This window comes from Eucyclogobius newberryi, unplaced genomic scaffold (genome assembly GCF_026437365.1).
Source record: "Eucyclogobius newberryi isolate DKJ021-1_F unplaced genomic scaffold, fEucNew1.0.hap1 SCAF_9, whole genome shotgun sequence".
Lineage (NCBI taxonomy): Eukaryota > Metazoa > Chordata > Actinopteri > Gobiiformes > Gobiidae > Eucyclogobius > Eucyclogobius newberryi.
In genome coordinates, this window is record NW_027316532.1 from 37,776,225 (window position 1) to 37,839,008 (window position 62,784).

The 62,784-nt window shown below is 41.3% G+C and overlaps 1 protein-coding gene across 4 annotated transcripts; it reads left to right on the top strand.

The window, feature by feature from the left end:
* The first annotated feature begins 6,083 nt into the window (after positions 1-6,083).
* lnx1 (ligand of numb-protein X 1) lies at positions 6,084-60,589 on the top strand. 4 transcript variants are annotated; one of them, XM_072439417.1, is made up of 11 exons: positions 6,084-6,287; positions 15,717-16,226; positions 40,895-41,145; positions 44,400-44,555; positions 49,691-49,899; positions 50,232-50,639; positions 51,816-51,950; positions 54,394-54,571; positions 56,770-57,016; positions 58,151-58,309; positions 59,719-60,589. In XM_072439417.1, the coding sequence occupies exons 2-11, from the start codon at positions 15,730-15,732 to the stop codon at positions 59,852-59,854; spliced, it is 2,376 nt and encodes a 791-aa protein (XP_072295518.1). In that variant the 5' UTR covers positions 6,084-6,287; positions 15,717-15,729; the 3' UTR covers positions 59,855-60,589. The 4 variants fall into 4 exon arrangements, with proteins under 4 accessions (XP_072295518.1, XP_072295519.1, XP_072295521.1 ...); XM_072439418.1 differs by having other exon boundaries at positions 40,895-41,139; XM_072439420.1 differs by lacking the exons at positions 6,084-6,287; positions 15,717-16,226 and adding an exon at positions 19,921-20,637.
* The last annotated feature ends 2,195 nt before the right edge of the window (positions 60,590-62,784 follow it).

Genomic DNA, 62,784 nt, shown 5'->3' on the forward strand with positions numbered 1-62,784 from the left:
TCAGGGCCAAATGAGGACGTTCTGTGTATCCATGGACATGTCTATGTGACCATTACCTGTAGCACTGAAATAAAGTCAAATATCGTCAGACCCGTGTTGTGAAATAAAAATGTAACTATATAAATGTATGTGTGTGTGTCAAAGAACAGAAATTAAAAATAAATAATCCTTTTCAAATCGTCAGAGCATCTTTCGCTGTAAATTTCGCTGAGAACATTGTTTTTATTTGATTTTCACATCTTTTATGAGTGATTTCTTTGTGAAGCTGCAGCACAGTCGCACCGTCGTTCCAATTATTTCAAATGGATGTGGGTGAAAAGACATATTTTAGCACAAATTATCTCAAAAGCAATTATCTTTACCTTTTCATGCTTTTGTTGTAGCCCAGACAATGAGTATTGACACAAATATTGGACAGGGTTCTTAAGACACATTTACACAAGTGATTTACAAGATGACATTTGGGCTAAAGATACAATTCTATTATATTGCAACAACATTTAAAAAATGGGTTTTACATTTGGTCTCAGCCTTTAAAATGCAGTTTGGTCATTATCAAAAACACAAAGATAAATGGATATTTCAAAGTCCTGCCAGTCAAGAAGAACAGGTCTATTTCTATTTTCCAGATCTGTTAATCTGTCTCTATAGTGTGTAGTCTCTGAAGTCTGAAACAATTTAAAAACAACAAGTCTGTCAGTGAATGTCTTTTGTGAACCAGTTTTTCCACATTTAGAACAATTACCATTTCTATATAACCAGTTACGTTACTTCATCACAGCATTTACAAGTGCTGTCAAAACTGTCAACTTAATCCCATTTCAAACACATGTACTACCAAAACTTTATCGTAAATTCAGCCAATAAATGTATGATTAATCAGTTTGAGAAGTAGAAATATCATAATTCAGAACTGTAGACTTTAAGTGTGTAGATATCATGAGTAACATTATAATTATCCATAGTATACCATTTAAAAGTGCTGTATTTTCCACCCTGAAGATAGTTTTTAAATAAATAAAATTACAAAAAATAGCAGGTAAAGCATTAAATATTAGATAATAACCCTAATACTTATGTTATCACAGAAATGGCTGCTGCAGTTTAACTTTAATAATACATTAATGCAAATTTTGCATTAGCCCTTACTCCTCCTCAGATAATAGACCCTTCCAGAAGAGATGTATTACCAACCTGGGACTAGTGAAAACACTCTATCCCATTCATTTTAATGAGGCAACAAATACAAAATGTTGTCATGTATAGATTGTGCAGACAAATGGATGTTGTTTATATTCATTACATTTGCCAACGAGTAACAACAATATAAATATGAATGTGCACCTATATTTCCTATGTCCCTCCTTTTCTATGAACGGCGGAACTATGGTTCCTCATATTTAAAAAGGTCCCAGTTTTCCCCGGTGCATCCACGTTGTCTTGAATCTCCTGGTTCCTGCATCAACCACAAACGGCTCAACACAGCAGCAGATCCAGCCACGGTGCAGGTTCTGGGGAACATAGGTTCAGGGGTAGGGCCAGGTCCTGGGGAACATAGGTTCAGGGGTAGGGCCAGGTCCTGGGGAACATAGGTTCAGGGGTAGGGCCAGGTCCTGGGGAACATAGGTTCAGGGGTAGGGCCAGGTCCTGGGGAACATAGGTTCAGGGGTAGGGCCAGGTCCTGGGGAACATAGGGCTGCCCCCGTTTTTTTGTTTTTTTTCCAGGATAAAGTTAGATTAAAGGAACATGTTTGTTAGCATGTAGGCTAATTTGAGCACTAATTGGTGAACGTAACAATCTATAAAACAGTGCTACATGTGGTAATGTTTTCTAACGAGCCTCTGGTGTTACTTGTGGTCGAGTGGTTGTCAGTTGCCTTGGTTTTTCACAGTTTGCGATGTTTGTAGGCTAACGCTAAGTCTCCCATTTGTGCTAACATGGCGCCGAAATAATGGAATGCAGGTGTTTTGTGCACAAACTGTGGAAGGGTTTATTCATGGGCTTCAGCTTCCGGTTCTATGCAACATGTTAAAAGGTAAAATACCTCAATTGTTCCTCTTAATTACGTAATTCTGAGACCTGTCTATTTCTATTTTCCAAACAGAACATGATACAACTGGGAATTCTACTTCTACGATGCCAGTTATATTTTGTAAGACTAGTAGTAAAATAATCTAGCAATAGCTCACAGTATAAAGCTCCTCAGCATTTCAAGAGGTCTGTTCCATCCACATGTGACTGAGGCGCAGCGGGCTCTGCCTCACTGCGGCTCAACAAGTTCCAGTGGGATTTACCTTATCTCCGGCACACACTCACCACCTCCTGTACAGAAAAGAAATACAAGAAAACCATGAAAACCGATTGAAGGCTTGAGGTGAAGGAGAGGAACAGTCTGATCACCTGCTGAATATGCAAAGATCGTTGGTTGAATATGTACGGCTGAGATTGAATGAGAAAGGTGCGTGAAAAAGGAAAATAATAGGTTCTGTCTTTGAGGGTTATAATTCAAGGTGTTTGAGACGTACTCACAGGCGCGGCCAAGGTCGTGATTTTGAAATTCAAGATGCTAAAACAAACTTTATTCACCTAACATGCACTTCCTTAAATAAATAAATGTGGTCAAAGATGTGGTTAAGTCCTTTTGAGCATTTGTATCAGCCAATGCCGTATTTGCAGCTTTATCAATGTCAATATTCACTCAAATGAATAGTAAATGAGTAGGATACTGTAGTAAACATGGTCACATTACATTCTTGGTCAGAGGAGATTTGTTTCACCTCTATTCTTAAGATGAGAATCAAAGTAGATGAGTCCAACTGCCTCAGCACAAAATGTACAACACACAGGTGCAAATGAACCAAGAAGTCTCTAAGAAACTGCACATTTTTGACCATAAAACCACCTTTGTACACTGAGTATGTAAGTGTTCTAGGATGTGAAAGGGAAAAAGAGGTGGTGACAGCTCTAACTAACTGCCAAAAACAAATATATTACATAATCACACTAATTTACACCAAAAGGAAGTGGTAAAAGTATTATTCAACAAACATATATAAGTACGTGTTGGCTCTAGTGTGCTTTTCAAAGTCACCATTTCCTTTGTGAGAGAAGAATCCTGTTCAAGCTTCAGATCGTGAGACTTGCAGGAGGCAGTCGGCAGGAGAGATCTGACTCATTTGATACCGTTATTATAATTAGCAAAGGCAGAGGTGGTTCAACCTGGAAAAGAGCTGTAATTTGCCCCAGGATGGTCAGCAGGGGAGTTTTATGGTTGATTTGACAACAATAAAAAAGAAAAGTTCCTCCAAGTTTAAAACTGTATGGGTAGATTTTTGCTGGATTGTGTTGTTTGCTTTGTGCTGATTTGAAAAGCTAATCAAATGTTCTAGTTCTGCCTCAGTCAGGATTAATTGCTAATCAAACAAAGATGCTTTCAAATATTGTAATGGAAAAATAACATGTGTAGTGCCTATTATTCATTCAGCATCCACGTGTTGCCATTAGGGGGTGTTTGTGGTTGGAGACCATGCAGCTACTATGGGCCTGAGGCAGAGTACACAGGACTTTGTTACCTCACATTTAATAAAACAACTCTGACTTTTAAAAGGTTGGGCTGATTAAAAACACAATTAATATTGAAATATCACAAACTAGGGAGAACTAGTTTTGGGGAATGACACCAGTGGACCACACACGAGTCAGACCTGAGCCTCATTAGAAAACATGACCTTATGCAGAAGTGTCTCGCATGGTTTATTGATGAAGATTAGATCATTATCATAAAAGCAACACAATAAACCATTCTTAAATCTAACATTATGCTTAATAAATGCTACTTTACCCACCACTGCTTTTCTAATTATGAAGATACACCAACAAATAGAGCCGGAAACAAACATTTGACACATTAAATTCGATCTCACCACCAATAGTGAAGTGAGTGAACTTTGAAAAGTGGAGCTGGAAATGATTTACTGACTCTTATATTCACTGTATTTGCAAACAAGTAATAAGAACCTTTTGTCTGCACTGAGTACAAATGTGTTTTTATTTCTCTGCCTCTTTAAGATGAATGGGATAGAAGGTTCACATAAGTACCAGGCACTGTGCACTAAACACTTCACTCCTGAAAGGGCCTGTATTTCCTGTATTGTATTTCTTGTTGATCCAAACCTGATTCACAGAAAGTATGTGAAGTATTAGGTGGTATTTCTTCACAAATCAATGAATACTATCAACAGCTTTGAGGCAAAATTCAGAAGGAAAAGATGTTTACTGTGACATTTGAATCAGCATCAGCATAAACAAACACTGTTAAAGTCAAACATCGGAGTTTACTCTGTCTGTGAGGAGCACCTGTCTGTGAGGAGCTCTGTCTGTGAGGAGCTCTGTCTGTGAGGAGCTCTGTCTGTGAGGAGCACCTGTAGGAGCTCTGTCTGTGAGGAGCACCTGTCTGTGAGGAGCTCTGTCTGTGAGGATCACCTGTAGGAGCTCTGTCTGTGAGGAGCACCTGTCTGTGAGGAGCTCTGTCTGTGAGGAGCACCTGTCTGTGAGGAGCTATGTCTGTGAGGAGCTCTGTCTGTGAGGAGCTCTGTCTGTGAGGAGCACCTGTAGGAGCTCTGTCTGTGAGGAGCACCTGTCTGTGAGGAGCTCTGTCTGTGAGGATCACCTGTAGGAGCTCTGTCTGTGAGGAGTACCTGTCTGTGAGGAGCTCTGTCTGTGAGGAGCACCTGTAGGAGCTCTGTCTGTGAGGAGCACCTGTCTGTGAGGAGCTCTGTCTGTGAGGATCACCTGTAGGAGCTCTGTCTGTGAGGAGTACCTGTCTGTGAGGAGCACCTGTAGGAGCTCTGTCTGTGAGGAGTACCTGTCTGTGAGGAGCTCTGTCTGTGAGGAGCTCTGTCTGTAAGGAGCACCTGTAGGAGCTCTGTCTGTGAGGAGCACCTGTAGGAGCTCTGTCTGTAAGGAGCACCTGTAGGAGCTCTGTCTGTAAGGAGCACCTGTAGGAGCTCTGTCTGTGAGGAGCACCTGTGGCAGGAAGTGGATCACAAACCCGAGGATAAGATGGTATTGTCAGAAAAAGCCACAACAATGAGTGCAGTAAAAGTACCACATGGGTTTACTGAAGTACATGTAGTATTTTCTGAGGCGTGTTGTCATTTACAGAGATGATGTGCTTCCTGTTTGAAGAGGCGTCTGCGGCGTCCCAGTGTTTACACAAACATCTAAAGTAAATCCAGTCGACCTGTAGAACCTAATACCACTGAGCACAAGTCAAACTGTGGAGGGAAGCAGTTATATTACCTCTGACAACCACGAGAGAATATTTGTCCCACTGCGGGGAAATTCTACTGTTGCAACGCGTAGCAGGAGAATACAGACATGCAACCAGAAATAAATAACGATTTAAAATAGACTCAAATCTAACTCAACACTGTGTAAGTAGATTAAAAATATGAGGTAACAAAGTGGCTGTCCCTTTGGCTGTATAAAACCTTCTCTTGATTTGTAAAGAAATAGGAAAATTTGTTTAAGTATCTGAAAAATTATGAAAAGTTAATTTGTTATGTGTTCATGTTCATGACATCAGTCCTTCTACGAGGCTTTTATATTGCTTATTGTTAGCCAAAAAATAGGGTCTCTCTTGTCTGAGCACGCTCTCTACACGTGCGGTTGAGAAATGCTATGTCTTTATTGACAAAATGTCCTGAAGAAGTTTAAATAAATGTTTGGTATTAAAGTGACACTTGAGTTGTTCCATGTCTTCATTATGTATTCATTATGTATTCATTATGTTTTCATTATGTATTCATTATGTATTCATTATGTCTTCATTATGTATTCATTATGTATTCTTTATGTATTCATTATGTATTCATTATGTATTCATTATGTATTCTTTATGTATTCATTATGTCTTCATTATGTCTTCATGTCATTAAAGTCCATTCTGTGTCAACAGTGAATTTCATTGAAAATTCCACTTTGTCCAAAACAGGTTCGGCCACTTCTTGTTTACCTTCCCGTTGGCTCCGCCCTCTGAGCCTGCTTCCTGCTCACCTTGGCCCGGCTCACACAGGAGCAGTCTTCCCCATGGAGCACAATTCCCCTTGGACCCACTCTGGATTACATTACTTCAGAGCGGAGCGGCAGCCAATCACAGGACGAGTGAGTGGGACAAAGTCCTCATGACTCAATCCTCTGGGCTGTAGTTTAAAGTTACACCCGCTCTGAGCTCTACCTGGCCAGGTGAAGTGCACAGCTCAAAGGGAACGCCGCTCCAGACCAAGTAAGTGCCTTCTAAAAGCTAAAAGAATATTCTTGTAAAGTCAAGATTATATTCGTTTGCTTTGCACAGTGAATTGACATTATGTCACGTCCAGATCACTTTCCCGTCAGTATTCACAGCCGGACACAGTTGGACGGTATTGGCTACTACCTTCACAACAAAGCGTTGTTCTTGAGCTAATGCATAATTCATAACTTTGGTATTAGTAGCATAGCAAATCATTTATAAATCATTATTGTTCAGACATAAATAAACAGCTACTCAGTGTGGACTGGGTTTTGTTTTATCGGAGACCTTTGGACAACACCAGGTCCAGTGTATTGTTAAGAAAACAAACATATTTTTGCTTAGGTTGAAAGACTATATTTTACCATGGGGAATTATGATAATATGCCAAACGTACAGGTTTGGTGACTAACGGATTTATTGTTGTAGAGTTGCGTAATCATAAATCCATGTAGCACTTTGACTTTGTCGCATTGCAGTGCATAAGATTCAGCTAAATTATTTTCAAGTACCAGTAATTTAATTGTAAATGATGAATACAGCAGAAAGTTGTTGTGCCTGGTCAACACTTCCTGTTACCTGTAAACAAACCCTCACCTTGATAAGCAAGATAAGAGAAACCAAATGTATATTGGCTATAAAACAGGTTTGTGGCTCATACATCCTGAGCAAATAATATGCAGCTTTCCATCTCCCACATGAAGCTTCAAGTGACTCATTCTGACTTTTAAACTGAAAACAATGGTATGAAAGTTCTTTCTCTTTTTGTGGCGCTATTCTAAAGGGGCTATTGTACAAAACTAGCACAATAGCTCATAAATGCATGATACATTTCCACTTACTAAGGGCTAATCTGAGGCAGCACAATCTGCTCTGATCACTGAGCCAGTGAAGTATGAGACACTTGCACATCTGCCGCCGGCTGTTTGTCCAGACTGAGGCGTCAGGTCCAGCTTGGCCTCAGCCGAGATCTTCATGTATCTGGATCTGCAAACTCAATCAAAGACAAAATGACCAGGATGTGAAGTTAGGGTGGTACATAAGACTGTCCTTCAACATACCTTATTTGGAACGTAAAGCTTTAGAATAGGCTTTGAAAATGACGCTGCTTTTGAACCACTGTCACAAATACATTCTTATCATGCGATGGAGACTTAACTGTGGTAATTGTCCTTAATGATATCTTCTTCAAACACTGACACTTTGAAATAACATGGAAATTGGTCATAAAGGCCTGTGCTTGAGATGTGACGTTCATGACAAATCAGTTCTTTTGATTGGTTCTTTAACAGGAACAGAACCGAACTTTTACTGATATTTACTCTGAACAAACTTAAGATACTGCTGTAAAGAAGATTGTGAGAGGTTTGCGCAAATAAGAATAATTTGTATTGCTCTCATTAAAGAGTCAAAACCACTATAGACCTACACCAAAGCAATGGCCGTTTGCCATTTGCAGGTATTGTATGATTTTTATAGCTGTATTGTTAAGTAAGAGGAACCAAACAGTAAATAGAGCATGTGTGACAAATTGTAATGGTGGACAACACGGTCAGCTCTCGTGGGCTGGTCCTCATCTACAGTGGTCAGTATATGTAAAATAGTTGACCAAGTGGTAACATTTGTCCAGTCCAGTAGACATATACTACAATTACTAAAATCAATGTAGGTTATCGCCACTCTTCATAGCCAAGTGGTCGATTAAGCCGATCAAACACACCATTTCATTGGATAAATACTATGAGGGGTCAAAATACATGATTATTTTCTAATGTAAGGTACTGCAACGAAGACTCAAACAAAAGTAGACTGGGATTTATGGTGTTTCAGGGACAAGTTGGAACACATGAGGTATGCTGGAGCTGGGGCCAAATCAAGGCAGCTTCATGCTAACGTGCAACAGCGTGCTAACATGTAGAGAGATGGTTTACAGGCAAAACGGTATCAGCTCGAGTGTGACTAACTGCCAGTGTTAATCAAAACTGGCAGAGTGAAGAGTCATTATTAATGAGTCACCCGGCTTTACATGGAAACACATGTGATTCTGTTGAACCCACGTTACAGGTTAAATAACTCCAGCCATGAGTTTTGAAAGTGTTAAAAGTGTAACATTTATCATGACGGAGGAGGTCCCATTTAAACACTAGTTGATTTTTTTTATTTGCACTTTGTAATCTCAATTGTATTTATTTTTGTTAAGAATTCATGAAAGACACTAAATGTATAACAGAATGATTAAAAATTAGGACCAAGTCATAGCAAATAAGAATTAAAAACTAAATCTTTTGCAACAGTCCTGAAAATGGAAAGTGAAAACTCCTGAATAGCGTCGGTTTGTTCTGTTAATCCTGAAGGTGTGTTTGTCTTTGTTTGTTTGTTTGTTTGAGTTTGAGCGGAAGAGATATGGATTTGGTACGTGTGATCTGATATGCAAATGAGCATGTGCAGTACCTTCAGGATCATGCGAACACAACAGTCCAGTTGGAATCACGCTGACATAAACAGGTATTTTGTCAACATGCACTTTTTCCATCTTCATTGTTTGGCTGACTCGGCACTCTGGTATCATTATTAACCAGTCGCAGATCACAGCCGTGTAATAAACCACGTATTACATACAAGGACAATGTTCCTGCTCTTGAACCAATGGCGTTTATAGAAGTCAAACACTTGAGCGATGATCTTTTGAGGCAAGGCTTGACATGGAGTACCAGACATTGACAAAGAATGACATGTATCTTAGTTTTGTATTAACTGTGTATTATGGCACAAAGCATTTATATGCAAACAGTTTATGTTAGAAATCTGAGTATGTTCTAGTTTAACTCAAATGATTTGCAATGATTTGATCTGAATTAAAGGATTAGCTTTTTCGTTGTTTTAACATCTTCACACAGATATCATAAGGATCTTATTTATTTATTTATCAGACAATGTAGGCAGTTAAAAACAGTAGGACTGTTTTGTATTCAATGTTTTGTCTTGTCTATTTGTTGTGCTGCAGATTGCCTCTTTGTCTGGTAAAACAAAGGTTCATTTAGAAAGTATTATTATTGTTATTATTATTATTATTGTTGTTGTTGTTGTTGTTGTTGTTGTTTTGTCTTTACAGTTGTAGATGTAGAGAGAAAGCCTAATCTGGAGACAGCAGCTCCACAATAATATGACAGTAGTAAAATTTAAAAACACACTGCTAATAGTTTTAGTATAACTAAAGCTACACACACAAACAGCACTGACTATGTGAGCTCATATTGTGGGTGAGACTGGGTGTGTCTGCTCTGAGTGGGTGTGTCTGCTCTGAGTGGGTGTGTCTGCTCTGAGTGGGCGTGTCCGCTCTGAGTGGGCGTGTCTGAGTGGGTGCTGCAGGATCAGGTTTCTTCTGTCAGAGTGTGAGGACTTGTGTGTCAGAGCGGGACTTCAGAGGATATTGAGCTATTTTTGTAACAAACATTGTGTTGTGTTGTTAAATTCCAGTCAGACATGGAGACAATAGTGCTGGAGGTGTCCTCCATTTAGTCTCACAATGACCGCGTATACAAAACAGAAGAGCTGGGAACTACCCTGGGCCCCGCTTAGTCCCTTGTATCAATGATCTGTTATTCTCCAACTTGTCAAATGTTCACAGATGACACGATTCTCTTTGTTCTGGCAAAAACAAAGAGCTACAATGGTGTCAATGTAAACTGGTTAAACCATGTGCAGCTGTTTCTCAATCATGATAAAACCATCTATATTTCACCAAGTCTTAGAAGAAAACATCTAAAACAACACTGCAGTCAGTCGAAAGACAATAAAACAAAGACAAGATGAAAAATATAGACCCAAACTTCATGCACTTTAATCTATAGTTTCCTTGTTGTAAATGTAAGATGTAATCAATATGTTTCTTGAACAGGTTTAAAGGGGGCACATTATGTAAAATCTACTTTTATGAGCAAGTAATTGTGTTATGATGGTGTTTTCCATCATTAGTAGGAATGTCACAACATCAAATTTTAGTGTTATGATTATTGTGAGAAAAAACATCACAATTTAACGATTATTTATGAACAACTGTGAAATCTTTAATTTTCTTTCATTCTCATTGTGAAACATGTTACTGTTCTGAAAGACCAGGAACATGAAGCCATTTGCCTGACGAAGGCCCAGTTGCCGAAACGTTGCCTCTTTTAATAAACTTTTATTTGCAAATAAGACAGTGGGATTTCTTTCCCCTTTACAGTTCGTCACGTACGTCTTTCTCCTGCTCACCCGTCTTGATATCTACTGTTCTGAAAGACAAAATAAAGTTACATTTGATTAAAAAACATCCAGATGACTAAAAATACTTAATTTTTCATCTTAATTCTCTTGAAATCCCTTATAATTAGTTTGAATTAGTTTAGAGTTGTATTTTGATTCATACATGTTAATCTGCATTGTTCTAAATCTGAAATACTCATACTGAAGCCAGACTCCGGGTCATACATGTGGGTACATAGGGTCATACACGTGGGTACATAGGGTCATACACGTGGGTACATAGGGTCATGCATGTGGGTACATAGGGTCATACACGTGGGTACATAGGGTCATGCATGTGGGTACATAGGGTCATACACGTGGGTACATAGGGTCATGCATGTGGGTACATTGGGTCATACACATGGGTACATAGGGTCATACATGTGGGTACATAGGGTCATACATGTGGGTACATAGGGTCATACATGTGGGTACATAGGGTCATACACGTGGGTAAATAGGGTCATACACGTGGGTAAATAGGGTCATACACGTGGGTACATAGGGTCATACATGTGGGTACATAGGGTCATGCATGTGGGTACATAGGGTCATACACGTGGGTAAATAGGGTCATACATGTGGGTACATAGGGTCATACATGTGGGTACATAGGGTCATGCATGTGGGTACATAGGGTCATGCATGTGGGTACATAGGGTCATACACGTGGGTACATAGGGTCATACATGTGGGTACATAGGGTCATACATGTGGGTACATAGGGTCATACATGTGGGTACATAGGGTCATACACGTGGGTACATAGGGTCATGCATGTGGGTACATAGGGTCATACACGTGGGTACATAGGGTCATGCATGTGGGTACATAGGGTCATACACGTGGGTACATAGGGTCATGCATGTGGGTACATTGGGTCATACACATGGGTACATAGGGTCATACATGTGGGTACATAGGGTCATACATGTGGGTACATAGGGTCATACATGTGGGTACATAGGGTCATACACGTGGGTAAATAGGGTCATACACGTGGGTAAATAGGGTCATACACGTGGGTACATAGGGTCATACATGTGGGTACATAGGGTCATGCATGTGGGTACATAGGGTCATACACGTGGGTAAATAGGGTCATACATGTGGGTACATAGGGTCATACATGTGGGTACATAGGGTCATGCATGTGGGTACATAGGGTCATGCATGTGGGTACATAGGGTCATACACGTGGGTACATAGGGTCATACATGTGGGTACATAGGGTCATACATGTGGGTACATAGGGTCATACATGTGGGTACATAGGGTCATACATGTGGGTACATAGGGTCATACATGTGGGTACATAGGGTCATACATGTGGGTACATAGGGTCATACACGTGGGTAAATAGGGTCATACATGTGGGTACATAGGGTCATACATGTGGGTACATAGGGTCATGCATGTGGGTACATAGGGTCATGCATGTGGGTACATAGGGTCATACACGTGGGTACATAGGGTCATACATGTGGGTACATAGGGTCATACATGTGGGTACATAGGGTCATACATGTGGGTACATAGGGTCATACATGTGGGTACATAGGGTCATACATGTGGGTACATAGGGTCATACACGTGGGTACATAGGGTCATACACGTGGGTACATAGGGTCATACATGTGGGTACATAGGGTCATACACGTGGGTACATAGGGTCATACATGTGGGTACATAGGGTCATACATATGGGTACATAGGGTCATACATGTGGCTACATAGGGTCATACACGTGGGTACATAGGGTCATACACGTGGGTACATAGGGTCATACATGTGGGTACATAGGGTCATACACGTGGGTACATAGGGTCATACATGTGGGTACATAGGGTCATACATGTGGGTACATAGGGTCATACATGTGGGTACATAGGGTCATACACGTGGGTACATAGGGTCATACATGTGGGTACATAGGGTCATACATGTGGGTACATAGGGTCATGCATGTGGGTACATAGGGTCATACATGTGGGTACATAGGGTCATACATGTGGGTACATAGGGTCATGCATGTGGGTACATAGGGTCATACATGTGGGTACATAGGGTCATACATGTGGGTACATAGGGTCATACATATAGAGGGTTCAAAATTGCCACTTGGGCATGAGTTTCTATTATCAAATCATTTTAGATCTATATTGCTATTTACAATACACAAAATATAAAATAATGATCATATGTTATACTTAATACTCAGAAAAGCATAAAATGTCTTCCTTAACCTCAAATTGAATATTACGAGACGTGTGAAGGAAACTTACACCGTCTTGTTCTGCAGAATGAGTGAATCTGTCATTCTGCATTGACTCTGAGTCTTTTAGCTCCTGCTGTCGTGTCTTTACAGCGTCTCGGTTCTTCTTCACAACTCATGTCACAGCTCATGTCACAGCTCATGTCACAGCTCATGTCACAGCTCATGTCACAGCTCATGTCACAACTCATGTCACAACTCATGTCACAACTCATGTCACAGCTCATGTCACAGCTCATGTCACAGCTCATGTCACAGCTCATGTCACAGCTCATGTCACAACTCATGTCACAGCTCATGTCACAGCTCATGTCACAGCTCATGTCACAACTCATGTCACAGCTCATGTCACAGCTCATGTCACAGCTCATGTCACAGCTCATGTCACAACTCATGTCACAGCTCATGTCACAACTCATGTCACAACTCATGTCACAGCTCATGTCACAACTCATGTCACAACTCATGTCACAACTCATGTCACAACTCATGTCACAGCTCAGGTCACAACTCATGTCACAGCTCATGTCACAACTCATGTCACAGCTCATGTCACAGCTCATGGCACAACTCATGTCACAACTCATGTCACAACTCATGTCACAGCTCATGTCACAACTCATGTCACAGCTCATGTCACAGCTCAGGTCACAACTCATGTCACAACTCATGTCACAGCTCATGTCACAGCTCATGTCACAACTCATGTCACAACTCATGTCACAGCTCATGTCACAACTCATGTCACAAATTATGTCACAACTCATGTCACAGCTCATGTCACAACTCATGTCACAACTCATGTCACAACTCATGTCACAGCTCATGTCACAGCTCATGTCACAGCTCATGTCACAGCTCATGTCACAGCTCATGTCACAGCTCATGTCACAAATTATGTCACAACTCATGTCACAGCTCATGTCACAACTCATGTCACAACTCATGTCACAACTCATGTCACAGCTCATGTCACAACTCATGTCACAGCTCATGTCACAACTCATGTCACAACTCATGTCACAGCTCATGTCACAACTCATGTCACAACTCATGTCACAACTCATGTCACAACTCATGTCACAGCTCATGTCACAGCTCATGTCACAACTCATGTCACAGCTCATGTCACAACTCATGTCACAACTCATGTCACAGCTCATGTCACAACTCATGTCACAACTCATGTCACAACTCATGTCACAGCTCATGTCACAGCTCATGTCACAGCTCATGTCACAGCTCATGTCACAGCTCATGTCACAAATTATGTCACAGCTCATGTCACAGCTCATGTCACAGCTCATGTCACAACTCATGTCACAGCTCATGTCACAGCTCATGTCACAGCTCATGTCACAGCTCATGTCACAACTCATGTCACAGCTCATGTCACAACTCATGTCACAGCTCATGTCACAACTCATGTCACAACTCATGTCACAAAATAAGAATAAATGTAGAGCAAACATATCCTCAAAGGCAATCCAATTTAAATGATAACTTTTATATACTAGTGTGAGGCAGTGACTCTAAAACCCAAAGGTTGCCAGTTTGTCCTGAGCTCCAATGAGCAGCAGTAGTTGTGGTAAGTGTGGCTGTTTCCATGGTGACTATGTCTGGGTCCCATTCTGTCCACGTCCATGAGTTTGAGAAACTGATTGCTCCTTGTATGACGTATTCAACGCACACACACAGTTGGACCTGAACAAACCCAAGAAAAGGCAGATTTGAAGCCAAGTCGCGTTCAATATTGGATTATCATGTTTTTGATGCTCCACTGAGAGAACGATCTGCTTCTGTGTGTTATCTCTGCCCACATCGGCTGGATTGATTACTGTGGAAATCAGAGGAACGTTTTCATATGAAGTAATACCTCAGGAAAAAAAGACATGAACTGAAGTGTGCCTGGATTGGACGGGACTAAGCAGGGCCCAAACCAAACCAGGACTATTCTCTAAGTCTAAACCAAGTCTAAACCAAGGCTCAAACAAAACAAAACTAGAGGAAACAAAGGAGTATATTCCAATTCAAAGTTTGGATATCACCTCCATGATCCAGTAAAAACATGAATGTTTCTGAATTCGATGCATTGTCTGGATGTTGTTTATTTGATGTATGTAAATCCATCTTTGTCCCGCTCAGGCTAAACAACATCTGAATATTTTCTCTGTGTTTGCTTGACACTGATGCGGTCACTGCTGTCCTGAGATAAACAGCACAGCACGTGTTCCTCAACATCACTCGCACATAAAAGGCAGAATTGTTGCTACAAGCCAGTGTACTTTGTTCAAACTCATGCCACACAAAATGATGGTCAAGTCCTGGAGGCCCTTCTTGGGGGAGTTTGCGTGTCCAACTGGGCAACAATTGGGGCCAGAACTAAAATGATTAAATCAATTGTTTGTTTTTATCGACAAATGATTGGTGGTGGTTCCAACCATTAACATGTATTTGTGGACTGTCCTATTGTAAAAAACAACAACAACAACACAATAAATGGATAGAATTGGAAAATACTTTTGGCTGCAGGGAAGAAGACCATCACAAATAAATGGATGGCACCAACTGAACTAACAAGCAAAGACTGGACGAATTACAATGGAAAAATGACTGTTGGACTGAATTTGAACATTTACTTTGACTTGACTTTGGCCTAAATGGGACACAAACGCTGGAGACTTTATGTTTTTCTTGTCTTTTTCTTCTGAAAAATGTTCCACTTTATCAGCCAACATTGGCCTATTTACACTTATTATTTTTGTATTTCATTGTAGTACGTTAAAAACCCAGAAGTCAGCCTCAGTGAGATGATTGTCTCTTGTGAAACTGCAAACGACCAGTGTGTTTCTCTCTCACAGATGCCTTCTGGTCATGGCCTTCTCCCTGTACCCCTCACTTCACCCTGAGGACCAGATGAGCACTCCGGAGGACAGCGGAGACCCTGAGCTTTCTATGGAAATGGCCGAAGCGTCAGCCCCGCCCTTCTCCCCCTCAGATTTGGGTCTCCTGTCCCCCCCTCCTGACCTGTGCCCCGCCTGCGGACACAGCCACAATCTCGAGGAGAACCACGAGTACTTGTACCAGGATGAAGTGGACGACGACATGGTGTGCCACATCTGTCTACAGGCTCTGATCCGGCCCCTGGACACGCCCTGTGGTCACACCTACTGCCAGGAGTGTCTCACCAGTTTTCTTCTGGAGAGTGACTTCTGCCCCGTCTGCCGCGCCCCCCTCATGTTACAGAGCTGCAGGAAGCCCAGTCTGCTGGTGCACAAGCTGCTGGACAAGCTCACCGTGTTCTGCCCCTTCACCGAGCACTGCACGGAGACAGTGGCCCGTGGAGAACTGGAGGATCACATCAAAAAGAGGTGAGCTGCAAAGAATATAACATAACTCAGATACGTCTTTTTATTAAACTCTGTAAAAGAAGCAAATACTGTTCATAAACATAAACCCTGGATACGACATCACTGTCCCTCCTCTGTGTGGGCATGTTTCCATTAGCGCTCATTAACACTCCTCTAACCCAAAGGCCAGTGGGATAATTAGTGCTACATAGGCTTCACATGCAGACTTTCTCCCATTGGCTGTACACTTTATAAAATGTTGTGTAGAAGTCTGAAAATCGACTCCTTTTTCTGGCGTTTTAACCACTTTCTTCTCTACTTTGGCCCAGCTCTGTCTGATGTAGAGAGAGTGTTATAATGAGGTGTGGAGCCGTGAGAGCCGCTCCTCCAGGACTCAGCTGCTCGCTCATAGTTAGGAGGTGTTATCAGCTGAGGTCAAAGGTCACGTCTGCAGAGATATACCCAGACTATTGCAAAGATGTAAGAAGAATATGGTGTTCACTATGTTCTTCTGTTTTTCTATCTATATTATGAGTCATTCAAAAGAAAACTTGGCTTAAATTGTTCATTTCAAGGCCAAATGACAAAGTATCTCTGGTTTGGCTGAAGCTTCCCACTGTCACAACTGAAGCACACAAACATTTGTAGAAGTTACTTGACGCATATAGAGGATTCCTGAAAGAAACTTCAACAAACATACGTTCATTTTCTTTTTTCATAACGCAATAATAGAATTTACTACGTGAAATGCAGACAATGTTTACTAAGTTATGAAAATACCTTAGTTCATAGTTCCATAGTAGAAATATTATTCTATGCTTTTGGACAGTTGCAAAGAGTTATAATTGAAACCCAGGCTATATTTTGCTTATTTCCTGGTCTGTGCCTGTCTAAAGTAGGTTTTACATTTGTTTATGCACTGCTTATGACGGAGATTTCCTACGACAGCCATCTGGTCAGACTCATTCCCAAACTCGTGTATTCCTTCATGACCTTTATTGGCCGTTGTGTTGCCGAGTTGTCATTCTGGACACAGTCACCGCGGCTCAGAACAACTCGTTCCCGTTGAATCAGTCAGATATATTTCTCTGTTTGTTGGACTGTTCTGTGAAGGCGCCACAAACGCCGTTCCACCTCTGCTATTTCCAAACGTGCAGTAACATGCGCTCATGCCATTGTTCTCTGCTTTGAAATGCTTTTTTATGCCTATTTTGCTTTTGTTTTTTTGCCTATTTTATTTGAATGGGTTTTTTTTCTGCACTTCATTATTTCTTTTTTTTCACACTTGTAAAACTGGACTCATTTACAAGCACTAAGACTGCTGAATTCATCAAAGTGTGAATATTTAGAAAGGCACTGATACTCACACAGCTTTTCATTGTTATTGTTGGTGTAAGAAACAAGATAAATTACACTTAAGAAAAAGCTGCTTTAGCTTTGGAAACAAGACCTATTTTGACATGAGAGTGAGGGATGTGTCAGTGCGAACGGGCAAACGATCCGAAATGGCGCGTTTGTTTGGGCTTGTGCCGATGGTTGTGGTTAATGTGCGAGCTTATGAAATATCTCCTATGGGGCTCGCTGCTCTGTGTTCACTGTATCCTGTCACAATCCAATTACATTTCCATTTCCTGACTGCCCTGTGGTCCCTTGTATACGGCATTCAAATAGGGCCAAGAGTGCCCGTTTGCATTAAGCGACACACACACACACGCGCGCATGCACACACACACACACACGCACGCACACACACACACACACACACGCACGCACACACGCACACACACACACACACACACACACACACGCACACACACACACACGCACGCACGCACACACACACACACACACACACACACACGCACACACACACACACACACACGCACGCACACACACACACACACACACACACACACGCACACACATGAAATATTCATCCAGACTTTGGGTATTTACACCAGTTGAGTGTCTTTCTGGAGGCTATGGAAATGAGAATGGGGAAATAGGTTTAAAAAAGGAAGGAGATGGGAAATTAAAGTTAAATATGGAAACTGCTTGATAGAAAGGGAGTTGTGTTCATTCATTTCATTCATTCATTGCATTTATTTATACAGGGAAAACCCAATGAGAAAAGTTATCTTTTTCATGGGTACAAATGCAATACAAAATAAATAACGCAAAAAAAACATTCAATCAAATTTACCCACACAATATGAGATCAAATTATACAAAACAAGTTCATTGTCACTGCGGGACTTTTTAAAATCATTAAAAGGCGTAAAATTATTTGATTTAAAAAGTATCTGTGTTTTGTTGTTGAAAGCCTCTTTTCCTGTCTCTGTGTTGATACGATGAGATTGTAAGATAAAAATGTCCTGAGACCTCAAACGATGAATACTTGAACTGAGGTGCAATAAACTTAATCAGGCAAAAGGCCAAATAGAGCCTTATACACAATTCTAGGTTAAATTCTCGAGACAGATCTTTCCACGTGTCTACATGGTGACTAGGAATTTAGTGCTGCTAATTGCCTATAAATAATACATGTGGAAGTGAGGGTTACTAATTGAGTCTGTGCCAGGCTGAACTGTCCAGAGTGAGCACTGCCTGGAGCGAGAAAGAAATCATGTTCATTTCACATGTATTTGTTTACAATGAAGCACTTGAATAATAGAAATGAAAACTTTCACTGAATTATCTTATAGCACAACTTTGACAAGAAGCCTTTAATGTTACAGGACAGCGGGGACAGGCAGTTGTGTGGAAATGCTGGGAGATCGATTTGCTTCAGGCCACAGCCCTGACGTGAGCTGTAATCACTGTACACAGCACATGCCCTTCATGCTAAGCCACTGAATCCAGGCCCAATCACGCCTTTTCAAATCATACCTTTTTTTTAAATGCAAAATGTAAAGTGCAGTTTCTAAAAATGTTGTTCCAAGTTCCAAGAAAAGTAATGTCTGTATTGTGCATTTACTTCAATGACAGTTTTTAGTCAATTATGTATTATTTATTTATATTTTGACGGTCCAATACATTTTCCGTGATCATAAAGCTTTTAAGTAAATGTTACTCTGCACTTAACCTTCATCATTGCAGCAGTTCTCTGTGCGCGCAGCCATTCAAATGAGCAATAGCTTAACCTTTAGCACGGTGTATTCTTTCTGACATTTAATAAATGCATGATTGAACTATACAAAGGAGCAATGGGGACAGGGGGTGAAGATTGATTTATAATGTTGTTGTTTTTTTGCACCTGCCTGTCTCCTCTGCGTCACTCAGAGTAATAAGCCAGAGCAGTTCGAGGAATATTGATTTGCTGGTGTGTTTTGGTCATGCTTTGACTTTTCCTTTTTTTGCTCACACAGGCTGATTCTTTGATGCTTTCAGACCAATCTGCTGCACAGGGATCAGTCCATCGCTACCGGAGAGGGGTGGGGGGCTTGAAAGCAGCACCACCTCTCATCCGGTGATCTCTCATTTCCCAAACTCTATCAGTGTGCTGCATGTTTACAGAACCAAACGAGTCGCATGCAATGGGCACGAGCACATCTCCCTCATTAAGTATGTATGTGAAGGTACAAGAGTCAATCGGAGGAGCAGCAGGTACCTCCCCCAGCCCCTGGATCCTGCCTTTGTTTGGTCCGCTCCATCACACCCCCCCTCGCTGCTCTCTGCTGCAGTATAAGGCACACGCCGCACTGTTTTCCCTGACACAAACTCGGGCGCGCACACACCGAAGTGGACAGGAGGACAGGCGGGCGGACATGTCCACACACCAGCGCAAATCCTCTTACAGCTCGACAGTGCCCAGAGCAGATTAAAGGGCTGCAACATCTCAAATTGCGGTCCAAATGTGCCACCTTCACACGGCTCTCGTCACTCTTTCACTCCTCCCAGCACTTTTGCCTTCTCCTCTTGCTCCGCGGGACTCTGCACCTTGCTTGGGCTTTTTCTTATCCTGCTCCCCCTCCTTCTGCTGCCGCTGATGCTCCCTCAAGCTCCTCTGTCTCCAACAACCTCTGGCAATGGTCCCGTTTGCCTCTGCGGCTGAGACGACCGGGCAGCCAGCCTGAGGCGAGAAGAGAAAGAGGCGAAGGAAGAGGTGTCCGGCAAGCTTCAAAAGTGCAGCAACAGCTAATAGGGTCTTTAGTGAAGGGCTGTTAGCGATACTTGGAGTGGGCAGGACTGACAGAATAGCACAGGGTCAGCACGGCCAGGTTTGGAGAATTGGAGGTGGAGGGGGAGGAGGAGGGGGAGGAGGGCCGGGGAGAGATCTGGACACTGTAAAGGCTGATTTAGAAGAAAAGATAAACAAGGACACAATCTCAAAGTGGCCATGAAGGCGCTCTTGCTGCTGGTCCTGCCTTGGCTTAGCCCAGCAAACTACACAGACAATTTGGGCAACCTGCACATCCTCTATTCAGAACTGTGAGTACAACATTGAACGCATCAATCGGCATCATCATCGAACCGCCATCCATCCCTCCATCCAAGTCTTGTTTTCATTCCCAGTGTTTCCATCCCAAGTTACTTTGCAATGTTGTAACTGCTGTTCAGGAGCAAGCTGTACAATAGAGCCCAGGACAGTTGCAGCACTGCACCATCTCCCCTTTGCCCCTCATGTGTGTGGAATAGAGTCGGTTACTAGTGTTATCGATCGTTGAGAATCATTTGTCTAAGTCGTGGGCTTTTAAATAGACTGTAGTTTGCCAGTGCAGTGGATAGCTGTAACCACATTGTGTTTGTTTATATGAACTGGCTTTAGCTCTGCATTAAATATTCACACAGCCGCTCCACGCTGTGCCTTAGGGCTGCGTTCGGATCAGCACATAGTAAAACAGCTGATTGCAAACCATGAAATGTAAAATGTTTGTTACATTTTGGCCATTTTCTATGAGCTGGAGCACGGACAGGCAGGATTTCGTGTTAGTTATTGGATGTGTTTGTGAATGAACATAGCGGCTGTTGTCAGTGGTTGCTTTGAGAGAAATATTTTGCTCATTCAAGAAAAAAAGTCAGTAAATGGTCAAAGTGAACTCAAAATGTCTTAAAGTTTCCCAACTTGATCACTTACAAAATAAAAACATTTGAGATCAGCTCAGGTTTTGTCTTGTTTTTTACATACAGCACATTTTCTCGTAGCACAAACATCATGCACGTTGTCAATAGTAGCTGTATTCCCATCTGACATATCCATATCTTCTAGGCAGCTTTTGGGAAATCCTCCTGGTCCTTTTGTCTGGCACGATGTCCGTTACAGTGGTACAAAACTGGGGGCTCGTCCGGGGAACAGCGGCTCAGTGCTGTACAAAATCTGAGCCAGTACTTCTGTTTTCAGTGTGACGGAAATGTCCTGTTGTCCAAGAACAATGAAGCAGCTTGCAAATCCATTTAATTCACCGTGTACATCCTTTCAGCTGGCTTTTGCACAAGGGAAGACGATGTTGAAAAGGAGACAAGCGCAGGACATAGGAGACAAGGAGACAGGAGGCTACAAGGTCACTTCTCCTGCCTGGTGTCCATCTGTCCACACATAAGGTTGCCAAAGCGGTGCCACCAGACAATTCCGGGATATGGGTCGTTGTGTTGAAAGCCTGCGTTTGTACACAACATAAATAGATCTGTGCGTATTTACAATTGAGATTTATGGACAGTGAGGTTGTGCTGATGATGACATGACAGTGAGAGAAAGCAGGGGCAGATGCAGTGTTTTTCAGCCTGGCCAGAGAACAGAGGCACAACATTTGTCTTTATCCATATAGTGTTGACAGCACCAGCCTCCAGACGGCCATTCGTCGTGCTCTTTTCCCCTGTTTGTCCCATCTCCTTTGGCTTGTCTGGTATCATTCAATTTAGCCAGTCGCTGTGGAGAGTTTAGATAGTGGTTAGGTGGAGATGGAATCGACAATGCATTGGTTGATGTAGTTAGAGGCGTCATCCTCTGCCGCACGGGCCAATACAAATAAAAGTAGTGTTTGATTATGCAGAAGAGTGTATGGCATCTATAATGGCTTATGTAAGGGGTTTTACTGACGTATTCACATGTTAGATGGATTCCCGTCTTTCTTATGTCAATATTCATATATCAACTAGTTAAACAACAATGACAACAAACAAGAGATGTGGTTGAATCTCAATTCATCCTACTGTAATAGAGAATACATTTTCTTGCAGACACAGTCTTGCATAAGAGCTGCCCTTAGCTGCGAAGCTTAATTGGCTGCAATGTTATTTTCCCACTGAGTAATGGCTCACTTGCACAAAGTAGTATATTTTCCTCCTGATTTGCATACAGCATATTGTCCAGAAGTCAAGTCTGTGTTACTGTGAAGGCCGTTACGTAAACAGTCACTACAGAGTGCTTTACACTCTGCTGGATGTAAAGGTGTATCCAAACACTGTTGCAGCCGTCATGTTGACACTGCAGTCCTCTTAAATGGCGCAGCCGAGCTAAATTGTGCATGTAAAGTCCTGACAGATGCAAATGGACTTTGCCTTTAGTCCCTCCCCCAGCCCACATGGCCTGCCCCTGATAAGCGCGGCGCACTGCTGTAGAGCGTTAATGATTCCGGTGGGTTGCTTTGCAGTCCGAGCCTCCTTGTCTTAAACAGCCTGATTAGCCGGGCTTCCGTCCTTTCAGGGCTCATCTCGGAGGTGTTTGATCAACCAGAGGCGCTCCACACTCCCAGGGCGCCGGACGTCTTTAGCATGGACGCACCCTAACAGGATTATCTGCCCAGCCACCGCACTCGCTCACACTGAATCCCAATAACACTTCATTTGTTTATGTCTTATCCACATGGAGTCAAACGTAGAACTGTCTTTAACCTCCAGGACACTTGAAGAGAAGGGGAGGCTGCCGTACTGATCGGACTTTTGCTCAGATTAAACATTAATCCTTGTTCTGCTCTTCTGTGTATCATATTGTATCTTGTACTGGCAGAAAGTCTAGAGAACAGGGGCGTAAAACATCAGGCTGCTTCCCATCATAATCACAGCACTTGAAAAACAGATAACGTTTAATTGTCTTAATTCTTTCTTTGCGTTGGATTTCAACTGCGAATCACATTAAGTAAATCCATCATGGGAGCAGTTATATGCACGATAGAGCAGTGTACAACCTTGTGTAGCGTTTACTCAGTAACTCCAGCAACTCGAGGGCCAACACGAGCCAAGGGCAAACCATATGGAAGAGTTACAATATTGTATGTACAGCATTTGTTATGTTAAAGGTTTTAAGATTGTTTTAGACAATTGCTCAAAAATGTTTTTTTCTTATAAACTTGTATGAGTATTTGAAGCGTTGCTTCTCGTCTATGTTGAAAGTATTCACCAATTTGAATGGTTAAAAAAGACCCACTAAAACAAACATTAAATTCATAATTGAAATGCCGACAGAAGAGAGGTAAATATTACATGAGTGCACGAGAACAAACATTAGCAGAGGGTTAAAGAGTTTACCTTGGTGGAGGTGTCACTCAAATCAGACACAGAATAGAAAGGAAAAATCTTGTATGTTTTGTGCAAAGGTGAAGTGCCTGAAAAAACACTCCAATACAATTCACAGTGTTGCGAAGGTTACATATATATATATATATATATATATATACATATATATAAGGCCGTCCATTGTTTGCAGAGCTGTTGGATTATTTATAAAGGCTTTCTGTTTTCCATAGCAAGAGACTGACTTTACAGACAGTATATTTCATCTTATTCATTTTAATCCCTACCTCAAAAAAGTATACATTTACTCAGAACAAACTACTAAATCCAGCCAGTCCCCCAAAAAACATGCCTTTTCATTTTAGCCATCAGACAAAGGAACCACCTTCCAGACAGTCTGAAATTGTTATTTTACCTCAATAATTTCACTCAAATTGTACGTTGTCATTTACACATTACTTATTTGTATGAACTAATTTTGTTCTTTTAGGACACAATCTACTGTATTTGAAATGAAACAATGAAATGTTATTGTGTATTTCACTGAGCTAATGTTTGTTGTAATTGTAATGAAATGTAATGCAGATGGAAAGTAAATTCTCTTGTAAGATTACTTAATGTGTGCACGGTCCCAGACAAATTCAGACTAAGATAAGCGTTGACGCAATGCAGTTACAGTAAAAGCTAGAAGTGTCTATGTTGTGACAAAGGATACAGAAAACCATATCAGCCGTCACAATTATGGCCTAATTGTCTTTATGTAATATCAAGCCCTCCTGTATGGTTGAAGATGTCGTGTTGTGAGACTAAGTGAGAGTTGGCCTTTGCCTTGCAGCTGGCTCACTGTGCGTCTGCAGTTTAGACTATGACATGTTTCACCGAGAATATTCCCGTCTGTTTGGAGCTAATCTGAAGGAGCAGGGCCAGTACAAGAGGAGAGTGTGGGCCGAGTGGAGCTGACAGCACCCGGCCCGGTGCTGGGGAGCTAATCTCTCACGTGAGCGCAGCCCGCTGACTGCCAGGTCTGTGTGTGGGCCAAGACACTGCCACGGCAACACGGGCACGGCCACACGGGCACGGCCACACAGGCACGCGCAACACTGTACAACATAAACACTGTACTACATGAACACTGTACTAGATGAACACTGTACAACATGAACACTGTACTACATGAACACTGTACATGAACACTGTACTACATGAACACTGTACAACATGAACACTGTACTACATGAACAATGTACTACATGAACACTGTACAACATGAACACTGTACTACATGAACACTGTACTACATGAACACTGTACAACATGAACACTGTACTACATGAAAACTATACTACATGAACACTGTACTACATGAACACTGTACATGAACACTGTACTACATGAACACTGTACTACATGAACACTGTACTACATGAACACTGTACTACATGAACACTGTACTACATGAACACTGTACATGAACACTATACTACATGAACATTGTACTACATGAACACTGTACAACATGAACACTGTACTACATGAACACTGTACTACATGAACACTGTACTATATGAACACTGTACAACATGAACACTGTACTACATGAACACTGTACATGAACACTGTACTACATGAACACTGTACATGAACACTGTACTACATGAACACTGTACAACATGAACACTGTACTACATGAACACTATACTACATGAACACTGTACAACATGAACACTGTACTACATGAACACTGTACTACATGAACACTGTACATGAACACTGTACAACATGAACACTGTACTACATGAACACTGTACTACATGAACACTATACTACATGAACACTGTACTACATGAACACTGTACAAAATGAACACTGTACTACATGAACACTGTACAACATGAACACTGTACTACATGAACACTGTACTACATGAACACTGTACATGAACACTATACTACATGAACACTGTACTACATGAACACTGTACAACATGAACACTGTACTACATGAACACTGTACAACATGAACACTGTACTACATGAACACTGTACTACATGAACACTGTACTACATGAACACTCTACTACATGAACACTATACTACGTGAACACTGTACTACATGAACACTATACTACATGAACACTATACTACATGAACACTGTACAACATGAATACTGTACTACATGAACACTATACTACATGAACACTGTACTACATGAACACTGTACAACATGAACACTGTACTACATGAACACTGTACTACATGAACACTGTACTACATGAACACTGTACAACATGAACACTGTACTACATGAACACTGTACTACATGAACAGTGTACTACATGAACACTGTACTACATGAACACTATACTACATGAACACTGTAAAACATGAACACTGTACTACATGAACACTGTACTACATGAACACTGTACTACATGAACACTGTACAACATGAACACTATACTACATGAACACTATACTACATGAACACTGTAAAACATGAACACTGTACTACATGAACACTGTACTACATGAACACTGTACTACATGAACACTGTACAACATAAACCCTGTACTACATGAACACTGTACATGAACACTGTACAACATGAACACTATACTACATGAACACTGTACTACATGAACACTGTACTACATGAACAATGTACATGAACACTGTACTACATGAACACCGTACTACATGAACACTGTACTACATGAACACTGTACAACATGAACACTGTACTACATGAACACTGTACAACATAAACACTGTACAACATGAACACTGTACAACATGAACACTGTACTACATGAACACTGTACAACATGAACACTGTACTACATGAACACTGTACTACATGAACACTGTACATGAACACTGTACAACATGAACACTGTACTACATGAACACTGTACAACATAAACCCTGTACTACATGAACACTGTACATGAACACTGTACAACATGAACACTGTACAACATGAACACTGTACTACATGAACACTGTACTACATGAACACTATACTACATGAACACTGTACAACATGAACACTGTACTACATGAACACTATACTACATGAACACTGTACAACATGAACACTGTACAACATGAACACTGTACTACATGAACACTGTACAACATGAACACTGTACTACATGAACACTGTACTACATGAACACTGTACTACATGAACACTCTACAACATGAACACTGTACAACATGAACACTGTACTACATGAACACTGTACTACATGAACACTGTACATGAACACTGTACTACATGAACACTGTACTACATGAACACTATACTACATGAACACTGTACTACATGAACACTGTACAACATGAACACTGTACTACATGAACACTGTACAACATGAACACTGTACTACATGAACACTGTACTACATGAACACTGTACATGAACACTGTACTACATGAACACTGTACATGAACACTGTACTACATGAACACTGTACTACTTGAACACTGTACAACATGAACACTGTACTACATGAACACTGTACTACATGAACACTGTACTACATGAACACTCTACTACATGAACACTATACTACGTGAACACTGTACTACGTGAACACTATACTACATGAACACTGTACAACATGAACACTGTACTACATGAACACTGTACAACATGAACACTGTACTACATGAACACTATACTACATGAACACTGTACTACATGAACACTGTACTACATGAACACTGTACAAAATAAACCCTGTACTACATGAACACTGTACATGAACACTGTACAACATGAACACTGTACTACATGAACACTGTACTATATGAACACTATACTACATGAACACTGTACAACATGAACAATGTACTACATGAACACTATACTACATGAACACTGTACAACATGAACACTGTACTACATGAACACTGTACTACATGAACTCTGTACAACATGAACACTGTACTACATGAACACTGTACTACATGAACACTGTACTACATGAACACTGTACAACATGAACACTGTACTACATGAACACTGTACTACATGAACACTGTACTACATGAACACTGTACATGAACACTGTACTACATGAACACTGTACTACATGAACACTGTACATGAACACTATACTACATGAACATTGTACTACATGAACACTGTACAACATGAACACTGTACTACATGAACACTGTACTACATGAACACTGTACTATATGAACACTGTACAACATGAACACTGTACTACATGAACACTGTACATGAACACTGTACTACATGAACACTGTACATGAACACTGTACTACATGAACACTGTACAACATGAACACTGTACTACATGAACACTATACTACATGAACACTGCACAACATGAACACTGTACTACATGAACACTGTACTACATGAACACTGTACATGAACACTGTACAACATGAACACTGTACTACATGAACACTGTACTACATGAACACTGTACTACATGAACACTATACTACATGAACACTGTACTACATGAACACTGTACAAAATGAACACTGTACTACATGAACACTGTACAACATGAACACTGTACTACATGAACACTGTACTACATGAACACTGTACATGAACACTATACTACATGAACACTGTACTACATGAACACTGTACAACATGAACACTGTACTACATGAACACTGTACAACATGAACACTGTACTACATGAACACTGTACAACATGAATACTGTACTACATGAACACTATACTACATGAACACTGTACTACATGAACACTGTACAACATGAACACTGTACTACATGAACACTGTACTACATGAACACTGTACTACATGAACACTGTACAACATGAACACTGTACTACATGAACACTGTACTACATGAACAGTGTACTACATGAACACTATACTACATGAACACTATACTACATGAACACTGTAAAACATGAACACTGTACTACATGAACACTGTACTACATGAACACTGTACTACATGAACACTGTACAACATGAACACTATACTACATGAACACTATACTACATGAACACTGTAAAACATGAACACTGTACTACATGAACACTGTACTACATGAACACTGTACTACATGAACACTGTACAACATAAACCCTGTACTACATGAACACTGTACATGAACACTGTACAACATGAACACTATACTACATGAACACTGTACTACATGAACACTGTACTACATGAACAATGTACATGAACACTGTACTACATGAACACCGTACTACATGAACACTGTACTACATGAACACTGTACAACATAAACACTGTACAACATGAACACTGTACAACATGAACACTGCACTACATGAACACTGTACAACATGAACACTGTACTACATGAACACTGTACTACATGAACACTGTACATGAAAACTGTACAACATGAACACTGTACTACATGAACACTGTACAACATAAACCCTGTACTACATGAACACTGTACATGAACACTGTACAACATGAACACTGTACAACATGAACACTGTACTACATGAACACTGTACTACATGAACACTATACTACATGAACACTGTACAACATGAACACTGTACTACATGAACACTGTACAACATGAACACTGTACAACATGAACACTGTACTACATGAACACTGTACAACATGAACACTGTACTACATGAACACTGTACTACATGAACACTGTACTACATGAACACTCTACAACATGAACACTGTACAACATGAACACTGTACTACATGAACACTGTACTACATGAACACTGTACATGAACACTGTACTACATGAACACTGTACTACATGAACACTATACTACATGAACACTGTACTACATGAACACTGTACAACATGAACACTGTACTACATGAACACTGTACAACATGAACACTGTACTACATGAACACTGTACTACATGAACACTGTACATGAACACTGTACTACATGAACACTGTACATGAACACTGTACTACATGAACACTGTACTACTTGAACACTGTACAACATGAACACTGTACTACATGAACACTGTACTACATGAACACTGTACTACATGAACACTCTACTACATGAACACTATACTACGTGAACACTGTACTACGTGAACACTATACTACATGAACACTGTACAACATGAACACTGTACTACATGAACACTGTACAACATGAACACTGTACAACATGAACACTATACTACATGAACACTGTACTACATGAACACTGTACTACATGAACACTGTACTACATGAACACTATACTACATGAACACTGTACTACATGAACACTGTACTACATGAACACTGTACTACATGAACACTGTACAACATGAACACTGTACTACATGAACACTATACTACATGAACACTATACTACATGAACACTGTACAACCTAAACACTTTACTACATGAACACTGTACTACATGAACACTGTACTACATGAACACTGTACTACATGAACACTGTACAACATGAACACTGTACTACATGAACACTGTACAACATGAACACTATACTATAAGAACACTATACTACATGAACACTATACTACATGAACACTGTACAACATGAACACTGTACTACATGAACACTGTACAACATAAACCCTGTACTACATGAACACTGTACATGAACACTGTACAAAATAAACCCTGTACTACATGAACACTGTACATGAACACTGTACAACATGAACACTGTACTACATGAACACTGTACTACATGAACACTGTACTATATGAACACTATACTACATGAACACTGTACAACATGAACAATGTACTACATGAACACTATACTACATGAACACTGTACAACATGAACACTGTACAACATGAACACTGTACTACATGAACACTGTACTACATGAACTCTGTACAACATGAACACTGTACTACATGAACACTGTACTACATGAACACTGTACTACATGAACACTGTACATGAACACTGTACTACATGAACACTGTACAACATGAACACTGTACAACATGAACACTGTACTACATGAACACTGTACTACATGAACACTGTACTACATGAACACTGTACATGAACACTGTACTACATGAACACTGTACTACATGAACACTGTACTACATGAACACTGTACATGAACACTGTACTACATGAACACTGTACTACATGAACACTGTACTACATGAACACTGTACTACATGAACACTGTACAACATCAAATCAAATCAATTTATTTTTGTAAGGCCCAAAATCACAACAACAGTTGCCTCTGAGGGCCACAGGGAGAGATGAATCAACAATGTCTGTGGTGGCGATGAAGTCAGACAATGTCTGTGGTGGCGATGAAGTCAGACAATGTCTGTGGTGGCGAGGGACGATGTCCCAGGGTCCTCTGTCCTTAGACTCTCCTTCTCGGCCAGGAAAAACTACAAAAAAAGATGAGGGACCGTCTGAGTCGAGCTGGACCCACTCTTCAGGCAGAAGAGGGACCGTCTGAGTCGAGCTGGACCCACTCTTCAGGCAGAAGAGGGACCGTCTGAGGCGAGCTGGACCCACTCTTCAGGCAGAAGAGGGACCGTCGGAGGCGAGCTGGACCCACTCTTCAGGCAGATGAGGGACCGACTGAGGCGAACTGGAGCCACTCTTCAGGCAGATGAGGGACCGTCCACACAGGGCAGGGACCACTTCACCAGGAGAGGGGCATCTGGGTCCACAGGTCCTCAGGAGTGAGAGAAAGAAAAGAAGGCGGTGAACAGTTTGCAAGTGGAATCAAAAAATAAATATTGTTTGATAGCATAAGTAGTCAGAAGAAGAAGAGGATAGTGCTCAAGCTGTCATACTTCCCCCAGCACAGTTACTCCTAGGGCAGCGTAGCTAAAGCTGTGGGTTTATGTTTCTGTTCCTAACTAGTCTGACCATAAGCGATTTCGAAGAGGAACGTTTTAAGCCTGGACTTAAATGAAGAGACTGTGTCAGCATATTTAACATGGGTCGGGAGCTGATTCCATAACACAGGAGCTTGGTAGCTAAACGCTCTACCTCCTACAGTACTTTTAGAGACTCTTGGCACCACCAGAAGGCCAGCATTCTGAGAGCGAAGAGCTCTGTTTGGATGATATGGTTCTATAGCATCTTTGAGGTAGGATGGGGCCATGTCATTTATGGCTTTGTAGGTCAAGAGTAGAATTTTGAATTTGATTCTAGACTCGACGGGGAGCCAGTGAAGAGACTTCAGCACTGGCGTAATGTGCTCTCTTCTTTTTGTTCCTGTTAGTAATCTTGCTGCTGCATTTTGAACCAGTTGAAAGCTTTTTATGGAGCTTTTAGGACACGCTGCAAGCAGGGAGTTACAGTGGTCTAATCTAGTCGTTACAAATGCATGGATAAGTTTTTCGGCATCACTTTTAGGCAGGATTCTTCTGATTTTGGCGATGTTGCGCAAATGGAAATAGGCTGTTTTACACTACAACATGAACACTGTACTACATGAACACTGTACTACATGAACACTGTACATGAACACTGTACTACATGAACACTGTACATGAACACTGTACTACATGAACACTGTACTACATGAACACTGTACAACATGAACACTGTACAACATGAACACTGTACTACATGAACACTGTACTACATGGACACTGTACTACATGAACACTCTACTACATGAACACTATACTACATGAACACTATACTACGTGAACACTGTACTACATGAACACTATACTACATGAACACTGTACAACCTGAACACTTTACTACATGAACACTGTACTACATGAACACTGTACTACATGAACACTGTACTACATGAACACTGTACAACATGAACACTGTACTACATGAACACTGTACAACATGAACACTATACTACATGAACAGTGTACTACATGAACACTATACTACATGAACACTGTACAACATGAACACTGTACTACATGAACACTGTACTACATGAACACTGTACAACATAAACACTGTACAACATTAACACTGTACAACATGAACACTGTACTACATGAACACTGTACAACATGAACACTGTACTACATGAACACTGTACTACATGAACACTGTACTACATGAACACTGTACATAAACACTGTACAACATAAACACTGTACAACACAAACACTGTACAACATAAACACTGTACAACATGAACACTGTACTACATAAACACTGTACAACATGAACACTGTACTACATAAACACTGTACAACATGAACACTGTACTACATGAACACTGTACAACATAAACACTGTACAACATAAACACTGTACTACATAAACACTGTACAACATGAACACTGTACTACATGAACACTGTACATGAACACTGTACTACATGAACACTGTACAACATAAACACTGTACAACATAAACACTGTACTACATAAACACTGTACAACATAAACACTGTACAACATAAACACTGTACAACATGAACACTGTACTACATGAACACTGTACTACATGAACACTGTACGACATGAACGTAGACTAGAGGGACAGTATTCATGATAGTATTCATGACAGTATTCATGATAGTATTCATGAAAGTATTCATGATAGTATTCATGATAGTATTCTTGATAGTATTCTTGATAGTATTCTTGATAGTATTCATGACAGTATTCATACAGTATTCATACAGTATTCATATCAATCTGGGTTTTAAGATGTTGACTTGATTGAATATCTTTGAAAGTACACTATATGTACATTTGTAGTGAAAGGTCTGCCACATGCAGCTGAAGTAATGTTCAAGTCCTACTAATGTATATATTCCGCCATATTCCGTTTTGCAGTGAAACCAGGACAGTGCCGAGGGGCGTGGCGTTTGCACTGAGTGAGAAATATAGGCTAAAAGGCAGAAGCGTGCGGTGCAATGTGGGACAGCGGCCTGGTGGGGATTGTATGCCATCCCGTCCTGCAGCGCAGAGGGGATTACAGCTGTCAGGGGCCGGGGGGGGGACCTGCAAACATAGTCATTTACTGCAGCGCTGGAGACGAGCCACGTTTGAGCTGGACATACCTAAAGTGCATTTTTGAGGCTGGATTAAGCTCCGAGAGGTCACCGCAGGGTCACACGTGTCATCCAAAGGGGGGAAATATGCGGTCATTGTTTGTGGAATTAAATGTAGATTTAACTTAGAATGAAATGTCATTAATAAATGTATTAAAATTACACTACAGTTTAGTTTAGTTTAGTTTAGTTAAGTTGAGTTAAGTTGAGTTATTCAGATGCAAAAAGCTCAAAGTGAAGAGTAAAACACTAAGCAAACTTAAACAAATAATTGACATAAGTTACAAAACTAAACTTACTAAACTAAACTAAAACTAAAAATAATGTACAGATACTAGTAAAATAAATATATAAATAAATAAAATACACATGTACTATAACATCAAGGTACTCTAAGTATATTCTCTGTTAATACTTTGCCTGGAATGTTCCACAGTATGGCATTACGACATTACACATATTTATTTTATGTATTATATCATTACTAATGTTTTCTCACTCTAAAAAGCCTTGGAAAACATGCTTTCTTAATGTGAGAAATAGATATAGTTAATGCCACACTGTGGAACATTTCAGGCAAAGCAAAAACATCTTCATGGAGACATGAAGAAATGTACTGGGAAAAGTTTTATTCCTAGTATTTGTTTAGTTTTTACCTTGCTCTATGTAAAGCGTCTGAGTTGAATGAAAAGTGCTCTATAAAGACATATTATTCAATTCATTATTAAAAGGAGAAGTTTAAATAGATTATTCCTTTATTGATATCGTGATTAGGTTTATTTCCCTGCACCTGACACACACACCTGACAAAAATCTATATTTTATCAGCAGAATTCACACTTCTCCCATATTAATAAGCATTTCGGGCCTTACAACATAATTTGATCTCAAACCTCTGCACCTCTCAGGCCTCGTGCTCCCTGAGCGGCTGCTTTGTGTCGACAGAACCAGCGTCCTGGACTGAAACCAGAATCCAGCCACAGATTACAGAGCGCAGAGGTCCGTCCCACCTCATCATGGGGTCAGGCCACAGCCAATCATTGCGTGTATTGATTGTGTGAAAAGCATGAGTCAGTTTAGTTCACAGAGATACATTAGACATGCCAAACCGGCCGGGCCACTGCACACAAAGGTAAATCCTGGCACAAAGCTCCCTGTGGTTTATGAACACACTCACTTTTAGTCTCCGCATAGATCAAGAAGCCGAAGTCACACACCCAGGAGTGAAGCAGCGCTGCCTCCAGACTCACTCCACTTATGCCATTCTGAGAAACGGGATTAGCCTAAAATGTGTGTCTACGGCCGAAAGTGGCCGTGGTGGTAGTAGGCGAGCGGCAGATGGGATTAGCCCTCACAGCAGGCGAATCCAATCACCACACTGCGCATCCTCTGATTAACACTCCTCTAGCTCATCATTAACAGGATTACTCTGTCTATCCCTGATGCTCTCTTTATGTATCTATCTATCACACAGCCTATTTCTGCATGGTCAGACTCGCCGTTATGTGCCTGGACGGTGGCCAAGCCGTGTGAGAATACACTAATTGATATACTGATCCAATCAAGTCCAAATGTGCAATAACAACTTACATCTCTATAAATCCAGTGCATAACAACGATGCATTTCTACATTTCTACTTTGTGTTGACTCGCTGGTGTTTATGCTATGGTCTGTTTTAAAGTAAGTAACTCTGATTTGTGAAAGCCACAAGCTTTAATGGATGGTCAGTTCAGTCCGAGTTCATGAATCAGACAAAGACTTGAACCAGTGGAATCAATTTAAAGATCTACAAATGGTTTCATGTAACAATTGTTTTTATGTCTTTTGAACTTTTGTGGTTTAAGAATAGGTCCATGCACTGTCTTAAGACCTGCTTTAAGCTAAATGATTTAGATTTCTTATTAAATTATAATTCCCTATATATATATGTATTGCCGCCATTAGAAGATCTCACAAAGGAATCTATTAAATAAGACTTCTGAGCTTTTGTGCTTCCCTATATAATTGGCATGTTCTAAGAATAACCCGACTCTTCACACTAAATGTGTGACTGACTCTCACAATGCTGCACACAGACATACATCCACATGTTCTGAGAGTGCAGGAGCCTGCAGGGGGCCTCCAGGCACTATGACAAAAGCTCTGGCTTCCCCTTTTACCCTTCAGATCATAGGATATGTCACCTGTCACATGGGAGCAACACCTGAGAATAAAAGGCATTTGCTGTGCTTGAATAAGGATTGGTAAAGCAGTAAAATGTTCACAACTAACGTAAGTCTGCAGGTCACTGGAGGGGCAGGCCGCAAGCCACACGTTTGTTATTAAACTAAATAAAACTTTTTAAAAAACTGAAGAAAAATCAATGCTAAAACCTTACATTAAAACATAATTTGAAGTGAAAGAACTAAAGATAAGGAATGCTAATAAAACAATCATGAAGTTTCAAATGAGTTCCTCATTTTAAAGGAAATGAAGTAGCACTAGCCATTTGTAGTGTGTAAGTAGATTTGGGAACAATGATAGTAACCAATTTCATAGCGGCACCAAAGCACTATCTAAATTCAAACTTGGATGAAAGCCCAAACGCGAGAAGAAAATGATTGAATATTTGTGCTTTTCCCCCATTTGCGGCACCTCTGCTTGTTGTGAACACTTAATTACGCCTCTTGCTTCGGCTCCAGCGCCTCCTCAGACCACCCCAGATGCCTCCCTGCCTCCCACCCCACTCCCCCACGCACCTCACACTTCAACAGTAACATTAAAACCACTATGATATGGTTACAGTATGCTTTATAGGCAGCTCCAACTTTTTAATTAATCGCAGACAAAGCCTTTGAGAGAGCTGGCGTTTTACAATAGCCCCGCCTCTTCCTATTCTCGAGGCGTTTGATGTTCAGTTGTGAAATCTCCTGCTCTTAGTCCCTGTGGCGCAGCTTTGCGACGTCGCTATCTTCGTTTTTGCGCGCAAGATGTGCTTTCAAAGTGTCTTCTGTAGTCTGCGCACATTCACTTTAAGAATGGTGTGCATTCATAAAAGATTTGCAAAGATTTGGGTGGTCGCCTCGGGAGATTTATGTCAAATGAATGGAGGTGTGTTCAATATTATTCTCCTACACCGACTGTGGTTTGCCATTTTCCACAAGCGGGAATGTACTTCGGAAGTGTTTGGTTCCGTGGAGTCGGCTGAACGTGGTCCTATACTATAAACTGGTCTTTGGGTCGGCAGAAAATCATATCAGCAGTGTGTAAGAAAGAAAGGAGAAGATAGAAAACTACAGCTGCATAAAGCCACAGTGCTGAATAGTGTTGGAGGAGTGCTTAGTGGGACGAAATGGAAGCGAATAATTCAGCCGTGACATATACTATAAATTCACTTACTTGGAAAAGTGTTTTAAAATAGAAAATAAAAGTAAGCATGCAGGGTCAAGTTAAGGTAAAACAAGGCAGTATAGGAACAATACATTTAGTGTAAAGTGTTTGCATTGCAGGTTTGTTATGCTAGCACGGATAGGAAAAAGTCAAGTAATTGGATGTGCACCATATTACAGTTGCACTTCCAAGTTTGCTTTTTTCTTAGTGATGGGTGATAGTGATGACCAATGATTGTTTCCCCCGCTCTTATACCATTGCGACATCGATGAAATACCAATTCCAATGCGTTTTGTATTAAAAAGCATTGAAACTCCTCTAACATATAGAATGTTACGTTGGTTATCATTATTGTCTCTCCACCACAGCTCAAACTCACATACAAAGTAAATATAGGTGCATAAAACTAAAATATTAACAATGTATTTAAAAATTAAAAACAAATTCAAAGCAGAACTAAGTCACTTAAGCGATAGAGCTCCCCCTGCAGCTTCCTTGTGAAAATACACTGTCAGAGAACAGACCTTAGTTTACTTTTTTTCCTCTTTTAATAAATTAAAACTATATAATCACACATTTTAAATATAAAGAACAGACCTTAGTTTACTTTTTTCTTTTTTTCCTATTATAATAAATTAAAACCATATAATCACATACTTTAAAAATAAAGAAAGAGCCAGGGTTTTCTAGGTCGATGTAATGTTGCAAGGCTTGGAAACATAACGATCCCTGTAAATTATAGTGTTTGTACCGTCCTTTTAAGGCCCATAGTTGCTGAGATGGAGACACATGTTTTATGGGACAGGCATGATAAGATACAGTATAGTTTGGCAGTAATAATTCTAATCTTGTGCTTGGTATGACGTGCTTTTGGCCCCACACAAACTGCGGCACTTGACATGTGCTTCACCTGCACAGCTACAAACATAAAAAGAACCCAGAGAGACATCGCACTGCCTCCATAAAAATATTATTGAGCCATAACTTCACAGCGGCCATTTCAGGACAATGACAAACAAGAGTAGGCTGGGTTACTGTGGCTGTCACAGGAACTCCGTACTTAAGACCTGTCTGCAAGTAATGCTACTGTCGAAACTGTGCCCACGGGTTAACTGTAATTTATTTTATTGGATTTTACAAAGGAACAAACGATACTGATGTTTTAGACAGCAATAAACTCTAGGGCTGACATTAAACTGTGGTTATTAAGCACCAAAAACATTCTAATAATGCAAATTTCACGCATTTTATGACGCTAACTCCTTTATTAGCAACGTGTCGTCTCAGTTCACTTTATGTCTCAAAAATGCCCAATAATACATAAGTGTCAAATATATGTCAAACTTGTGATATTGTGGGGGGAAATTCACAAGTTTAATTAGACTTCTATGGTTTTTAAATGTTTTTTGGACCATTATTCCTTGAAGGCGTCTGTTTCAGCTTATGTTGTGCTTAGTCCTTCACACTGATAACAAGTGACACTTCCTCTCTGCAGCGCTGCCCTTTTCCATTGCACCTGATTGAAATATTACTGCATTCAACCTCTTCACTTAGTTAAGTGCTGTGTTGCTGCGTGGACATGCTTCATAGCGTTCAATTTACTGACTGGATGAACACCACACATGCAGTGTATAGTTGAAGCAGGACGCACATAACCCAATGTAAAGCAATGTTATGTTATAAATTGCGGCATCAAATCGATTGAGACATCATTTCTTCCTACAACAGTGAGTCTGACTGGTGACCACAAGTGAGATGTAGAGCCCACTTCAACCTGAAATGATTTTAGCTCAGAAATAAAGTGCACTACCCACTCAGACAGATGTGTTATAGAGACAAAAAGCTTCTTCTTGTTATGGGGACGACTGTCTTCGCACAATTGATACTGTAATTGTAGAAAATCTGAAACTTTCTACAGCTTAACCTAACCTAAGTGTCCCGTGGAGAGAAGACGCCCATACTTGAATTGTTTGAATCTGTATTGAATCAAGCTCAAACTCATCTAAACCCAATACTGCGACGAATCTTCAGGTTTATGACATTGCATTGTTCCAGAATATTAACGTGATAAAGTTCTGTTCCTTCACAAACGTGAGACAATGATGCAGTGTCTTTGTGTTATTGTCAGCGCTGACAGGCAGGAACTTTGAAGTTTGATTTGTTTGGGAGAAAAACAATATTCAGACAGTCTGCAGTTGTCGTCTGTTCAAATGCCATGTCAGTAACTCATGCTGGCTTTCTCATAAATGTGTTTCTCCCCTTTGTATTCAGTCAGCTGTCACGGATGCTAACAGTCAGCGCCGCAGTGAAGCCCCGTGTTACGTGTGATTACAGATCCTGTCACATAGAGCACAGGCGCACAGGGAGGACTGAGCAGAGGAGATACAAAGTCACGCTGAATACATTTTACTCCACACAAGGAAGGACAAGACTAAAGTAATCTTCTGAAGGTTTAGTTTCTCTGGTCAATTGTCTAGGGTGCGGTATGGAGTACAAAGTGTGTTGTACAGTGTGTTATACAGTGTGTCTCGTATGTGATGGAGCCATTTCGTTTGCAATCTGCTGAAGAAGTGCATAAGTGAGTCCTTCCTTCATTCAACCCCCAGTTTGAAGAAGACGTTATGCTTTTTGGGGCGTTTTGTATGACACTGGTAGATTTCTGGTTCATTATGTTACATTTTGTCCATTGGTCTAAAAAGGCATAATAATAGAAGCAGGTCCACTGACTTTCTGCAAACTGTAGAACTGACTCTTCACACCGTATTTTCCAGAGTATAAGTCGCACCAGCCAAAAAATGCATAATAGAGAAGAAAAAAACATAAATTGCACTGCAGTTGCAAGTGAAAATAACAAATAATATCACATATAAGTCACGCTGGAGTACAAGCATAAGTATATAAGTATAAATATATGTATAAGACGCACCTCGGCCAAAACTATGAAAAAACATGTGACTTATGGTCCGGAAAATACAGTAGTAACAATTCACCAAAACTTGCTTCATGTTCAATTATCAGCCAGTAAAACAGCAAGTGTACTGTAGGATTGATCTGTAGGAAAGAGTGGTGCTGCAGAGGTGCTTTAGAGTGCACAGTTATGTCGGTACTGTATGGAAATGGAGTCAAAATAACATCTTTTTGTCCTCTCGGGACGCCTCTGAAGCTCGTCTGCTTTAAGCCGGTGGATTGCGGAGGTGGAGAGAAACTGTCAGGGCATCGTTCAAAAGAACTGAGACTGAAATTATAACTGTCAACCAAACATCTTAATGGGAGTCAATGGGAAACTACAGGATTCACTTTTGCTTTCATCCTTGAGCAACACGATGGTGCAGTAGTTCAGAAACGAGCCTCACAACGAGAATGTTCTGGGTTTGACTCCCATGTGGCATTGGCGTGTTTCATTCACCAACTATCCGTGGTCACTTCACTACCCCATCCCAGTGCCATTTAGGCAAGCAATTAAGGCCATGTTCATGTGCATACAACTGATATAAATAAGTGTTTTATTTTGTTTACTCACTTACTATTAGTATTATTTAGTCTTATGCTAGCTATTTTCTTTTACTTTACTTTATTTTATTATTATCTTATTTTTATCTTTGTCTTTTTATTTTAATATCAATTTTATTTTATTTTTCCCCCTCCATTCCCTATTAAGATATGAGAGGAGTTTTGTTAATAAGAGTTTTTCGTTTTGTTCATAAGAGTTCTTCTATTAAGAGTGTGTTTTTGAAACTTCCTATAATCTGTCCGTTCCCCATGTGTGGACAATAAAGGATTATCTTATCTTATCTTATCTTATCTGAACTCTTACATTCATATCTGGTCCAGTAGTGTTCAAACCGGCCTCGTCTCATTGCAGATGTAAAGGTGCGTCCCACTATGGGCTCTCGGCGGACAGAAAGCGCCGCTCCCAGGAGGGCGAGTGCACGGACAGCACGTCGGAGCTCACCATTGCCACACTGCCCAACGATGGCCCCGCAGCAGCCGTGGCTCTGCTCTCCGACGAGCCGGGCCTGGTCAACCCCGCCTTCGACCCCAGCATGGAGGACAACAGCCAATCAGGGAGCACCACAAGCCTGGCCGCGCGATCCAGCTCCAAGAAGAGTGAGTGTGAGTGACTGATGTCTGCGTGTGGTGGTGTGGTCAGTCCTGTCCCGTTGTGTTTGTCTGACCCTTGTAAGTTGTGGTGTGAACTCTTTCAATTGTGTCTTGTTTAGCGCCGTTTTTTCCTCCCTTCAGGTTTCATTTAAATATATAAAACAGTCCCCTCCATTTTGCCAATGTCAAGTGTAAATTCTGTGTTAGTTCAGTTTTTCGTCATTTTTCCCTGCAGCCAAAAATATGCTTTAAAGGAATCCATTTATTATGTCCATGGCAGGAGTTTTGAGGCCCACATAGAACATAGTTCTTAAATCCAGTGAAAAAAATCCTTAAAAACAGTTTGTGCTTCAGTCCAATATTTGTGAACAATAATACAGTCCCAGAAAACACTGCTGCGTCACTTGGCAACCACAATATTTCCCTGAATAGTGGGCACCTTCACATGCCGTCATAAAATACTGGATACAGCCTACGTCCTTTTGTTGTCTTCCATTTAGAAGTATGTATATGTTCCTATTCTTTAAACAAAATGACCTTCTCTTTCCCACTTATTTTTAACATATCTAGTAGAACGGCTGGCCAGATTATGAATGCAGTTATATAGTTTAGATATTATACCGAAAGACAGTGTTCTTCAGATGGTAAAAAGCTGCTGATGTTAGTGATTTGTGTTTAAGTGTCTGGGTGATTTCAGGGTTAATAATTGCGTTGTGGAATTCATAGCATTTTTAATCCCCTGAACTTTGTCATTAAGGAATAATGCAAAGTCATTACATTTAGATGGAAGCTGAACTGGATGGTTTTGTCTCTCTTAATCAAATGGTGGTGGTCATTTCTATTTCATCTTGACTCTGACCATTGCTGACGAATTGAAAATGTAAATTACAAACGAGTACGAGAAAAACAGACTGAAATCAATAAAGAGCAAAGAGCTTTCTGGTCACATACATCGAGGTCTTACTCAGTTTCTCCCCTCTGAGACATAGTTACACCAACAGAGCATTTTTACAACCCCGGAAACAGTCATTGTTGCTACTAACAATCCCTGATAGAAATCCTATCAGCCAATTAGCTGCTGTGCCTTCTTTTTTCCACCAATCTATAAAGGCTCTTTTTGTGTGAAACCGAGGGGAAACAGTGGAGGAAAGTCACAGAGAGGGCAGCGCATTATGTAGTCAAGGAGAAGCGGAAGGAGAAGCAGGTTAAATATAGCCCCGCCACGTGTGTATTAACGTCCAATGACGCCATTGGCTGCTCCACTCAATTTCACTATTTCTAACCTGTGAAACAAATAAGCGTCAATGATAAGCATCGCCCCCCGAAAACAGACCCTCGTGATATTCCATCCCTCTCCAAACCAGAATGTGGCCTGTTCATTGCAGTTTACGTTTTACATCTTTCATGCTGAGGCCAAACGATCCCACTTTGCTGCTCTGCTTCTGTGAGAGGCGCAAAAGTGGCATCTTTTCTATGACAAAAATGAATGAGTTGATTTTCTTTCTTGTCCACAACAAAATTCAGGCAATATTTTACCATTGCAAAAATATGAGAAAAAATGTGCCTGTAAATGTCTTGGCAGCTTATGGGTTTCTGTCTCTTTTTGGGGTCATTTTTAATTGAGATTTAGGGTTAGGTTTGGGGATAAAATACTACATTTTCTAATTGTGTATTATCTCCAGAACAACTATTCTAATATTATCAATTTATCTTCCTTGTCTCCTGAGGCACTTTCTGTTTACAGAGCAATTAAAACATATATTTAACAGAGGAAGAATCTACTGAAATGTACTATTCATTTTAAATTGATTAGTTTTGGGGGTTTTTTAAACACAAAGCACACAATGTTTTGTTAATTTGGCAGAAAATGTACGCTCCAGTCTCCCCTCTGTCCATCTTTTGTACATTGAACAATTATAGATGGAGAGTTTAAAGGTCTAAAATGCATACAATTGATTTAACTCCTGTCCCCTTATGCTACACTAGAAAAAACAGGTAGTGCTTCTTAAAATAGCCCACATTGTTTCACTTTCTTCTGCTTGGACTTGGTAGCGCAGCGCAGTAGTAGAGAGAACACCGAATGACGTCGCTGCAGCCTTTACATCTATTTACAGAGCTCCACAAGCATGTTCTCCACGAGCAGCGCTGCTCCTGCTGAACAAGCTGTCAGCTGCAGGAGCGGCTGGACCTCTCCGAGAATAATGTTACTGTCAGAAGGCGTCGCTGAGGGACTTACTAAAGAGGTAAAGGGGGCTGCTGCAGAGGACTTTGTTGCAGAGCAGTGCAGCGGACTGGGCATGCTGCTGCTGCTGCTGCTGCTGCTCTGCTGCCTCCTGGAGCTAAGAAAAGACTCCAGACCAGATCTCAGAGGAGGGACGCAGAACATTTTGACGTAGAATCCACCGTGTGTTACATCACATGCCTTTACGTAACTCCACTTCCCTCGCACAAGTCTCTTTATTAATTGAAAGAACACTAGTTGGAAGGTGGTCGTGACGCACGTTGGAGCTAAAAGTAGAGGCAAAGTGCAGCATGTTTTATTTTGTGATGACTAATGAACTCTGGCTGCCTGGTCAGACTTGAGAATCAGATGATGGGAAAACTGTTGAAAAAAGGTCATTAGGAAGGCTTAAAGTTGGATGCACAATTTTGGAATAAAAATTGAATTACGATTTTTCTGGCGTTTGAAATTTCTGTTTAAAAAATTGTTTAGCGTGCACATGGTAAACTCCAGTAGCGTAAACATTTGAGAGATTTTGACTGAAACTGAAACCGATAAACATCCATTTCATAATATGTTTGTATCACAGGTAAAAGAAACAGGTTTTTCTATAAGAAGACGGATAGTTAGACATTCTATTATCTAATCACTGTTGCCTTTGCAATCTGATAATTACACCAGCTCAAATTTGGATTTCGTTTCGATTGTGATGTATATGTACTTTGCATACTAGGACTGCACTTGCACAATACATATTATGTATATTATGTATTGTGCAAGTTTCTGTCTTAACTGAAAGTGAAACTGATAAAGAATGTGCAGTGTCAGCAGCTACTGTATCTTACAAAATAAATCCTGTATTGTCCAGGTATTATGCAAATAAGTTTGTGTTAAATGCAACGCTATAAGTGTTTGCAAACAGAGCATCATTTATTGGCGATGGGACAAGCAGTTCCAGATGTTTTGTGATAATGTCCACAGAACATGTCCGGGCATGTTGTAGGCTCTATAAAGCGTCCCTCTTTCCCCCGTGTGTTTTTCACAGTCAGAAACTTTGACCGCTCGTCCGTGAGGAGCCGCTCCTTCAGGAGACTGAACCGAGCCTTCAGCGTCCTGAGGAGGACCAAGAGTGGAACTGCAGTGAGCAATGAGACAACTGAGGAGAGGGACAACACCAGGAACTCCAGCGTGCCACAAGAAGGTGAGGACATTTTCTATCAATATACAGACAATGTGGACGGAAGATATATATTTAAATCCACACATTATGTGTAGGTTTCATGAAATGAGGACTGTTGAGGACTTTTGAGCATATTCTTTTCTCCTTCTCAGTTTATGGACAGGTTTCTTGTTCAGCTCAGAACCTCACTGAGCAGCTGAGGCTGTTTCTGATGCATGCTGGGTGCAGATGTAAGGCTTTAGGTCAGGGGTGTCCAAACTATGGCCCGGGGGCCAAATGCAGCCCTCAGACCGATTTTTGATCGCCCTCAGGCTTTAACCAAACAAAAAAGTACCTTTACTTACTTTTTACTGTAAAATTGGAAAAATTCAAACATTCTGATGTTATATCAACCTAATATTAATGTTCCAAGTCTTATTAAAGGTGAAGAGGCTCATCAAAACTATATCAGATGCAACATTTTGAATTCTTCACTTCATCCTCGGGTTGTTGTGGCCCTCTTCTCTGTATAAGTTTCAAAATGCTGCAAAAATGCGGTGAAAAAAGTTTGGACAGTCCTGCCAGGGGGTGCAGGGGGGCCACGAGTGGGAGCGCCCCTGGACGTAGCTGATGGGTGATACAGGGCACTGCGTGTGCGTCGGAGCGTGTGACCTCTCTCTCCATCAGGTGAATGTAGCTTATTATCACAGGACACTTTGACCATGTGAGTAGAACAACACTGGTGAATCTTTATGAATGAGGCTGAGCCGATGCGAGTGGCGTGGCCGCAGCGTAGTCTGAAGAGGGGTTTTTCAGTGTCATACATTTATCCCTCTGAATAGTTTCAGTGGGAGTAGTATATTTATATATTTAAGACCGTCCCTTGCAGGTCTCAGAGATCAGAGCTGTCTAAACGTGGCTCTTTCATGGACTGTCTCATTGCAGTCGGCTAATATCGGCCAAAGCCCTCAAATACTATTTGAAGCTATTTGCATTAGCGTATGTTCAAGTTGGTTTAAAGCCGGTCCACAAATGGGCCACAGACAGTAGGCTATAAACCTATAAAACATCAGGCTCCTCAGATGAAGTCAGGCAATTTGATGTTTAAAGGTGCCCTGTGTTTTCTAGTTGAGGGGCCATTGCCTGATTTTCTCATTAAATAGTTTTTGCTTTGCCTGGAAGGTTCCAGGCAAAGCAAAAACTTTGATATAAACTCATCTGTCTTTCATTTATCTAGTTAAAGGAACTTGATTACATAATAACTGTATAACAATAAAATGGGTGCTGATCATGAAATTAATACAAAAATCTATATAAACCAATATTCAGCTCTGTTTATAAAACAAAGGTATTGTATCACGCTGATATCTTTAAACTATTGGCTCTGTAAAATAAATACCCTACAAAACCCAGCAAAGGACATGAATTACTTTCAGATTATTTTCTGGGGGGGGGGGGAACCCCCTGACCCCCCAGCAGCAAATTGAACTCCCAGGCGTTAAGTGTCATGGTGCCATCAAATTTCGGACCACTTTTTTACCCCTGGCTTTAGCCTGTTGAGAGTTAGCCCAGTGGCCAGTCCTGCAGCGAAAAAATCCTCTACGATCCAGAAAGCATTTTTCTCATAGAGCGCAATGTAAAAACAAACGGCAGTGTTTGTTGGACAGGCCACCTACAGCTTTCAGGAAGGTCTGTTTATTTTCTTTGGCCTTGGCTCGTACTGCTTCACTCTAGTCCACTCCGCTCTGATGGCCACTGAGCTCGGCCACTGAGCTCGGCCACTGAGCTCGGCCACTGAGCTCGGCCACTGAGCTCGGCCACTGAGCTCGGCCACTGAGCTCGGCCACTGAGCTCGGCCACTGAATCAAAATAGTGGCCATCTTTAAACCGGGTTTTAGTATAAACAGAATTCCGCTTTCAAACTGGCAACACAAATGAGAGACTCTTTCTACTTTCTGACTGGATAGTCATCTTGAAACGCTAAAAATCAGCAAGTTGGCTACCTTACTTTTTTTTGCAAGTAAAAATAATAATAATAATTTAAATCATAATTTAAATTGAACATGTAGGATAAGTCGTGTTTATGAAATTGGAATTTGAAATAAAAGTTCTGCACGTCATACCTTTAAATTAAAAATAAACGCTATGCAATGGTCAGGTGTGTGCCCATGTTGTCTAGTAAATCATGTATTAAATACAGCAGACTAGGGCTGCAGCGATTAATCAAGTCAATTGATTACAAAAAAGCTTTGATTATCATTTTGCCTCAACAATTTGTTTAATTTAAATTTTGTATTGAAAACATGTCAATCTGAGGTGCACGGAACGACTTGTGGCGCTTTCATTTCAGACGGAGCTTGTTCCGCTCAGACCTGCAGCAGCTAAAGCAGACGAGTGAGTTTAGCTGCATGAAAGAGTGTAGAGCTGTGACTTACCCGGGCCTCTGTGCTTTTTCACACAACAAAACCATGTTCCCTATATGAGTTTCAAATCTGCCACTCTCTCCTCTGTCGTGCTTTGAAACAGCGAATACATCCATGGAAAAGGAGGAGCACAAGTATGAACCAGAAAGTCTGTGATGACGGCGCAAAGACACCGAGGCTAAAGTGAGAATGAATTATTAGAAGATAATGCTGCAAAATGCAAAATACACAGCTCAAAACATCAGGCATCCCTGGTCTCACCGCTGTAACTGTCTACATCCTTTATATATATTGTTTGTATTCAAACAGAAGAGTTTGGACTGGTGAAGTGAAATGTTGCTGTTTTGGGGACAAACTTATGTGAAATTAAGAATAAAATATGTTATTTTAAGCAGAGCTTAAGCTTATTTGTTTATTACTATGAACTATAATGTTTATTTTAAAAACATATTTAATATCCTTGTAAAAAATGTTTACCAATTACTCGATTAATCGAATAAAAGAATCCATAGATGACTTTATTACTAAATGAATCAATAGCTGAAGCCAGTAGACATTACACCGGAGTCATTTCTCTTGCATTAACCAATGTTTGGCTTCATCTCATTCATGGGTTTCAGGAAAAAGATTCTTTCCTAATTTTGTGAGGATTTTTTCCCATTAAAATACCGTATTTTCCGGACTATAAGTCGCAACTGTGAAAATATATATCAGTCGCTCTCTGGAGTATAAGTATAACTATATAAGTATGAGTCACACCCCGGCCAAAACTATGAAAAAAGGTGCGACTTATAGACCGCAAAATACGGTATATAATATTTGAGTCTTATTTGCTTAATTTGTAGGAGTACCTTAAATTATATTCGTGCCAACCGCCGTTCGCATCTTCCCTTAAATCTAAACATCCCTGATGTTAATTTAGAAGATCTTCATCTCCGTGTCAGTGATATTACGTCAAGATTCTGTATCAGACGCACATGTTTCGTTCATAATGGATCATGTTGCTTAAGCCTGGATCCATCAGAGAGAGAAGCCTAGCAGAGGTCACCCACACGTTCTCTCTCTCTCTCCCTCTCTCCCTCTCTCTCTCTCTCTCTCCTCTCTCTCTCTCTCTCTCTCTCTCTCTCTCTCTCTCTCTCTCTCTCTCTCTCTCTCTCTCTCCTCTCTCTCTCTCTCTCTCTCTCTCTCTCTCTCTCTCTCTCTCTCTCTCTCTCTCTCTCTCTCTCTCTCTCTCTCTCTCTCTCTCTCTCTCTCTCTCTCTCTCTCTCTCTCTCTCTCTCTCTCTCTCTCTCTCTCTCTCTCTCTCTCTCTCCTCTCTCTCTCTCTCTCTCTCTCTCTCTCTCTCTCTCTCTCTCTCTCTCTCTCTCTCTCTCTCTCTCTCTCTCTCTCTCTCTCTCCTGTTGTCACCTCCAATTCCCTCCTGCCCTCCATCTATCTTTAAACTCGCAGCCTCTGATTGAATGCTCCCCAGAGAGGTTCTTCACGCGCTGTGGTGGATCCATAAGAGCGGGGGAGAAGCAGCTGAGCATATTCAGTATAGTAAAGCACAGGAGAAAACAAATAGGGCCTAAAGTGCTGAGGGAAGAACATGGATTAAATATTCATGGCATGGCCACTGGAGAGACAAAGACACAAGTGCAGAGCGAAGCAGAGGGAAAGAGTGTTCTGGAAGACACCAATGTAAAGGTACAAATAAAGGGTGAAGGTCCCAGCGGATGAACCCCAGAGGATTGATGGGAGGAGAAGTGGGTGAGGAAGGGAGGTTGAAGGAAGGGTTATGTAACAGCTGTGTGTGTGTGTGTGTGTGTGTTTGTGTGTGTATGTGTGTGTTTGTGTGTGTGCGTGTTTGTTTGTGTGTGTACGTGCGTGCGTGTTTGTGGTGTGTGTGTGTGTGTGTGTTTGTGTGTGTGCGTGTTTGTTTGTGTATGTGTGTGTTTGTGTGTTTGTGTGTGTGCGTGTTTGTTTGTGTGTGTGTGTGTGTGTGTGTGTGTATGTGAGTGAGTGTGTGTGTGTATGTGAGTGAGTGTGTGTGTGTGTATGTGAGTGAGTGCGTACGTGCGTGCGTGCGTGCGTGTGTGTGTGTGTGTGTGTGAGAGTTAGTGTGAGCTCCACCCTCTGAGCGATCTGCCGCGATAAAGACAAAATATTGACTTTGGAATGGGTAAAGTGCAGCGCGAGGAAAACGAAATAAAGGAAATGTCTCTGTTCTGTCTCGCGCTCGGCCGTGCGAAATATTGTTCACCCTTTTTATCATGACCCAGCAAGTGTCATAAAGTGGTTAAATGGCTATAAATATTCTAACAATCATCGTATATGAATTATGTTGTTGAATTAAATTTTGGTGAGTGTGAAACGGGGGATGAGAGAGAAGGGAGGACATGAAGTACATTGTCGCAGTCAGGATTTGAACTCACGACCCTGCAGCCGGCTACACGTGGAGCCTGCAGCATTATTTAACTACAGTATTATTAATGTGGTTCAATGTGGAAAGTTATTTGCTTGTAAAAAAGGCACAATGAGAGTTTTCCCATGCAGATCTGCTGCAGATGGAGGTGACTAATCCCACAAACATAAGTACATTTCCCCTTTATCTAAGTGTGTTGGAGTGACCTGAGGGAGCGCAGACAGCTGCTGTCCTGGGCTGTCCTGTGAGCTCTCTGTGGCGCGTCTCTTTCTCTCTCCTTTGCTCTTGTTATATTTGGCTGTTTTTATATCTTACCCTGAATCTAAACTCAGGCCTCTTCTGGTTCTCAGTGCTGGCCCTGCCTCAGCTCCATCACCTTATCCCAGATGGAGAGGTCACCAGCATTAAGATCACCAGAGCAGAACCCTCTGAGCCCCTGGCCATCAGCATCGTCGGGGGCAATGAGACCCCCCTGGTCCGCATTCTCATCCAGGACATCTACAGAGAGGGCATGATCGCCCGGGACGGGCGCCTGCTGCCGGGTGACATGATCCTCAAGGTACAAGGACATAAAAAACAAAGTAAATATGCAGTAGATTCAGATCTGGTTTTGATCATAAAATCTTTCTTCCATATTGTCTAAATATCCCAAAATGATTCATTTCAAAAGTCACACTATTAAACAGCAGATGTTTCCTGCTCTCAGAGCCCAGTCTGAGCTATGACAGCTTTAGCACTTGAAAAATGACATAAAATGTCAAGAACGGCTGCAGTGAACACAAAAACTTCACATAGACATAGATCATGTTTTCTTTGTGTTTATAGCACTTTAAAACGTACAAAAGCACTTGTTTAAAGCCGATGTCAGTAGATCTGCTCTCTCTGTCTTAGGTGAATGGCATTGACATCAGTAACGTGCCTCACTGTTACGCTGTGGCCATCCTCAAACAGCCGTGCCAGCTGCTGCGACTGACCGTGCTCCGGGAGCAGAGGCACCGGTACCGCTCTCACAGCCACACGCACCCACACGACCTGTCCTCGCCCATGGCACAGGGCTTACCCCAGTATCCCCTGAGGGACGACAGCATTCATGTAGTGCTCAACAAGAGCATTCCAGACGAGCAGCTGGGCATCAAACTGGTGCGGCGGCCCGAGATGCACGGGGTCTACATCTTCCACCTGCTGGAGGGGGGCCTGGCTGCGCGGGGCGGCCAGCTGTGTGTGGGGGACAGGGTCCTGGCCATCAACGGACATGACCTGCGCTACGGGGCACCCGAGCACGCTGCACTGCTCATCCAGGTCAGTCTGTGCGGCTGGACTAAACATGAAACAGCATGAGGAGAGTTATACGGAGTATTGGGTCCTGTTTGTTGTCTAAAATAATAACTGGGAGCTTGAAACTGGTGACACATAATCTAAAGTTTGAATACTGTGTGTAATTTACCAATTACAAACATAATCAGCATTACTGACGGCCTCCTCTGTCTAATATATAGATGCTATTTTAGAGGTCACAGTTCTTATGAGTCAACATGTTTTAGCATAAGCAGCGTTCTCAGTGGAAGCCTTGTGGCTTTAACAATAATTGTGGTAATTCAAACTAATTGCGTTGTGTCTGTGCTGCCTGCTGTTAATAGTATTTCATTGTGGTTTGCCCTGATGGACCTGAACATGTGGCAGCTCTGGTTCCCGCCTGATGCCAGGTGATGGTGTGTTTGCCGTTTATGGTTAATTGCAGTATTTGGGGCTCTGGGACTCTAGTTCCTGCTTAAGAGTCTGGCTGGCTCTGGCTCGTCCCCATGGAGCCAGTGTGCCCTCTTACAGCAGCCACTCTCTGTCACAGATTAAGAACTGGCAGCACAGAAATGAAATTATTCCAATTATGACAATAATGGGCTGTGCCGACTAATTCAGGAGTCAGCTCCACACTAATGTAGGGGAGGTCTCAGTAGAATTAAGGAGAGCAGTGCTGCAGCCAGTCTGTGTGTGAGCGGGAAATGAGCCGCAATTCAGTGGAAACTGAGCCAGAGGAGACTTAGAAAACAGATCAGTGAAGCTGACTGTGATGTTTAGAGACAAATTACACACACAAATATTCACATCAGTGGATTGTATTTAAATAGCTATAACTGTGGTTGTATGCCTCAATTCAATTATTTAGATTGATTGAATTTGATTGACCTGAATGTTACTGCATGGACGTTTGCACTAAATGAAGATGTGATATCCCTGATACTGTAAGTTAAGTTGTATTGCTGAAGGCAGAATCAAGAGAGTTTGATTTAACTGCTTCTGATTTACAACTGAATTAACTCTGAATCTACACAGTTTGAGATGATTTGTTGGGACTGCTTGGTACATTGTTCTACTAAATGAGAACACTTGTGTTGACAAAGGAGAGACATTTCACTTTGCAAAACAAGTTACAGAAGCTAATCAATCATGTTCTTAAATGAGCCACCTCTGTGTTTTCAGGCGAGTGAGGAGCGTGTCCATTTTATCGTCTCCCGTCAGATCTGCGTGCCAACTCCGGACATCTTACAAGAGGCTCCCTGGGCCATGGACGGTCCTCCGCCTTATTCCCCCGTGGACATCGAGCAGACGTTACTGGTGAGCACACACACATTACACAGAAGTACAGGAACACCACACAGATGCTTTGTTCTTCTGTCTCCTCGTCGCTCTGATAAACTGTCTCTTTCAGGTGCAAATGATCCAGAGAGATAATATTCCATCAAAGCTATTGCCATTGCATCTGTAGCAGCCATTTCTGCTTCAGCGCTCGCTTCACCGAATGATAATGATGCAGCTGTAACGAGAAACAGCCACGTGTTGGATAGAAAAGAAGGTTATTAAAGGGGGTTCAGGACAAACTGTATCACAATAACACATGTTTGTGTTACGATTATTGTAAGAAGAATCACCACGGCCTAATTATTATTCACAATTACTAAGAACCAAACAATGAAATCAATATGTTTCATTCCCATTGTCTAACATGTTACTACGGTATTGCTCGTGTTTGTGACCAAATTTACTAATTGAACTTTCTGAATGACAAAATGAAGGTCATGGGACAAAAAAAGTACTTTAGGTTTATTTTTGGACTAAATTATTAATCAAAAAGACACAATTTTGCATCTAAAATTGTCATGATTATCATTATTATTGTGTTACGATTATATTGTGACCACGATATTCTTGACATCCCTCTTGGAGATCAACACAGAACAAAAAAAGTTGCAAAATATTTTATATATTTAGTGAAAATTGGAAACTAAACTCCAGGTTAGACTGATTTAGTGACAACGAAATGACAAGATGATTTATTCTTCTTTCTTCGGTTCTTCATCAGTTTTTGGTGCAGCTGTGGTTGAAGTAACCCAAAGGATAAAGGTTCATTCCCAGCTCTGACCATTGCATCCTTTGGCAAACACTTCCCCCAGCCTTTGTAGAAATGCTGTGCGTGTGAATGATTGGTGTTGATATGAAGGCGGTTGGCGCAGATTGTACTATGATTACAACACACATACTGTACTGCAGGAGTCCCCAACCTCTGACTCGGGCCAAAAACCGGGCTGCGGGCCATCTGCTACTGGACCCCATCGGCAAAAGTTATACAAATGAAAGATATATTAAAATTCACTTTGTTTGATAGTAAATTACAAGATATTCAGAACCAGGGTTTGTACACATTTTGCGCTGTTGTCACTTGCCAGACCCTCTTCAATAGGTCCCTGGAAAAAAAATCAGATTGTACCGGTCCTTGTGAGAAAAAAGATTGGGAACTGCTGCTGTGTCCATGCCCCTGTCACACGGCCCTCCACGAGCCCCGCCCTCCTGCCAACGCTGGAGAAATGTGTGAAAGCAGCACATTAGCCGCGCCGCATGTAGCTCTACATCCCATCAACCTCAATGTGTCCATGTGTTATTCATTATTTTGTTACTCCACTATCTGACTCACAAACACCCCCGTCATGAATAAAACCATGCTCTCCCCTCGTGGCCACGCACCAAGCTAAATATTGCAACACGTCACAGCTAAGAATGAATACAGCGGTTTGATTATATCCAATAGAAGTGAGGAGGCCATCGAGCTGTCTTATGTTATAGATAGCCAGTTATGCTAATGGGGTGATTTATTAATTAGCAACTGTCAGCGCACTCTCCATTAGCCTGCACAACCCTGGTATGTATACTGCTGTTATTAAGAAGCTATAATGTGTCAGAGAAAACATCATTAGTAATATGTAAATTAGCGCTCTCATTGTGTAACCTCTTAGACGCCCTTGATGTGCCTCTTATGTGTGAGCGCAGTACAACGGGGTCATCAAGTTTTTCATTTTGAACACCAAGCTACTAAAGATATGTAGCATTTACAATCTTAATCCAAAAACATTGATTTTGTCTTTTCTAAATCCACACAACTTTGGACAGTGCATTTGAATTAATGTGATAATGTGTAATATGAAATGTTGCTATTGCACTAAGGCACTAAAAACATTCAACATTCAGTTATGTGACAACAACAGTCACATAACTTGATGTTACAAGATATTAAACATTAAACAGACATAACATGAAAACACATCTGAGATATGACAAAGGAAACTGGGACTATCGACAGTTAAAACAAGAGTCAGAAGTAAAAAGAACAGAGGTGTATTTTGGACACATTTCCGCCTCTTCCTTATCTCTGAAAGTCTTGATGCGCAAGGTTCTGAGTATTTGGACCAGGAGGCTGATTTCTATGTGAAGTTGTGTTTTTATAGGTTACAAACGTGACGTGGAAGGTCATCTAAGTGACACTAATGTGCACACGCTTTATAAATGAGACCCCATAGGACAATACATTTAAAGATCTAATTACATACTTGACAGGTTTGGGCTACTTGCTGCAGACAATCTTCAGGCGTCCACTGGCAGCCTAAACATGTTAAGTAGTTGTAATTAAATCCCTCACATTTATCGTCTTGTATCGTGTGAATGTGAAATCAAAATATAAAGGGTGAGCGTTATCTGAACTTGCCTCATGTTTATCGCTTGTCTTAAGGACGCTTGTCAGAAGCCAGCTTGCTATGAAAAGACGGTGACCCTGACGAAAGAGCCGTATGACTCACTGGGGATGACAGTGGCCGGGGGCATGTCCAGCCGAGGGTGGGACCTGCCCATTTACGTCACCAACGTGGACAACGACGGAGTCGTGGGGCAAGAAGGCTCCATCCGCAAAGGTAACATCTGATATTGGTTTCTTCAGCAAATCGAATTGTCTGTGTGCTGGGTACGTTGATACTTTTCCCACCACAAGATGTAATGTGTTATTTCAACCAGGGAAAACGTGCAGGCCAAATTCATAAAGATGAATAAATAAGGCCACTCCAAAGCTGGAGGTAAACCAATGGAAAATGAATATGGAAAATCAATGCAAATAATCAAAATATTGATCTTGATTGATATTGATATTGATCTTGAATGTGAATCTTGTTTAGAAGATATGCACAATTTGAATATTCAGTTTATAATTTTTCTAACATTTTTTGCAAAAGAGCTGATTCAAAATGAAAATAGAAACAACTTCATAAACTTCAAAACAAGAGTGTAAAGATGTTTCTGGACATTTCTGTGTAATTTTACAATCAGTTCTCATTTGTCTGATAATTAAACCTCAACTAATAAGATGAAAGACATTTCTGTTGGATTTACATAATATCATCTGACTCTTGTTATTAGGATATTCCCCCAAAAATGTTATATTCATTTACACCCCCATGTGTAAGATTGTTTAAACAAATACAAAAGAATAGAAGACATTTGTGTTAGAAGTGGCCATCAGAGACAAGTCAAATCAATAAGAAAATCTATAGCCAATACAAGTGACAAAAGCATTTCCATTCAGATCTCTTTGTGGCGTCATTAAATGAGTCGATCCTTGTATAACACGGCACGTTCCTTGTTAGTGGCAGACAATGGTACAAAAGTATTAATATGAAAATGAGTGTTGAACAAACGGAGTGAATGATTGATGCATGTTAAATACTCATTTCATTTGCGATACTCATGTTTCATTACAGAGCTTATCCATCCAGAAAAGACTGCGGTGCGCGGCTCCGGTTCAGCGCTTCTCAGTTCATGTCAAACACAAACACACATGTGTGTCACGGGAGGCTCACTCATGTCAGTCAAAAATGTAGATTGTAGAATGTAGTTTCTAAATGTTACTGAATGTATGTATTTAGGATTGATCCCAGCTGTCCATTGTGTAGTCCTTGAGCAAGACACTTCACCCACCTTGCCCATGCATGATTGTGGTGTGTACGTCTTCGCAGTCAGACGTTACCGACAATATTACCAGCACAGAATCGAGTGAAAAACGAGGAATGGAACGCGCAGTCATCAGCACTAATCAGCTTAGGTCCTTTTAATCGAGACGTCCACAGTTAATCTTCTGTCGTTAAAGAAACGAGGGGTTTAATTGGAGCAGAGTTCAGACCTGGATGACTGACATGTGACTGTTTTGTGTTAATGGTGCTGTACTTGACTTTTACCTTCTTGGAAACGTGAAAATCAGTTCCCTTTAAACCTTTTGACCACATGTATTGATCTTTTATCTAATTTTCCGATTCCTAGCATCCTAATTATTCACCACAATGAGTTTATAAGTGCTCTTCACAACATGCAGAGCTAGAGTGAGTTTGGCCAACGCCGCTAACAACAACTAGCACGCTAAAGACACGCTAACGGCTTCACAGAGGGAAAAATACAGGCTGCACCTTATACTGGGGTTAAATATATTTTACTTTGTTACATGAAAAACATTTGGTACAGCCCCTTTAAATGACTATGCAAAATAAACATTAATGTTGAATGAATGATTTATTTTCATTTAATCATGATCAATACGAGGAAAAAATGTGTTTGTTTGTCACATCACCTACTCCTAGTGTTATAAGTCTTATACTTTCGCCAATTCCATCAGTTCTCCCATGTGCCTGCCAGAGTTTTATCGGAATCTGCAATTTCTTGGTTGCATATAGTCATAACTGACTTATGAAAAAGTCGCACAATCACTTTATATACCAAATCATCATTGCATAAGTATTGAAGTCATCAGTCACATTGTGGTGCACTTTTCTTCACACCTTGTTTTCCCCTCACACAGTTGTGACACGTTCACCGCTGAGTTGTCGAGGACCCATTACTCACATTAGCATATCCTCCCCGGGCATACGTGTCCTTTGAGCTTCTCGCTCGCATCTCAGCGCGGTGCCATGTGTTATTCTTTGCACCACTTTCATCACTGGGAGCTTATTAAAACACAGGTGCTGAATATTAACGAGCCTCATGTCTGGAGAGGTCCTTTGAAAAGCCATTACGAGGGCAGAACAACGGGCAAAAGGCTTCAGCGTGTCTGTTTTTTCCTCTCTTGCAGGTGACATTCTGCAAAATGTGAACGGCGTGGACCTGACAGGGGTGACGCGGAGCGAGGCCGTGGCCAACCTCAAAAACACATCCTCCCCGGTGGTGCTCAAGGTCCTGGAAATGCGTCCTCCAGAAGAGAGCCTGCAGGAGTGCGCCCTCCCCACCTGTCTCACCCCGTCGCCCACAGACAGCACCAAGAGCCCGCTGCCCAATGACGACTACTCCCCCCTGTGGGTGTCATGGCTGCAGCTTCCCAGGTGCGCTCCACTGATAGGACCGTGGTGAGACTTTCTGTGCTCTTCCCTGTCCGGGGTCCGTGACCTCGGCCAGCTGGGCCCGTCTCAAAATGTGTCAGGGCCAGCTGGAGGAGACGCCGTAAAAACAACTTTTGCTCTTAAATATTCATAGCATTTTAATCCACGCAACTTCATAAAACGTGTCATAAAAAGTGTCAAGCGTTGCCAAGACTATTTCCATATAATGAAGTGTCAGCTCAGGGTGACAGCGATAAACAAGTGCAGCTCCTGCGTTAAGAATAAAACATGGACATTTTCTTCAGTGAATTAATTACAAAAGATGATGGATTTATTCACTGGAGGATTATTATCTACACCAGTGGTGCAGCAGACTTGAAATGCCTGGGAATGGGACATTCATGTCCAATGCATAATTACTCAATGTGTGCACTACCTCTATCTGTGAGGGTCAGAGTGATGAAAAACTGACCTTTGACATTCATAGGAAAGGTTTCAAAAGGAGTCATCTGGACACTGTTTCGAATTCCAATCTGAAAGTCATTTTCAGTTTGAAGGAAATGGTTATAACGTCTTTAACTGGTTTCATTTCTAAATCAATCCAGTGAAATGCTAATGCAGGACTTGACTTCTCTAGCTCCACCGCATTAGTCTCTGATGACCCGAGCTGTAGGGCGAAACGGGCCGACGAGTAAACAAAGAGAGTTTCCCTTTGGGCAGGTCCGACTTGAGCTCAGGAGAAGCTTCTCAATCCATCACCTTCAGATTGGAAATGACTTTTGAATGGAAGTCAAAACGTCCTGATTTTTTAAAGAAAATGATGTCTTTGAACCTGTCCTACCATGGCCCACTCCTGTACGAGTGACGGGTGGATTACATCATATAGGACAAGATCTTTTTAAATTAGTTTTGAGTAACTGATGGATAAAACTTTCAAACTGTGTAATTTTAAAATCAGTTCGGCGTCTGTGCGGTTCAAAGTCAAAGCATTTTCTCTTATCGTCATCTTACCTGCACTGATTTGATTCTTAGATGCTGCTGCTTTTGTTGTTGTAGATGTACTGTGAGTATGTGTGTGTGGAAGTGGAAGATTGACTTGAGAGATTAGTGTTTTAATCTGGTTCTTGGCCCGTGCAGGCATCTCTACTGCTGCAAAGACATTGTCCTGCGGCGGAGCACTTCGGGCAGCCTGGGCTTCAGCATCGTCGGAGGTCAAGAGGAGGTCAACTGCAATCAATCCTTTTTTATTCGCTCCATCGTGGAGGGAACGCCGGCCTACAATGACGGCAGGATACGGTACAACTGCTTATTCTATACTCACTTATGAGAAAGGTGGCACACTATGTCAAATACATTATATCACATTAAAGTTGGGGTGCCTGACTTTTTAGTTTTAATCTTAAAACGCAGGACTTTGTGACAAAATCAGACTATATACATATAATATTACAGTATTTTATCTTTCACCAATCAGCTGTAGTCACCCCATCTTCACTCCGCCCTCTCAACAATTCAAGCATACGAATATTAATGATGCGCCAAAGTTTTGTGAGAGCCAGGAACTAGTAGCCTTATGTGGTAAATATTTTATTTTATGTATTTTACTGGGCTACTATTGAAAGTACATCCCTGAGGTCCCTGAGGTCCTCAGAGTCCGAGATGGTTCATATGACTCTAATATGTCCGAGATGTACTTTGGTGCTAGGCCATGGAGAGACTTGTAAGAACAGGACTAATGTGATGGTACTTCCTGGTTCTAGTCAGGACTAATGTGATGGTACTTCCTGGTTCTAGTCAGGACTAATGTGATGGTACTTCCTGGTTCTAGTCAGGACTAATGTGATGGTACTTCCTGGTTCTAGTCAGGACCCGAGCAGCAGCGTTCTGGATGAACTGCAGCTGTTTTACAGCTCGTTTGGAGAGACCAGTGAGCGGCCGTTACAGTCTAATCTACTGGAGACAAACGCATGGATAAGTCTCTCTAAATCTGGTTTAGACACTATATTTTTGATCTTGGCAATGTTTTTAGATGGTAAAAAGCTGCTGATGTTATTGATTTGATGTGTCTGTTAAAGTTCAAGTCTGAGTCCATTATTACCCCCAAATTTCTAACTTGGTTTGTAGGTTTTAGAGCGAGACTCTGGAGGTGACGCTGACACTTTCAAAAACAATGATTTCAGTCTTGTCTGAGTTCAACTGATCTGTTGGATGCAGTGACAGAGAGAATCCACTGGTCCATATTCACCTGCGACAGTGAAATATAGATCTTTTTTTCAGACGGTGAAGTGAAACTGGGCTGAACCACCCAAACACAGCCAATCAGAGCGTTGCTTTCAGTTCTGACTTTTCTGCTTAACAAGAAATATAATAATTGAATTACACGCAGACTGTATGTATCATCATCATGTTGTCCTGCTTTAGCAACACACTCTTTTGTTGAAACACAAAATGTCGGGGGCCTCAGCTTTAACATAACACTTTAGAATAACCTTTATCTTACTACACTTTATTACTATACTATACTATACTATACTATACTATACTATACTGTACTATACTATAATCTATAACATGAACGGATCCAGCTTCCTTCCATTGAGAGTGATGAAAAATTAGGATCATTTACCACCACCGCGATAAACCACTTATATTGATATTTACTGATATATCAAGCACTAATATTTGACATTTCTCTCTCTGTGTAGGTGCGGGGACATTCTGCTGGAGGTGAATGGGAAGAACACGTGGGGCATGACCCACACAGCTCTGGTGCGTCTCCTAAAGGAGCTTCGAGGCCGAATCACCCTCACCATCGTCTCGTGGCCCGGCAGTCTGCTGTAGCCAAACCACCGCTTTTGTCTCAAAGGCACTGACCAAGGAATGTGGAGCACCCGGAGCCTGCAGTGGGGACATGGCTTAGACTAGGAACTAGCTGGACATTTGACTTCTGATGGACGACAATTACAAACACGTTTTACCAGGAGCTTTTTGCGTAGGACACTGGACTGGATTTGTCGTTGCAAGAACGTTCGGACACAATCGATGCTGTTGGACGTTCACAGACACAGCTTCCAGTGAAGAGGAGACACGAAACATTGCCAATTCCAGTAGTTATGTAGTAGGGTATAAGCCGGACTCAATTTGTTTACTATAAATGTTGGGTGTTTAAAATAAGTAAAGATCCAAGCACTTGTAATATGTTTCTCTTGTTTGTGGTTGCTATGGCCTTGGACGACAGGCGAGTCTGTTTGTACTGACAGTGGTCGTCATGTGACCTGACGACACATTGCCAAATACTAGTCTGTGTTGAGGTATTTTTTTAAATTTTGTTTCAGAAGCTATGGCTCAAGTATCAAATCACAGATGAGAAAAAATATATATATAAAAAATGTATTCATAAAAATACAGTTTAATAAATAGGTGACATTGTGGAGGCCTTACTAATTTTCTTACTTTTAAGAGAAAAACTGACTTGGTTTGTGTGTATCAGTGGATGGTGTCGATCACATTTCGCCCTGTGTAATATATCTGATGGTTCATTTGGTTAAATGATCAATAAAGTCATTGGAAAAGAAAGTGTGGGGATGAAATGTCAATCAAAATCAATACACACTGTACACGCAGTTACATTAAGTATACATTAGACACGCTCAACATTATTGTCCATTTGAAGTAATGTAGCTCTCATTGTTATTTAAATAAGACCTTATGAATGTGAGAGGGTTCTAAAAGATGTTAGGAATAATTATATTATTATTATTATATAGTATATTTTATGTCTAATGAAACTTGTCTGGCTAACTCTATGGAGATGTTTTTTTCTTCCTAAATACAGTTTAATTAAATAATTCTATCTAGAAAACACAATACCTTTGCTTCTAGTAAATAGTATTTATAATCTTAGCCCTTTTGTCTTGAGTGTTCTTGAAGTCTCCCTTAGGATCATCTTAAGGATGGTGAAGTAAAGTCTATGGATATGACCACTAATTCACTAAAGGGAAGATATACAAGTTTCTGACAATATGTCTGCAGTAAATAAAACATTCTTAGTTTCCATATGTATTTATTTATATATATTACCTCCGTATTAAGTAGTGTTTTTGATAAGACAAGTGTAATTAAATGAGAGAGCTGGACATCTCTATTTCAAATGGTGCTTCACAGAGCAGCACAAATTAAAATCTTATTTAAGAATCGTATTAAAAGAATAAGAACAAGTTCCCGTTCCCAGACACAGCTGTATTTTCTGAGGCAACACACATGTTGCCACTGCAGGATGCGTCTCATTAACTCGATTAAGAAACTAATAATGAAGCATTTGTTTAGCTCTTAGGCAGAGGATGTTTTCTTTAGCTGTCTTTTTGCCTTGACTCTGTCTCATTTCTCTTTTGTGTCCTCTTCTACATCCGTCCCTGTCCTTTTCCTGCTTTTCTTGTGTTTGGCTGCTGCTGTTGTCATAAAAACATGACTTATATTCAATTCTCAACGTTAGGATGCTTCATATTGACCTGGTTTGAGTCTGCTCATGCCTCCTTTGCTGCTTTTGTTGCCCTTCTCTGCAAAAGGACACACACAGTTTTCTTTCCATCTGAGAGGCTAATGGAAAACACAGCCAGGCCACACGACCACGCGCCTCCACGTCTCAGGGGACTCAATCAGGCTGTACTCCAGGGGACGGAGCTGTAGTCCCGAGTCATCTGCTGTTCTTTTCCCCATCTGAGCGTCTGCCCTGACGAGGATACGAGACTGTTCTTTTCCCCATCGGAGCGTCTGCCCTGACGAGGATACAAGACTGTTCTTTTCCCCATCTGAGCGTCTGCCCTGACGAGGATACGAGACTGTTCTTTTCCCCATCGGAGCGTCTGCCCTGACGAGGATACGAGACTGTTCTTTTCCCCATCGGAGCGTCTGCCCTGACGAGGATACGAGACTGTTCTTTTCCCCATCGGAGCGTCTGCCCTGACGAGGATACGAGACTGTTCTTTTCCCCATCGGAGCGTCTGCCCTGACGAGGATACGAGACTGTTCTTTTCCCCATCGGAGCGCCTGCCCTGACGAGGATACGAGACTGTTCTTTTCCCCATCGGAGCGCCTGCCCTGACGAGGATACGAGACTGTTCTTTTCCCCATCGGAGCGCCTGCCCTGACGAGGATGCGAGACTGTTCTTTTCCCCATCGGAGCGTCTGCCCTGATGAGGATACGAGACTGTTCTTTTCCCCATCGGAGCGCCTGCCCTGACGAGGATGCGAGACTGTTCTTTTCCTCATCTGAGCGTCTGCCCTGACGAGGATACGAGACTGTTCTTTTCCCCATCGGAGCGTCTGCCCTGACGAGGATACGAGACTGTTCTTTTCCCCATCGGAGCGTCTGCCCTGACGAGGATACAAGACTGTTCTTTTCCCCATCTGAGCGCCTGCCCTGACGAGGATACGAGACTGTTCTTTTCCCCATCTGAGCGTCTGCCCTGACGAGGATACGAGACTGTTCTTTTCCCCATCGGAGCGCCTGCCCTGACGAGGATACGAGACTGTTCTTTTCCCCATCGGAGCGTCTGCCCTGACGAGGATACGAGACTGTTCTTTTCCCCATCGGAGCGCCTGCCCTGACGAGGATACGAGACTGTTCTTTTCCCCATCGGAGCGTCTGCCCTGACGAGGATACGAGACTGTTCTTTTCCCCATCGGAGCGCCTGCCCTGACGAGGATACGAGACTGTTCTTTTCCCCATCGGAGCGCCTGCCCTGACGAGGATACGAGACTGTTCTTTTCCC

Bases quoted from the DNA above. Each gene is read 5' to 3' on its own strand.
- lnx1 (XM_072439417.1), top strand. From the start codon at position 15,730: ATGGCCTTCTCCCTGTACCCCTCACTTCACCCTGAGGACCAGATGAGC. The intron at 49,900-50,231 runs GTACAAGGACAT...TCTCTGTCTTAG, and splicing joins CGGGTGACATGATCCTCAAG to GTGAATGGCATTGACATCAG. The intron at 51,951-54,393 runs GTGAGCACACAC...GCTTGTCTTAAG, and splicing joins ACATCGAGCAGACGTTACTG to GACGCTTGTCAGAAGCCAGC.